Source organism: Saccopteryx bilineata, chromosome X (genome assembly GCF_036850765.1).
Source record: "Saccopteryx bilineata isolate mSacBil1 chromosome X, mSacBil1_pri_phased_curated, whole genome shotgun sequence".
NCBI lineage: Eukaryota > Metazoa > Chordata > Mammalia > Chiroptera > Emballonuridae > Saccopteryx > Saccopteryx bilineata.
Window position 1 is genome coordinate 130181282 of NC_089502.1, and position 67951 is coordinate 130249232.

Consider the following 67951-nt stretch of genomic DNA (forward strand, 5'->3'; position numbering starts at 1 on the left):
GTTAGAGCATCGTCCCAATGTGCCAAGGCTGCAGGTTCAATCCCTGGTCAGGGCACATCCAAGAATCAACCAACGAATACACAAACAAGCTGATTCACCTCATTTCTGACTCTCAGCTCTAGGCAGGATCTGTGTGTGACCAGATTCATCAGTGAATTTTTAGCCTTGACCTTCAAGCATAAAGCCATGCACACATTATCAGTGAACACTTTATCAGGCATCAGACATACTTGCTTTTTCAAAAATGGAAAACATCCCATTCTATTAATCCCAAATAGTGTTCTATCAGTAATAGCATCGTTATTTTTTAATCTTCCAGTTAAGAGTCTTTATAAAGCATTATAGAAGCATTGGAGGATGGGTAAAGTTCTTAATGTCTACCAATGCCATTTGTAACTTCTATGCACAAGAAAAGTATTTGCTGAAAGCCAATCTAGTTTCAACATGTGTTGAACTTCTCTCAGTATGTTCCTGTTGCTTCTTCCAGGCCATCCAACAGAAAAGGGGGGAAAGTAGGCATGCACTCATTGTTGAAGACTATCTGTGAGATACCATGAACCTATCTTGGGAAGAAGAATGTTCCGGGTTGTCACTAATTCTATCTTGTTGCAGCACCTTAGTTGTTCATTGATTGATTTCTCATATGTGCCTTGACCGTGGGGCTACAGCAGACTGAGTAACCCCTTGCTCCAGCCAGCGACCTTGGGTCCAAGCTGGTGAGCTTTGCTCAAACCAGATGAGCCCGCGCTCAAGCTGGTGACCTCGGGGTCTCGAACCTGGGTCCTCCACATCCCAGTCTGATGCTCTATCCACTGTGCCACCGCCTGGTCAGGCAACACTAACTCTTCTCAAGAGACACTGAATATTTCATTTTAAATACTTTGCTTACTGCAGATTCACCATAAATGAACTCTTTTCATTGATAAAGCATAAACCTTTTCTAGAAACACAACAGACTAACCCAGTGATGTCTAACATTCCGAGTCAATCCAGCTTCACCTTTGATGCGGGTTGCTTCCTACCAATAGCCTTCCAAGCTGCTGGTTACCAGCACTTCCTCGGTGAGTTCAAGCTGCTCTTGTTGCACGCTTCTCTAAAACCTACCATCTATTTGTGCATCCAAACACCTCCAAGTTTCACAGCAGTGATCCAAAATGATCTTTATTTCCACATCTAATACACCAGTAAGAGGGGGAACAGAAATAAGTTTTGACTTCTGATGTTACGGTAAGGCCAAATCATTTTCTCTCCTCGGGTCAATTTTATAATGAAGAGCAGGTGACTGTAATAGGCTGCATGTATCATTTACCACAACGGTAAATGGAAGTCATTACTACCGTTCAAAAAAGGCCCCACGGCCATCCTATTGTAGAGATAAATGGCACCTAGTGACACACGAGATCTACAAAAAGACCAGGAGACACTTTGTTCTTTGCGGTCAGAAGTGAGGAAGAGAGGACCTCGCCGAAATAAAAGAACAGACACACGAAATTTCTCATTTGTAATTTTAATCAAAGCATTGCTAATTTATTTTCTTTATTTTTCATTTAAGCACCAAATTTTAATTATCCAAGTGAATTAATTGTTTGGGAAAGAATCACCATCAAGAACTGCCCTCCAGAACAAAATAATTATGTTCATTCCTCCAAAAAAAAGAAACAAAAAACCCAATTCAAAGTCTACTGAAAGAAAAATGAAAACAGCCCACACAGAAAAAAAAAGTAATGAAAATCACATTCTAGGGGGTCAGTGCATTTAGCAGCCTTTGCTATGCTAGCTAATCATCCTTCAGCTGACTCTCAAAATGTAACACCCTAGGTTCATCAAAATATACATTTTCCATTTGCCTTTTTAAATTAAAAAATAATAATTAAAAAAAGAAGACTTGAAGGAATTCACAATCAATTGCCTGACTCGTTTTGATGGCGTATCCAGCGTATGAAGGTCAGGAAGGCTTTCGTAGCACACATGATGAGGGGATACAGATCTTCAAGGGTTAGCTTTCTTCCAGACAGTGTAAAAGACCCACCTGGACAGGGAGTCAAGGAACAAGAGCAGCTAATTCAAAGGACAGGTGTCACATACAATATGCTTGCCGGCCTACAAACTGGAAAATGGATGCAAGTTTCATAGCTCAGAGCAATGATTTTCAACCTTTTTCATCTCATGGCACACATAACTGAGTTACTAAAATTCTGCGGCACACCAATAAAATATATATTCTTTGTTGATCTGACATAAAGAGTATAATTTTTATTCATTCACATCAGGTGGCTATTGTTGTGTTGGCTGTTTTTTAAATTTTTTATTTGACAATCTAAGGGAAAGGTCAGTGCCCTTGACTAAATAGTTAAGTATTATATGTTTTAAAAATTCTTGTGGAGCCCTGGCCTGGTAGTTCAGTTGGTTAGAGCACCGCCTTGATGCACCAAGGTTGCAGGATCAATACCCGGTCAGGGGAGGGCAGATACAAGAATCAACCAGTGAATGCATAGGTAAATGGATCAACACATTAGTGTGTGTGTCTCCATTTCTCTCTATCCAAAAATCAATTAAGAAAAAATTATTGCAGCACACCAGTTAAAAACCACTGGCTCAGAGCACTGTGGCCAAATAAACCATTTTGTAGCCTGAATACTCACTGCCTGTGATGCTGGGGGCGGGGAGTGTAAAAGTTCGGATTTCAAGATCTCAAAGATGTTTCAGGGCATTCACTTAAGGAAGGGCCAGAGGAAGAGAAAAACAAGAGGAGGTGAGAAATGTGGTGAGGGGAATGTGGGAAGTGGGAGGAGGAGATAGGGGGAAAGGTGGGGGGGGGGGTGGAAGAGGGCAGGAAAGGGAAGGAAGAGCCGGAAGGAAGTCAAAAGGCTGAAGCATTTTGTCCAAATGATATCAACTCATCTCTCCAGTCTTTCCCCAGACAAGCACAGACCTGACTGTAACCAGTACTCTGGAGAGGAACCCCGGTGAAGGTGGAGTTGGCAGGGGGAGAGGTGTCATGGCCACCAAGCAGGCGCAGAGCACTGAACTCATCCCAGGAAACCCTGGGGGCTCATGGCCCCGCCTCTGGCAGAAACCTGCCAGGCCTTGCAGCCCAAGGCCTCACTGCAGGCCCGCAGCAGTCACAGGAAACTGCCACCTCAAGAAGGAAAGCCTTTGTCTGCAGGCTACAGCCTGACTTTTAGGAGGAAATGCAATTATAAATTTCTGATGACAATGCTCGCATTCTGGTTTTCCCCAGGGTTCTGTTCTTATTTTTTAGCCTTCAACTTTTACTGCAAATCAGAATCAAGTGTAGAAATTAATATGAAACTAGGATCATCTTAATATAAAAGTAGAATGCAGCCCCTGGCTGGGAAGTTCAGTTAGTTAGAGCATCATCCTGATACACCAAAGTAAAAGGTTCAATCTCCAGTCAGGGCACATACAAGAATCAACCAATGAGTGCATAAATAAGTGGAACAACAAATCTTTGTTCCCTTCCCTTCCCTTTCCTTTCCTTTTTTTTCTTTTCTTTTCTTTTTGTATTGTTCCGAAGTTAGAAGCCTGGAGGCAGTCAGACAGACTCCTGCATCCACCGGACCTGAATCCACCCACCATGCCCACCAGGGTGAGATGCTCTGCCCATCTGAAAAGTTGCTCCACTACAACCAGAGCCATTCTAGCACCTGAGGCAGAGGCCATGGAGCCGTCCTCAGCGCCTGGGCCAACTTTGCTCCAATGGAGCCTTGGCTGAGGGAGGGGAAGAGAGAGATAGAGAGGAAGGAGAGGGGGAGGGGTGGAGAAGCAGATGGGTGCTTCTCCTGTGTGCCGTGACTGGGAATCGAACCCAGAACTTCCACATGCTGAGCCGACACTCTACCACTGAGGCAATCAGCCAGGGTCTCGTTTTTTCTTTCTGTCTCTCTTTCTGCTCTCTCATATCCGTCAGTGAAAAGTAGGACGCCGTTTTCAGTATTTTTGCCTGCAGCAGCTGGGGTGGGGGGGGAGGGTGTTAGCCTTGGACTTGAGAAGCTTTATATGTACGTGGATGCCCTGGAGAGCTGCTTAAGGCAGGTCACCAGCACCACCCCCAACTCTTCTCTTTGGACAGCAGCCTGGGTGGGGCTTAAGAATTTGCATGTCTAGTTCACAGATGATGCTGCAGGTCTGGGAACTACCGGTGAGAACCAGTGATGCCAGAACATTAAAACCACCTGAGGCACTGTGGAAGGCCACGCCCCATAATCTGGGGGTGGGGCCCAGGAATCAGTATTGTTTCAAAGCTCCCTGAGGATTACATGTGCAGCCAAGTTTGAAAACCAGGCCCTTATATACTACAGAGCTAATTCTGTTTATTTAAAATGTTAAACTGACATGTTACTTACTTGATGTTCTGATCTGACAACACAATGATATGGTCAAAGGATACAATTCCAAGTATGAGGGGACACAAACGATCTCCTTCGAGAATTCCACAGGACAGTACAGGTGCCCAAGCTGTTCTTCATAAAGCGACAGGGCTTCTGTCAAATTGACACAGTTTCCCTAAATCAGAGAAAGAAATACAAACAATGGGATAATTGAATCCACAGAGGGTCCCACTCATTTGAAAGTCACTAATAAATGAGAATAATTCTAGCTGTAGATAAAAGTTCATTTTTGCAAATGACATAAAGTTTCTGTACTTTCATAAACTGCACTGAGTTCTATCTATAGATCCATTAGCTCAGTATCCTTCTACCTTACTTACCAATCCATTTCAAATGGCTAGAGTGTGAAGCAACAGAAAACAGTGAGACCAATTTCTTGTTAGTGATACAGCCACCATATCACCACCATGCAATTAGCAACGACTCATACACATCACCCATTCCAAACAAGTTTTCCTAGGAATCACTTCCTTGTTGAGAATAATGTATCCCAAAGGCCATATTCTCAGATTACAGCATGGCTCAAACTATGACTCTCAGGAGTATTCAGACCCCACACACACACACGCTATCCCCCAAATCTGATTGATTGATTGATTTTGTATTTTTCTGAAGTTGGAAACGGGGAGGCAGAGAGACAGACTCCCACTTGCGCCCAACTGGGACCCACCCAGCATGCCCACCAGGGGATGATGCTCTGCCCATCTGGAAAGTTGCTCTGCTGCAACTGGAGCCATTCTAGCACCTGAGTCAGAGGCCATAGAGCCATCCTCAGCAAATGGGCCTACTTTGCTCCCATGGAGCCTTGGCTGTGGGAGGGGAAGAGAGAGACAAAGAGAAAGGAGAGGGGGAAGGATGGAGAAGCAGATGGGCGCTTCTCCTGTGCACTGGACGGAAATCGAACCTGGGACTTCCACACGCTGGGCCGATGTTCTATTGCTGAGCCAACCAGCCAGGGCCTCCCCCAAATCTGATTTAAAGCCCGGGAGAACAAAAGTCTGTTCAGGAAATACACCCTAGGATATGGCCTAGTTCCACTCCTTTGCAAACATTTTGTCTTGACTTCGTGGTTTTAACTTTTCTTCCTTTCCTGCACCAGCAGATCAGAGTGGTCAATGAAATAGTGCAGGCGTCTTCCCCGGGGGCCACTGGGAAAGTTTGTTGTTTTATTCTGGACATCATGGATAAACAGTGACCCACCCCTTCAACTTTCCTCTAGCCCATAACCTAGATGTGACATTCGGAGTGGTAGCAGCCACTCTGTGACAAGGAAGAAAAAGGTGAAGAAAATCAGAGCTGTTGGCCAAGAGGCAGTAGAGCTGCTGATGGGTACGCATCTGCCTGCTCCTACAGCTCTGCCTCTCACAAGTTGCCCACAACACTTTATTTTTATTTTATTTTCAACATCCTGTTCTGTAGCTTCCTCAGTGCTTTCAGCCGAGAGGCCAAAGAGCCGGGCACTGGAATGGGCGACACGAAGACTGGCAAACCGGAAGTTGTCTGCGCTGATGCTCCCTCGCTCCCTGCAGACATCCCCCAGAGGCAGGGCTGGTCCTGCCGGCTGGGCGGCCACCTTGCACTCTTCAGCAGAACCGTCTCCCTCCTTGGGGCTGAGGGCTTCCTGAGGAAGAGTGTGAGTTTGGAGTGCTGTTCCTTCAGCTGATGCACGGTGGCCTGCAGGGACTCGGCCGACTTGTTCTGTCTCCTCGGATCCACTGAGATCGCAATGGTCTGGGTCACCTTGTTGTGGATGCCGGTCACCTTGAACTCCTTGGAGCTGGAGGCCCCGCTGGCGTGTACCATGGGACACTACGGGCCGGATGGGGCCTGACCTGGCACACTTTGGCTTGCTGGGCCTCGTGTCTGTGCATCTTCTGAGCGGGCTGGTCAAACCAGGGGCGACGCTGCCAGTCCTTGTGGAGCTGGGGCTCCAGCATCATGCCGCTGCAGCAGCGTATCATGGACGCTGCCTCCGGCCCTTCTTGGGAGGAGGACGGCCACCAGAAAGCAGGGGTTCTCAGTCTTGAATGGACATATGAATGAATCACAGGTGATCTTGCTAAAATACAGACTTTCACTCGGGAGGCTGGGGGTAGGCTCTACCATTTTAGCACAATTTTCCCCCACGTGCTTTCGTAACAGACTCAGAAAACACAGTGGGTCTTTAGTACCACCATTTCCTTTTAACCACTGAGGTTCTTTTTTTTTTTTTTTTTTTTTTTTTTGGTATTTTTCTGAAGCTGGAAACAGGAAGAGACAGTCAGACAGACTCCCGCATGCGCCCGACCGGGATCCACCCGACAGGCCCACCAGGGGCGACGCTCCGCCCCTCCGCCGGGACCAGAGCCACTCCAGCGCCTGGGGCAGAGGCCAAGGAGCCATCCCCAGCGCCCGGGCCATTTTTGCTCCAATGGAGCCTTGGCTGCGGGAGGGGAAGAGAGAGACAGAGAGGAAGGAGGGGAGGGGGTGGAGAAGCAGATGGGCGCTTCTCCTATGTGCCCTAGCCGGGAATCAAACCCGGGTCCCCCGCACGCCAGGCCGATGCTCTACCGCTGAGCCAACCGGCCAGGGCCTAACCACTGAGGTTCTTAACGTTCGGAAGACTCATGAACATAGGTGCTGTTTCCATTTCTTCATAAGAACTTCACTATCAATTTGCCTCTGAACAGTCAACTACAATGTAAGATGAAAACTCTTCGCAAATAAAGGCAATTGTGACGCAAGCATTTTTGAGAACGGCATTTCAAACCAAGCAACCAACCAGCCGCAGGCAAGCGGATGGATGGGACTATTCTGAGAGCGGGCTTTGGCAGATCTAACTTAGCGCATTCGCTCAACATGACGTCGTCCATCAGTGCCAGCCAGTTTAGTAACCCATCATCTGGGGTCTTGCAGTGGGATCTGGCCGCAGTGCCCTTGGCCAGCATATAATTTGGTTTCAACATCAAGTTCACCATGAGAGTATATAAACACCACATGTGTAATTTAAGGACTCACAAATAGAAAACACTGCCTGGCTGCTTTTAGAGCACATCAGCACTGGGGAAGCTGCAGAATAGAAATACCACCAAGGTGCACAGTTCACTGGTCTCCCGCGCCATCCTAAAATTGACACCACGCTCCCTCGATAGAGGACATATGGGAGGACCTCCTTACAGAGAATGTGGCGAGGAAACAGGATACTTTCAATTTGTTCTTCCCCAACACTGTCAAAAAGCAGTCTAAAAAAAGAAAAAAAATAAACACCACAAATAGAGACCTACCCAAAAAAGTAACGTGTCACATTCCACTTTCCTGTGAATTTAAATAGAATTACATTTTTCTTTTCTTTTCTTAAGAAAGACATGTGGGAAATGCAGAATGAACATCTAATAGCAAAGAACTAAGCACTTACTAAGGATGAGAGAAAGGGAGTAACGCGGCAAGGGGGTACTCCAAAGCGCTAAATCACAATCCATTAGCTTTAGTTCTAGAAAGTTCTCCTTGCCCCATGTTAGTGGTAAGTGGCACTTGGTTTTTTACTTTAGATTTCTGTATTGTTGATATTTTTAAAACTTAACCGTTAACATGGATTACTCCTACAATGTAAAAGTAAGGTCCAGAAGCTAGCAAAACTAAACAATTTAACAATTTGGCTTATTACACATATGTGAAACATCTATGAAGAACATCACAGGAGCCTGACCAGGTGGTGGCGCAGAGGATAGAGTGTCAGACTGGGATGCGGTGGACCCAGGTTCCAGACCCCAAGGTCGCCAGCTTGAGCACAGGCTCATCTGGTTTCAGCAAGGCTCACCAGCTTGAGTCCAAGGTCACTGGCTTGAAGCCCAAGGTCGCTGGCTTGAGCAGGGGTCACTGGCTCTGCTGTAGCCCCCGGGTCAAGGCACACATGAGAAAGCAGTCAATGAGCAACTAGGGAGCTGCAACAAAGAACTGGTGCTTCTCCTCTGTCTCCCTGTCTATCCCTATCTGTCCCTCTCTCTGACTCTGTCTCTGTCACCAAAAATAAAAATAAATAAAAATAAATAAAAAATAAAAAAATAAATCACAGGAATAAAAACAACAGCACTAAAGGTAGATTAGTTGTAGAAGGTAGACACGGATTAGGAAGGAATGTAGAAATGTTGGTGATACAAGTACTGTCTAATCCTTCAGTTAAAGGGAGTCAGGGATGTGCTAATATTTTAATCATAGTCACATGAATGTCACATACATTATCCAATCACCTCGTTTTAATGGGGAGTGAGGAGACAAGGGAGGGGCTGAGTCAAGTCCTGGGCCCTGCCTCCTAGTCCTACGAAAGCAAATCTGCCCTGGATTTACACTGAGATCCCCCTCCGACAGAGCTCAGTCCAGGCGCTCCACGATGCCTTCTCCAGCTCTGCGGCGCACTGACAGGTTGGTCTTCAAGCGGCCACAGCGACATTAGTGACATTCTGAACTCACTACTGTGATGACACAATTTTAAGGCAGGAACAGTTAGCTCTTGCCAATCAACCAGTACCAGGCCGAACAACACTTTCGCCCCATCTTTAATCTTACTCCAGTTGCAAGCGACACACTTGGGGAAGGGGGGCGGGTGTAAATTAAGGTATCTCCTGAGCATAGCACCTGGCAGTTCAGAAAAACCTTGCACTGTGGCAGCTACATCAGAACATTCACAATCAAACCACTCCGTGCTCCTGGCTCCTCCATCGCTTCTTCAAAGGCCCACGCCCCTCAGTCCGTATGAACGTCACGTGTCCCCTCACGCAAACACTGAATGTACCGTGGGATCCTGGGTATGATAGAATGAGATCGCCTGGTGTCCCCAACTGTAATGAATACAGGGACAGGAAACACGTCCTAGAACATCTTCTGAACAATTCTCGGAAACTAGCACAGCCCTGGGCATATAATGTGATTTTTCGTAAAAGTCAGTTCGCAAAGGCAAGTTATCAAAGCCTAGAGTGTTAATACTTAATGAACGGGCTGTAGAGTTCTGTTAAAGAAATATTTTTTATTCATCTTCCATATTGAGATATCAGTTCTCCAAGAAGGCAGTCTACCAGGCAAATATTCTCAAAGAAAGAAAAGAGTCACACATTCGTCCTAACTCCATTTGCAAAAATTTCCCAACGCATTGAATTTGGGTTGCTTTTACTAGAATAAGCTTTGAGCAGGTTTCATTGCAGGGTTTCTGTAAAGGAGAAATCACCGTCTCTGTCTCCATCTAGTGGCAGCTGCTCATACTACAGCCAAAGCCCAAGGTTGATAAATCCCGAAGGTTAAGGTAAGAGGACACAACAGAAATGATTAATTCCCAATAGATACCAGGTGGGCTATTTACAAACTTAGTGCTTCAAAGAACATAATCCAATTATTCTGTTCTATCCTTAACGAACACAAATTTCAAGAATATGCATTCAGATTTCAAAATAGAAAATGTTTATTGAGACTTTTTTTGGGGAAAACAGTTAAGTGGCCTACCTGTGTAAAATACTTCCCGTCCTGTTTCAGTACTTTCATGGAGAGGTCAAGAATCAGTCTGAGAAACTCCCATGTGGAATCTGGATGTTAAAAAATTTTAAGGTTTGTAAATACGGGCTTGCATTCATCAGAAACAACAGCTCAAGTCAAACACATTAACACTCAATGACAGAAAAAGAGCCATGAGCTTAAGACCCAATATTTGAGAGCTTATTAATAAATGGTAATAGTCATGTATGCATGTATAGACTGTGTATCTTACACACGTGCTCATACACAAGCAGGATCCAAAGCAAGTGCGCATGCACTGAGCACCGCTCCCACACCAGTGAAGATCGGACACAAAGGCAGTGGTTGGAATCTGCAAGGCGGCAGCTTCGAGGAAGGGGAAGCAGCAACATCCCAGGAGAGAACCGCCAGGGTCATCGGGTAGGGCCCCGGAGTGCAGACTCAGCGGGAAGACGAGGCGATAGGAAGACCCTTAACACCAAAACCCCAACTCAGCCGTGATTTGGAGCACGTGGTTTGAGAAGGGAGCTGTTTCTGGTGTTGCTTAGGCGGGTCACCAGCTTGTCCCATTACAGGTTAAAATTCACATAATGTGAATGTCTTGATGATATGATTGTGAGTCATTTTATTTCACATTTTGTTTCAAATGATTGAGTTAATCTGCTCATTTAGGGGCAGGACAGAATTTGGCCAAAGCCAAATACAGCCATCATGGGCCCTCAGTTTAACTACCTTTAAAAAAATGAAGGAACTTAACTAGATAACCTCTAAGATCCTTTCATTCTCATGCCAGGCCAAGAAAAACATTTCTTTGAACAGTAGTTTGGTGAAAAACTAAAGAAAACCTACCTTCTTCTGGAGATGTGGAGATTGGAACAGCTGTCAAATCATTAATCACATAATCAAACTCTCTCCCTTCTTTGGCGTACTTCTTCAGTACTGGAATGCAGTCCTCTACAAGAACCTTCCAGAAAGAACAGAAATAGACGCGGTGAGCCAACACACATGGAAGTAGTTAAACCCTTGTAGAGGAAGGGGGTAATGCAAGCTGGGGAAGCAGGGGCTGACAGGCACCAGCACCTGCCCCACGAACGGAACGGAACAGAGCGGACTTCCGCCCGTGTGTGTTGGGGCTAAAATCCAGCGCTCACTACCTGCTTCCTGTGTAAACCAGTCTACAAGTACTCTTATTGCCCTTGTGTTACAAATGAAGAAAACAAACTTGTGAGGTTCCAAAGCTTGCCCAGAGGCACCCAATAAAGAAACAGAGCCAAGAAGTACCCCTGCGAAGGAAAATGTAATAAAAAGAAAAAAAGTACACCTAGAGCTACCTGAAAGCCAAGTGCATGCTTTTAACCCTGAGCTAGACTGACTCTCCTACTGTATTTTCCTCTTTTAGTGCTTCTTTCACACAGCATACTGAATGACTTCGTTGTCTACTGATGTATCTTTACATCTACTCCAAACTCTTAACTGATGGTTTTTCAGTGTCCTCTAACATTTTTGAGGACTGCCAATAAGAAAGCCAATACCAGCTCCCAAATGAGAATTATCAATGAGGGGTATATAGCAGGTGAGAGCTGGAATTCTCATACCGACCCTTTACAGTAGATTCAGCAACTACGTTTGGGCTTTGCCTAACCTTTGAAATACTGCAGCTATAAGCTGGGGGCCCATCTGGTGCTAGGCAACATTGTGAACTCGGCAAGAGCTAGTCTCCTTTTATTTTTCTAGTTACAAAATACATATTCATAGAAGAAAATTGACATCTACCAAATAAATCAGAAATCAAGCTTGCCACAATTCCCTAAAATAATCTATTCCAGATTTTTTCCTATGGATGTTCTTACACATATCCTCAGTCACATTTTTTAAGTAACTTACTGTCTATGTGTTTTATAACGTGCTACACTCAATGATTCATCATTCGAGCGCAACCATGCGAAGACACCGACAGCACTAACACCCCAGCTGCCTTCAATGTATGTATCAAGCCCAGTTGATGGTACTCAGATTCTGAGAAATATCCGCAAAGAAACATAAGTGCTTGTTCCTTTTTAAAACGAGGATCACACACATTATTCTGAACTTGGAAATACCTAACACCATTCCTGGCAATGGTGTTTATAAAAACCTTATCGTCCCACTAAGTGTTCTATACTGATTGTCTTCAAGCCTTGGCCTCTACAAGCACAGTCGTAATAAACCTCTTGTACAGATAGATAGATGCCTTGCTGTCTACGGGCCGGATGCTCAAGACAAAGATACATATGTTTTAATATATTTTTAAATGTTTATTTATTGATTTTAGGGAGAGAGAGAGAGAGCAAGAGAGGAACACAGATCTGTTCTGGTATGTGCCCTAACTGGGGATTAAACCAGCAACTTCTGCACTTCAGGATGATGCTCTGTAAAGCCAGTATCCACGGCCACCATCAAAGCTGCCTGGCTAACACAGGTTGGCATTTGATTCGGACAGACAGTAAGGAATCAACAGAGCTGAAAGCTGGTGATCCATTTTCCTTTAATCCTAGCTCGCACCGGCAGGCGAGAATATACACACACTGGGCTCCAAAATCCACTCATTCGGCACTCACAAAGCTACTGACTCATTCGAGTTTTCCTGGAATCAGACTTTCACCTCACCAGTCTTATTCACCTCTGTTCCCCATCTCCTCCACGAACTGACTTCTCCTTCCCCACTCCGCCATTTTGGCTGCCTCTTCCACGCGGCTTCGCTGCCCTGCCTCTATGGGCTATTCCTCCCTACAAGAGCGTGGTCACTCTCTCAAATGGTGCGAAAGCCCTCCCCCAACACACATTAGCACAACCACACCCTTTCCCAAGCAAGAAGGGCACTAATATTATCACCTAGGCGACGGCGATCCATGTGAGCAGTGCCATCTTTAACAAAGTGAGCATAATATATCTTATCTGCGCAACATGCTCTAACCGAGTTATCCGGTCAGGGCAGAGGCACGTATATTTCACCTCTTACAGCAATCCACACTCCCACCAGCAGTGCATGTGAGCAACTATTTCCTTGCATCCTTCCCAGCACTGGATGTCGTCCCTCTTATATTTTTGTCAAGTCCCTTGCTAATATTTTCACACGGACTTCCTGGGCCACCAACAGGGGTGAGCATCTTGTTGAAAGATTACAGGTTATTTGACTCCCGTCTTCTGGCAAGTACCAGTTCATACCTATTATACCTTTTCTTTACTTAGTTAATTTTTAAATTAAAGCTGTAGGGGCTCTTTGTATTATTAAAGGGATTAACTCCCTGTCATTTTGTGGGCAGTATTGTTCTCAGTCAGCCTTTTGCCATTGTTTATGGTATCAATATTATTTTGTCATTATAGTTCCTGAGGTTCTTGTCCTCTCTTTAAAAAGGTTTCCCTCCCTGGCCCATTAGCTTGGTTGGTTAGACCAGTGGTCCCCAACCATTTTGGGGCCACGGACAGGTTTAATGTCAGAAAATATTTTCATGGACCGGCCTTTAGGGTGGGACAGATAAATGTACCATGTGACCGAGACAAGCATCAGGAGTGAGTCTTAGACGGATATAACAGAGGGAATCTGGTCATTTTTTTAAGAATAAAACATCATTCACACTTAAATATAAATAAAACAGAAATAATGTAAGTTATTTATTCTTTCTCTGCAGACCGGTACCAAATGGCCCACGGACCGGTACCGGTCCGCGGCCCGGGGCTTGGGGACCACTGGGTTAGAGCATTGTCCAGAAGCACAGAGGCTGCTGGTTTGATCCCCAGTCAGGACCAGATTGATGTTCCCGTCTCTCTCTCCCTTCCTCTCTCGTTAAAATCAATAAATAAAAATTTTAAAAATGGTTTCCCAACTCCTAAAATTTCCTAATCATTAGTTTTTATATCTAGAGCTTAACCCATCTGAAATTAATTTTTCTATGGCTTCTAGAGTTAACTTTGTTCTCATGCAGATAGATGGACAACCCATTATGACAGCATCATTTATTAAATCAACTAATCTTCTCCCAAGTGAAATAATTAAGAAGTGAAGGAATAAAATTAAGAAATAAAATGGAGGCCTGACCTGTGGTGGCACAGTGGATAAAAGCGTTGACCTGGAAATGCTGAGGTCGCCGGTTCAAAACCCTGGGCTTGCCTGGTCAAGGCACATATGGGAGTTGATGCTTCCTGCTCCTCCCCCTTCTCTCTCTCTGTCTCTCCTCTCCTCTCTCTCTCTGTCTCTGTCTCTCCTCTCTCTCTCTCTCTCTCTCTCTCTGTCTCTCCTCTCCTCTCTCTCTCTGTCTCTGTCTCTCCTCTCTCTCTCTCTCTCTCTCTCTCTCCCTCTCCTCTCTAAAGTGAATAAAAAATAAAAAATAAATAAAATGGAGTCACTATGGTTAAGCTGCTAAATTATCTTTTTAAATTTTTTATTTATTAATTTTTAGAGAGAGGAGAGAGAGAAAAGGAAGGAGAAGCTGGAAGCATCAACTCATAGTAATTGCTTCCTATATGTGCGTTGACCGGGCAAGCCCAGGGTTTCAAACCGGCAACCTCAGCATTCCAGGTCGACGCTTTATCCACTGCTCCACCACAGGTCAGGCCAAGCTGCTAAATTAGTAAAGGCTGAGGCACGAAGCAACGATTCTATTCTTGCCTTAACTAGCCTGGGAACTTAAACTTCTGAACTTTCCAGTCCTGCGTCAATGCCTAGACACAATCCGTGGGTTGTGCACCAATGCCTGGATATACATCAAACCCTCAGATGACTGTCTGCATGACCTCAAGAAGAAATTTTTCCACTGTCCACATCACCGGGCATCTGAAGCTTACCATCCTGGACCAAGTCATGGGCTAAGAATACAGAATTGATTCTCCTCAAGAATGTGCTTTTTACTATAAAAAGTCTCAGCTTTTCTTTCCGCTTTGGAACACTGCTGGCATTGCCAATATGTATTTCCAGTTTGCAAACCCAAATACCCTTGGATAAGTTTGTCATATATTTCTAGGAAAAACCTCCTGACTCTTTTGAGCTGAGTCAACACATCATAGACCACATATTAGCTGTATGTGTTCAAGTCTCTGTGACACTCCTCTTATCTATGTCTATTTCTGTGTCAACGTCATATTTCCTATTTGATTACAAGAGGACAAATCTCCTCCCTTCACTATGGTATTTTACATATTTTTCTTGGCTATTTTAGACATTTACTGTTACAAATGAACTTCAAAAGCATCTGGTCTAATTCTGGGTCACTATGAATTAGAACGCTGAGGTTGCCGGTTCGAAACCCTGGGCTTGCCCGGTCAACGCACATATAGGAAGCAATTACTATGAGTTGATGCTTCCTGCTTCTCCCTCCTTTTCTCTCTCTCCTCTCTCTAAAAATTAATAAATAAAAAATTTAAAAAGATAATTTAGCAGCTTAACCATAGTGACTTGGGATTCTGATTAGATTTATAATTAGAAAGAAAAACATTGTTCTGATATTTTCATCCAAGAAATGTAATGCCTCTCACCAGATTCAAACTTCAGTTGTTTTTCAATAAGATCTTAACATAATTGTTTTCTTTTTTCGAGAGATAAAGTTCTTGTTTACTGCTGCAGCAATTCTTACAGACATTAGCGTTCAGCTAAATAGAGATACATTAATTACATCACAACCCCCAAATGCTATGGAGGCGGGGAGTGACCAGACTGTCAGAGGAAGTACATACACTCAGTGGGTGTGTGGTGTCCACATTCCAGGCTCATGTGTGTATATACACTTCATGTGTTTCTTTATATTTATAGAGAGAGATCACTGAGTTTTGTGTATACAAAGTACTGTTACAAATACAATACTACTCCTGGTGCTTTACAATAAGCTCTATTTCACCCTCTTAGAGAACAACAGTGCAAGTTCATACTCTAGGGGCTTACTGAGTACATACAAGACACTGCCTTCTCACACAGTGCTTCTGCATTGCCCCGGTGGAGGGGACAGATTGGGGTGGGGTAAGGGTGTGTGTGTGTGTGTGTGTGTGTACGTGCATGTGCGCGTGCACGCTCTCAAGTCAGCCAAACCAGAGAAGGATCAGATAGACAAACTCAAACCAACAATTACAAGTGACCTTGTAAATTGAGTAAACACATCTAAGGGGAGGTGGCCCTCGGCAGCAAACAATGATAACAGCCACACCCCTGGGGACCTTAGCACAATTCTGATCAGTCTCATAATACTCATGATTCTTGTTCAACTTATTCCTAGGTATTTAATAATTGGTCACTACTTTGAATAGGTTTTCTGGCCTATCCTCCACCCTTAATTTCCATTAAAATTGTTTTGCCTTTTGCATAGAAGAAATTATTAGTCTAATTACTGGTCTGCCTTTATCCAATCACTTGCCCCAATTCTCATGAATTCAACTAGATTTCTATACAAGTTTCCTCGATCTTTTAAGCATTCATATCATCTGAAAATAATTTCTATTTATACTTTTTGTATTTTCCTCCCCTATTGAGTTAGGTAATGTCTCAAAAACAATGTGGAGTAAAGGTAATAAGCATCCTCATCTCGTTCCTAGTTTCAGTGGAAATGCCCTATGTGCTTTGTTATTATGGATGAAAAGGCGGCACGTACTAAACCCGACAAGCTCAGGGGAGGCCTGCATGGTGGCCTCACAGACTCAGAGACCTGAAGTAACCACACAGGACGGTCTGCAATGACAGCTTCCTAACTGGAATGAGTCACGGCAGGCAGTCCTGTCTAGGGCAGCATCTTCCCCGACAGAGGTCAGTGTTGACCTTACCTGAGCGGTCTGCTGTCTCTGCATCCACCACAGCATGCCCTGGGAACGATCCCCTCTAACCAGACCCCTCGGGGACACTCACCCACCAGAACCCGAGACCACAGACCCCCTCATTGCTAGCTTGTTCTCACATACCATCTCTATGTGCTGTTCACTGTTAACTATCCTATACCCACCTATATAAAAGGGGTGTCTATACATTGCGCTTTTTATCCAATCCCAGAGATTTCCCCGCTTTGCTTCTCCCGCCTCCCTAATCTGGCACCAGTGTGTTCCATGTCACCCCTTACCTCTCCCCCTTTGATTCTGATGTATAAAGTAAGGTGCAAAACTGCCACTCTCAGGAGCATTTTCCCAATCTGCTGAGATTTTGTTTCCTGGCAATTGTAGTCAGTTTGGCTCAAACTCATAAAAATAATTCTCTACAGGTTGATGTTTCTTATGTAAACACTCTTTAATGTATTATTTTTAAGATTCTGACAGTTTCTTTTTCAACTGATTGATTTTTAGAGAGGAAGGGGGAGAGAGAGACACTGACTTGTTTTTCCGTTTATTTATGCAGTCACTGGTTGATTCTTGTATGTGCCCTGACCAGAGATCAAACCCACAATCTTGGCATATCGGGATGACGCTCTAACCTCAGTTGAGCATCTGGCCACCCGGCCACAGCCTGAGAGTTTCTAGTATGTTTAGTTTCTCTTCTTTTGCAATTGTATAAGGTCTACCGGAAAGTTCTTTCTGTTTTTGGAATAAAACAAAATACAAATTTTTCTTACAGTCAAACTTTATTAAATAATATAATTGCCATTATTATTAATGATTTCTTGCCAGCATTAGGGCAATTTGTATATCCCAGTTTTGAAAAATGTTTTATCTTTTGATGCGAAAAATTGAACCAGTGCTTGTTTGATATCTTCTTCATTTTTGAATTTTGTGCCCTTCAAAAAATTTTGTAAGGACAAAAACAAGTGATAGTCGGAGGGTGCTAAGTCCGGGGAATATGGTGGATGCGACAGACATGCTTCTGTAGCATTTCTTCCTTGTTGAAATTCGTAAAAATTACAGTGGTGTAAATGAACTTTATCAGTAGCCATGGGTACACTATGGCTTCACATATAAGATTAACGTGAATCAACTTTGTTTTAGTTAATTTGCTACGTCAGTATGTATACATTAAGTTGATAAAAATAGAGAGGCACACATGCGCCAAATAAACACCTCCTTACATGTCGAAACTTGTTGTGATAGAAACGGACAAAACTTTCCGGTAGACCTTATATTTTACCTACAAAGTTTTCATTCATTAAGAATGACTAAATAGGCCCTGGCCGGTTGGCTAAGCAGTAGAGCGTTGGCCTGGCGTGCAGGGGACCCGGGTTCGATTCCTGGCCAGGGCACATAGGAGAAGCGCCCATTTGCTTCTCCACCCCCCCTCCTTCCTCTCTGTCTCTCTTCCCCTCCCGCAGCCAAGGCTCCATTGGAGCAAAGATGGCCCGGGCGCTGGGGATGGCTCCTTGGCCTCTGCCCCAGGCGCTAGAGTGGCTCTGGTCATGGCAGAGCGATGCCCTGCAGGGGCAGAGCATCGCCCCCCCCCCTGGTGGGCAGAGCGTCATCCCTGGTGGGCGTGCCGGGTGGATCCCGGTTGGGTGCATGTGAGAGTCTGTCTGACTGTCTCTCCCCGTTTCCAGCTTCAGAAAAATACACACACACACACAAAAAAAAGAATGACTAAATATTGCCAATGTTTTATCATCTATTAATATCAACTGTTCCCTCCTTTAAAAAAGTGTCGGCCTGGAAATGCTGAGGTCGCCAGTTCGAAACCCTGGGCTTGCCTGGTCAAGGCACAAATGGGAGTTGATGCTTCCAGCTCCTCCCCCTTCTCTCTCTCTCTCTCTCTCTCTCTCTCTTTCCCTCTCCTCTCTAAAATGAATAAAAATTTTTTAAAAAATCAGTATTTTTGGTCCTGGCTAGTTGGCTCATTGGTCGAGTGTTGGCACAGTGTGCGGATGTCCTGTGTTCAATTCCCAGTCAGAGCACACAGGAGAGGTGACCATCTGCCCCCCTCCCCGCAGCCATGGCACGATTGGTTCTAGTGCATCAGCCCTGGGCGCTGAGGATGGCTCCGTGGAGCCTCAGCCTAGGGCGCTAAAAATAGCTCAGCTGCGAGTATGGTCCTGGATGGGTAGAACATTAGCCCCACATGGGGGTGGCCGGTGGATCCTGGTCCAAGCACATTCGGGAGTCTATCTCCCCTACTCTCACTAAAGAAAAAAAGGTCAGTATTTTAAAATATTTTTATTTATTAATTTTAGCAAGAGAGGGAGAGAGCATGCGTGTAAGAGAGACAGAAACATCAAGCTGTTCCCGTATTGCCCTGACCAGGGATAAAACCGGCAGCCTTCATGCTTCAGGGAGACCCTCAAACCAACCAAACTATCTGATCAGGGCACTAATGATTTTCGTGCTAAAATGATTCCATCATTATAACAGCAATGGAGCCCTGGCTGGATGGCTTGGTTGGCGGGAGCATCATCCTGCAATGCAGAGGCGGCTGGTTCGATCCTTGGCTGGACACATACAGAAACAGATTGATGTTTCTGTCTCCTTCTCTCCCCCTTCCTCTGTGAATTCAATTTTCTAAAAAGAATTTAAAAATCAGAAAAATAACAATAAAAGCAATGGAGAGTGCTTTGGAATATTTTCTATTTTCTAAAAAAAGTTAACAGACTAATTATCTGTTTCTCAAATGATAAACCGTTGCAATACCTGGTGTTTTGTTAAGGGTAGTAGTGTTTTAATGCCTAAGGGGCCTGTCTGCAGCTGCCTGGGAGACCAAAAACTCCCACCTTTTGAGAGCTTTCGAGAGGGGAGGGGACACTCAGGATCAGAATTTTCCAAGCGCCCCCTGGTGGCTGTTCTGTTCCAGAAAGAAGGCACGGGAGAAAGGACGGGATCAGGAAACCAACATCAAGAGCCCAGCCATTTCAAGTATAATACTTCTCTTCCCGTCCCTAAAATGTCTGACTGTCTATGCTACCATCGGCCTTGGGTGCTATGCCCTCAAACAGACACTCAAGTGGAGAGGTATTCTCCCGAGGCCATTAGTAAATCTTCCCACTTCTACACAAGGTGAGGCAAATGCAGGCTTATAGTTTTTGTGAGGGATATAATTCAATACTTAATAGAGAATACAAGAATAATTAAAATCATAAGTAAAAAACTAAGATATAAACCTAATTATGGAAACATTTAAAAAATACAAGAATAAACTGAGTTCTGTGTACTCGTACGAGTAAACCTCCTTCTGCTCACTCCATACGCCCTTTAATTGTAACAGTCCACAGTTCCACTGTTTGGCAGCTTTGGGTTGGGGTTGTCTACGTATTTGTTTCTTAATCCATATAAGGAACTAGGAAGCTGAATTATTCCTCTCAAGTTACCCTACAGCCTTGGAAAATGTTCTTTAAACTCTTAAGCTGGCCCTGGCCGGTTGGCTCAGTGGTAGAGCGTCAGCCTGGTGTGTAGAAGTCCCGGGTTCGATTCCCGGCCAGGGCACACAGGAGAAGCACCCATCTGCTTCTCCACCCCTCCCCCTCTCCTTCCTCTCTGTCTCTCTCTTCCCCTCCCGCAGCCGAGGCTCCATTGGACCAAAGATGGCCCGGGCGCTGGGGATGGCTCCTTGGCCTCTGCCCCAGGCGCTAGAGTGGCTCTGGTCGCGGCAGAGCATCGCCCCCTGGTGGGCAGAGCGTCGCCCTCTGGTGGGCGTGCCGGGTGGATCCCGGTCGGGCGCATGCGGGAGTCTGACTGTCTCTCCCCGTTTCCAGCTTCAGGAAAAAAAACAAAAACAAAAACAAAAACCTCTTAAGCTTAATCTTCTTAATCACAAAATAGAAACAATAGCCATTTGGTACTGATGTGAACACTAAATGTGAAAACACCCCAGGCAGAGGGTCTTGTAAACAATGCAAACATTATTTGTAAACAATAAATAGTAACTTTCAGCTCATTGTGAAAAAGCATCTGCCTCGCTCTAAGGCGGTGTTTTCCAGCTGCTGGTCTGCGGACCATTAGTGCTGGTTCACGAAAGTTAAACCCCCTGATGTTGTATGAATTTTCCTACATACGTGTAATCTTCACACAACATGGGAGGGTTAACTGTGTCGCGGACTGGCAGTTGAAAACTACTGTCTTAGAGAAGCTAACCCTCCCTCACTTTTGGAACTTTCAAATAGTAAAAGTGAAACATACACCTTTCTTTTCCTTTTGCCTACAAAGCAGTCACAACTGCATTTTAATGTAGTTATAATTCCTCTCTCTAAAAAATTATCAAGCTTGTACCGTGAAATCAAATTTAGATACACACACTTTGGGAACAATGGGATGGGGGTGAGTAATTTACATTTCAACAAACTGAAGGGCTCATCTAAATTGTCTAAACATCTGCAAATACACAAGATTGTGTTCAAAGAAAATAAGTATTTGCTTGGTTACCTTGTTCCAACAAGCACTGTGGGTATGGGCACCAAATATATGCATCCTGAAAATACCATACAAGATGTGCCTTACAATCAATGAACATCTCAAGTGCTACAACTACAAGTTGAAGCTTTTCCTCTCTCTCCTTTCCTGTCTGTCTCTCACTAAGAAAAAAAAAAAGTGTCTTACAAGCTATAAAGACTAGTGAACTTGCAAGCATAGCAGAATTCAGGACAGAATCTAATTGATTAGCAAATTCCCCCTGAAACACCCAGACACAGAGATTACTCAGGGTATGCAGATGAAGGTGGCGGGGCCCGGGTCATAAAAAGGTACATGACATCTTTTATGCGAAAATGAGTGAATGTTATTCAATTCAGCTTCTCCGGTTCTTTCTTATTGTAAGTACATATTTGTCCTAAATATAAATCTATGTATAACTCACAAAGCGAATACTAAGAGGAGCAGATACGCCATCTCAAAATATGCCGCTTTGCCAGACGGAGAGTTTTGAGCTGTAGGCACTTGAAAAACAGCAAATAGCATTTCTCAGAACCCCCTTTATCTGCCCAAAAACAGATCCTGCAAAAGGAACTCAACTGTCACAGACAGCCCTCCCTGGGGGATTCAACCAGGGAAGAGGGCCTCTTATCACCACATGGACCCAGGCAAACTTTGTCACAAACGACCATATCTCCTATCTGGTCTTCCATCTAAGGGCCGTTCATTTCCCTATTAAGATAACAGCGTTGTGACAGCCAAAGGGAGAGAGAGTGGACGGAGGTAGGAGAGGGAGTGGACGGAGGCAAGAGAGGGTATGGGCGGTAAACAGTGGGGAAAGAGACTCTGCGCAGCTGTACACTTGAAACTCGTGTGATTTTATCAACCAATGTCACCCCAACACATTCAATAAAGTTTTAAAGAAAGATGGTATTTAAGCCCAAATCATAAAGCTATTTCTGTGTTACTCATTTTTCTCTGGCTCCTTTCACATATACAGGGGGTATACATGTTAATAAACATGGTTTTCTCTCATCTGTTTGTGAGTATAGAAGTTTCAGTCAAGAACTAGATAAAGGGAAATCCACCCTCCCTCCCCGAGATGATCCACTTACCTTCTTATCCAATTAGACATAGAGTTGTTTTAGGAAGGCATAATTCAGATCAATAGCATGTCTATTATACTATCAATTGACTTAAAAATATTAACCGGAAAACATAATTACCTGATAGCAGTCTCCTTTAAGATTGTCTAAGACGTCACCGCACGTTTTTCGCATGTATTTCTTACATCCGTCAATCACCATTTGGTCAATGTTCGAAAGAGGTTAAGGAGAAACTTACCCTGAAGTTCAATATATCAAAGAACTCTGAAATAATACTTTAAAGGAAAGGTTAAGACAAAAGTTTTACAACACTAATAATAAAATAAGACGATTTCATTTTTGCACCAAGGACACTGTAGGAACTGATTTTCTTCTTCTTCTCATACAGGAGCTACCTCAGCAACGGCTAAGCAGTAGCAGACCTGGTACCAGCGTCACTTGCTCTTTAATTTGCAACGAGGTTATCTCTGCTTCTTTGTTGGTGGCCCCATGAAAAGGCTCCTGCTGCCGAACTGAAATGTCCGTTCAAGGCACTGTTTATCACACATTTGCCTCCTAACATTCACTGGACTCATAAGACCGAAAGGGAGGAAGAAAACAAAATCAGCCCACTGAACTTGACATCGTGTAACAAAGGATATCTCTACCATGGTGACCATCTTTGGTTTCAGTTTGACTATCTCACATAAAATGCCCCCATCGCCACCTCCGAGAATCAGCACATCTTTGCCAGTGTAATCTTCTTTGCCACTGCCCATGATGGCCCGGGTATATGCCAGATCACTCTCCGCCAGGTCTAGGGAGGAAACACACCCAAAATGGTGACTCTATCCGAACCCACACAGCGCCTAACCCAGAACACCAGGAAGTGCTGGATTCTAGCTAAGACGCTTCGTTTCCATCTTTAAAAACTGTCAACAAGGTACAGAGGTGGTTTGTAATTTTTTTTTTGGATTGTGCAGTTTTCATCAACCCCAATACGACAGATTACACATATAGATGACAGACATGTATACATTAGTCATAACTCAGTCTTAAGGATGTACTCATGTGAATAATTAGGAGCAATTGTGTCTTTCCAGATGAAATAATTCAACATCTGAGAGCTGCTTCAAAATATGAGGGAGAGCCTGGCACGTGGTGGCGCAGTGGACACAGTGTCGACCTGGAACACTGAGGTCACCGTTTCAACACCCCACGCTTGTGTGGTCAGGGTACGTACAAGCAGCAATCAATGAACAACTAAAGTGAAGCAACTATGATCTCTCTCTCTCCCCCTCCCTATCTCTCTAAAGTCAGGAAATAAAATCTTTAAAAAATATGAGGGAGAAAGGGGACTGGGATTTAGGGGAAACAAGACTGGCCAGGAATCGATAACTGCTGACACCTGGTGGCGAGTATATGCAGGTTCATCATACTACTTGGTCTACTTAGATGTGAGGTTTTGTATAACAAGGTTTCTGTAAAGAAGCAATTATATACTTTTTGAAATACAATCCAAATAGTCGTCACTAAGAAATTAAGAAAGAGGAATGTTAAGACAATGTTTGCATAGCTCTGCTATAAAACATGAAGGCCCAGACAACCCGCAGGCTAATACGACAGGAGTGTTCATTTCGAAACCATCAGTGCCAAGGACAAACTTGGGCCAGCCCACAACAGTGCTTTCTGTCAAGGAAACAACCGAATCCCACACATCGTCACTTCGCTGTACAACTGGGGTAGGGATGGAATACTTACTAACATCCCCGCTGAGGATGAGAATATTTCCAAATTGCTTCGAGTGCAGAATTTTGATGTTCTGGTAAGGGGAATCTTCATCATATACCACTTCGTCTATGTCGTACTCAACCAGGCGGCCATCAGCAGTGGGCCAGTACCTGTCAATAGCCCCTCCGCGAACTATGGGTGGCAATCTGGGAAAACAGGAGTGAGCCTTGTAAGAGTTGCTTATGATGGGCCTGCCTTAAAACTGGGCCTAGGCCCCTGGCCGGTTAGCTCAGTGGTAGAGCGTCGGCCTGGCATGCAGAAGTCCTGGGTTCAATTCCCGGCCAGGGCACACAGGAGAGGCGCCCATCTGCTTCTCCACCCCTCCCCCTCTCCTTCCTCTCTGTCTCTCTCTTCCCCTCCCGCAGCGAGGCTCCATTGGAGCAAAGATGGCCTGGGCGCTGGGGATGGCTCCTTGGCCTCTGCCCCAGGCGCTAAAGTGGCTCTGGTCACGACAGAGCGAAGCCCCGGAGGGGCAGAGCATCGCCCCCTGGTGGGCGTGCCGGGTGGATCCCAGTTGGGCGCATGCAGGAGTCTGTCTGACTGTCTCTCCCCGTTTCCGGCTTCAGAAAAATTAAAAAAAAAAAAAAAAAAACTGGGCCTAGGCCTGACCAGGCGGTGGCGTAGTAGATAGAGCGTTGGACTGGGATGCAGAGGACCCAGGTTTGAGACCCCGAGGTTGCCAGCTTGAGCGTGGACTCATCTGGTTTGAGCAAGGCTCACCAGCTTGGACCCAAGGTCGCCGGCTTAAGCAAGGGGTCACTCGGTCTGCTGTAGCCTCCCAATCAAGGCACATATGAGAAAGCAATCAATGAACAGCTGAGGCGCCTCAATGAAGAATTAATGTTTCTCATCTCTCTCCCTTCCTGTCTGTCTCTTATCTGTCCCTCTCTCTGACTCTGTCTCTGTCACAATAATTAATTAATTAATTAATTAATTAAAAAAAACCCTGGGCCTGGGCGCAAGTGTGCAGAAGCAATCCACGTGACCCCAGGCTATCTCCAGAAGAGCAGCAACAAATCTTGTACTTGGTCTTTTACGTTTGACCAACAACATGGCCACCATCATATCTCAACGATGGTTGTACATATAGGACTTGACTTTTTTAAACCCTTTCTGGCATGACTTAAAATTTCCTGATAAAAAGTTGCAGGAGAAAATGGCCACTGCAGACACCACACTTCACCTCTAACACTTCAGCAGGGGCCTCTTCAGACTGTTACAGAACCACACAGCCATGACCACATCTCTGTAGGTGCGCCTGGGTTCTGGGGTTCAGAAGCCATGTCTGAGTGTTTCCAATTGTACCAGCAATGTCCTTTAGAGCTGTTCTGCTTTGGAAAGTATTTTTCTTTTTTTTCTTTTTCACCCTCACTTAATGTAGAAGAGTGTTTTTTCCCTCTTGTGGGTTTCGTGACATTGACATGGTGGAAAAATCCAGAGCAGGTGCTCTGCAGAAAAGCCCAGGTGGCTTGGCCTGACGCTCCAATTAGTCAGGCTGACCTGTGTCACACAGGCATCCCACTGGAGACAGCAGCCATGTGCCTGTGCTGTTATTGAGGATGCTAACTAAGTATATATAACCACTCGGTTGAAGGAGATGGTAGCAGATCTCTATATGCAAAGCCACCTTTCTTTCCCTTTCAACTTACTAAGCAAGCTGTACGTGGTCCTCTGAAACTGAGTGAAGGTCCCGATCGCCCAACAAGCTTCCACTCATGGCTCTGGCATCTAGAAGATTCTTGCCTGAGCCAATTATTACTATAGTGGCAGCAAACTGATGACTTTCCAATTGCATTGTTTAGGAAGTGCTCAGATAGGGTGAATGTATTAGAAACTGCCAGCAGAGGACACTAAATGACAGGGAAAAACAGGCCTCGAGAGGGCGGTTGGCAAATCCACCCGGAACACAAACAAAACCCAGTACACAGAGCACACCGCGTCTCCCAGCCACGTGTCCTCGGACACAGCGATATTCCACAGCAAAGTGCCGCAGACACCTAGAACGCTGCAGGACGCGGCCTCTTTCTGCCTAGCTCAGCGGTTTCTTCCCCTCCTCGCTCACCTGCTTCCCAGAGTCCCGTCTGGACCTGTTCTAAGTTCATGCCACTTCCTGTGAGGAAACAGTACTGACACTTGTAAAGAACACGATGTTCACAAAGCCAGTTCCCGTACTACACTCTAATTAAATGCTAACAGCTCATGATTGAAACACCTCTTCTTTCCGGTGAACAAATTCAGATGCTGGAATGTTAGGCAGACCAGAGGTTTTTCTCGAAAAATGTGGAGCCCCAGTCAGGACACCTGCCCCATCCCGAAAGCAGGCTAAGAGGACTTGGGGGAAGCCTTTTCCACCCCTGGCCGATGGGTGCAGGGGGCAGAATAAGGTGGGAAAGCGGCAAATAACAAAGCCAAGCTTTGAGACACAGAAACCCACCTCGAGGCTGACAGCCAGCCGACTACCCAGCAACAGGTTTTACTAAACCACACACAAGTCCACAGGAAATAAACAATGCCCATTCTCAGCTGTCCACGGTGCCTTGGCTGAGGCCGAGTTCTTTACTCAATTGCAACACAGCAGTTTGTAAACAGTGGCAAAGAAACAACAAGGATCTCCAACAGGATGGGGAAACCATTAGCCTGACGAAGTACTCATCCTAGCTTAATATACATCTATCGCTCTGTAATGGCGCTATGGGGGTTATTCTTGAACCATATACAAATCTTGCTTCAACCTTCACTGCACAAAATCAAAAGTGGATGGTAGGAAGTCGGACAGAATATGCCCTGGGCCTCAGGTACAGTGTGTACATTGAAAGAACTTTTTTCAAAAAAACCGATGTAGAAATGCAGCTCCTGCTCTCAGATAGGTCACAGTCTAACCTGGGAGATGGAAGCATGAACAGCGTACCTGTACTGTCCAATGCAGGAGTGTCAGCCTCATGTACCTACTGAGCACTGGTGTGGTTACTATAGTGGCAGCAAACTGATGCCACGTGGGTAAGGGCTGCACGTGAAAATACAGACCAGACTTCAAGGACTCAGGAAGATAATAAAGAATGCAAAATAATTTAAAAAAAAACTGATGTAACCTTGTTTTCCTGTTTCTTTCTTTTGAAAAGTTGAATACAAAAATAAAGAAATCCCAGCCCTGGCTGGTGGCTCAGTGGATAGAGCGTTAGCATGGAGAGTGGAAGTCCTGGGTTCAATTCCCAGTCAGGGCACACAGGAGAAGCGATCATCTGTTTCTCCCTCCTCACTCTTCCCCTTCTCCTTCTCCTTCCAGTAGCCAGTGGCGCAGTTGGTTTGAGTGTTGGCCTGGCGCTGAAAATTGCTTAGTTGGTCTAAATTTGTCAGCCTGAAGCACTAAAAATAGCTTGGTATTTGAGCATTGGCTCCAGACAGGGTTGCTGGGTAGATCGCGGTGGGGCGTATGCAGGATTCTGCCTCACTATCTCCCCTCCTAAAATAAAATCCCATGTCTTCTTAGATGAAAATTTACTTTTACTTCATCAGTCACAGGGGAGTAATAATTTCCGATGTTACTGAGTTATTTGTTAATGACTGACTAACAATGTCATCCTCTGTAGAGAAAAATGGCACTAATCCTTGTCCCTTCGAAGCTAATAAAAAAAGGCTACAACAAAGTATTTCCAACCACTTCTCATCCTCTCTACCCTGATTGTATGAAAAGATGTAAAAACAGTGACAAGCACCTGACCAGGTGGTGGCACAGTGGATAGAGCGTTGGACTGGGATGCAGAGGACCCAGGTTCGTGACCCTGAGGTTGCCAGCTTGAGCGCGGGCTCATCTGGATTGAGCAAGAGCCCACCAGCTTGAACCCAAGGTCTCTGGCTCGAGCAAGGGGTCACTCGGTCTGCTGAAGGCCCACGGTCATGGCACATATGAGAAAGCAATCAATGAACAACTAAGGTGTTGCAACGCGCAATGAAAAACTAATGATTGATGCTTTTCATCTCTCTCCATTCCTGTCTGTCTGTCCCTATCTATTCCTCTCTCTGACTCACTCTCTGTCTCTGTAAAAAATAAATAAATACAATTTAAAAAAAAAAGTGACAAGCATAAACAAGGTCTGCATTTTGAACTGAACATCTAACGCCTAACTTCACTGTCGCTTTAGAAACTCCTACACCAGAAAAACCCAAACGAACGAGACTTCTCGTGAATGCCAAAGCCCATGAATGCACTCCATCTGTTTCCACATTCCCAGAAGGAACTCCGATAAGAATCTGACCAATAAAACTCAGAGGCATTTTGATGTTGGCCAATTCATCATCCCAAAGCTCAGACATTTCACAGCACAGTGGGAACGCGTTCCATTCAAATGCGTGCAGATAAGGAGAACTGTAAGCGGGCAAAGATGAAAAAGTCTAGAAAGAAGTGTGGCTGTGCATGTGTTTTTAGGGACAGGGAAGGTGCTGAGGACACACAAATGAACTTGGGCGGGGTAAGCCAATCTGGGTGCTCTGATAGAATAAAAAATGTGGCCAGTACCACGCTGTGTCCTGCTCTTTGCCCCATCAGAGATTAAACAACTTTCTAGTTCTGTTACATGGCCCTGCAGCTCGCCCGTGGACTGCTCAAGCTTAGCACGCTGAGCCAGTAAGTCCTTCAGCGCCCTCGCTCTTGCCAATAAGAACTCCCTTCTCTGGAAAGGGCCATGGACGAAAGAAATCTGAATTCTAGATGCTTCCGTCAGTGATGGTTTGACCTTGGTAAAGTCCTCTGAGTCTCTGCGTCCGTGTGTTTGCCTGTATCAGTGAGGGGTAAGCCTCCTAACTTCTGGAGGCCTAATAAGGAGTCAGCCAGCCAGGCAAGAGTAAAGTGCTAGGAATTACTTGCTGTGAATCCATTACTTCCCATTCTTAATTCCCAGGACCTAGCAGACTATCCCTTCCAAGTGTTCAGTTACATGTATCCAAGCTATTAACATCTGACACCACTGCCAAATACCTCTGGGGTATCCAATATGGCAGTCTCTAGCCATTAGCTATCGATATGAGGCTAGTAAGACCGAAAAATCAAAATATTAACTTATTATTTTAATTTTACTTAGAAAATTAAATTTAACAGGGTAACATTGATCAATAAGAGTACAGGTTTTAGGTAAACATTTCTATAGCATTTGAACTGTTGATTATGTTGTGTGTACCCTTTACCCCAAGTCAAATCATTTTCTGTCACCTTGTATTTGTCCCTCTTTACACCCTTTCCCCCACCCCTCCTCTACATTCCTCTGCCCAGGTAACCACTTCAGTTTTATCTGTGTCCATGAGTCTCAGTTTTATATCCCACCTCTGTGTAAAATCACACAGTTCTTAGTTCTTTCTGATTTACTTATTTCACTCAGTACAGGGGGTACTCGGGTTATGACAGTCTCAACATACAATGTTTCTAGTTTACAGCGCTCACTCCCATAAAAACTTAAAAAAATTGCCCTGGCCAGTTAGCTCAGTGGCAGAGTGTCAGCCTGGCGTGCAGGAGTCCTGGGTTCGATTCCTGGCCAGGGCACACAGGAGAAGCGCCCATCTGCTTCTCCACCCCTCCCTCTCTCCTTCCTCTCTGTCTCTCTCTCTCCCCCTCCCGCAGCCAAGGCTCCATTGGAGCAAAAGTTTGCCCGGGTGCTGAGGGTGGCTCTGTGGCCTGTGCCTCAGGTGCTAGAATGGCTCTGATTGCAGCAGAGCGACACCCTGGAGGGGCAGAGCATCGCCCCCTGGTGGGCGTGCCGGGTGGATCCCGGTGGGGCGCATGCGGGAGTCTGTCTGACTGCCTCCCCATTTCCAATTTCAGAAAAATGCAAAAATGCAAAAAAAAAAAAAAAAAAAACCTTAAAAAAATTGAGACTTGAGTGTTTCGGCAGTTATGGATGCCTTGCAGTGGTATAGGCAGATTCTGGAAGAGAAATCGTCATCAACCTTCCAGACTACCAGACTAGCCTGGAACAATTCTTTTTTTTTTTTTTTTTTTTGGGGGGGGGCGACAATTCTTTAAGAAGGCAGAGAGGCCTGCAACAGATCCTGTACTCTCTACATCGGCTGCTTCTCGAGATGGAACACTGTAGTACAGGTATCATCATCTCCAGTGTCTCCTGCATGTTCCTAGGCAATCCTGACTCACCTGACCCAGTGTCTCCAGCACCTTCTGCAGGTTCTCCTGCCTCTCCAGCTTCTTCCTCCCAACAGGTCCCTCTCTCCCACCTTGCAATGCCCCTTCCAGTGTGCAAGCCAAACACAGGAACAAAAGTAAGGCGTTTCTTTTACACTCATTTTTTGTCATTTTGTCTGTTACTATAGTACAGTGTACAATACAGCATATTTATGTTTTTTTCCTTTTTCTGTGGCTTAGTTGTGTTTTTATGTTCTAGATTATGATTTTACAACTGTGTTAGGATGGGTAAGTGACTTAGGCTAGGGGGTGTTTCAACTTACACCAAATTCGGGTTACGCCACTGTCGTAAGAACAGAACTCTGTCATAACCCGAGGACCCCTGTATAATGTTCTCAAGGTCCATCCATGTTGTCATAATGGTACTATATCATCGTTTCTTAGGGCTGAGTAGTATTCCATTGTATCTATGCACCACATCTTCTTTATCCACTCCTCTGTCAAGGGACACTTTGGGTTTCCTTTATTAACTTAATTTTAAATAGCCATGTGGCAAAGTGACTACACTCCCAGACAGAGAAAGCTTAACTGTCTTCACTACCATTTGAAGAGAAGGCACCCGTGTCTACTCGAGGTGGGTGGCCTCTTGAGTCTTAGTACCTTGCGAAGGCCTCTTCCTGAAAGCTTTGAGGCAAACCTTCTCTCACCTCCCCCTCATCCTGTCATAAATCACTTAAGTGCTTAATTCTACTCCGGAGCCCAGAACTCGGACAGAGACAGGAGGCCTTTTCCCTCTATCGGACTGAAAGAGGGAGAGTTGTCTAGCTCCTCTGTGCCTGGGGGGGCAGCCTCGCCCGGCTCTCTGCTTTCCAGTTCCTCTCTCAGAATCGCCCCGCACCGGCTTTCTGCCCATGCCTCTTTTTATCCGGCCGCCGTCTCTCTCCCTCGGTGCGTGTGTGTGTCCTGCCACGCTTTGTCTGGTCTCAGTGCCGGGGCCCACGAGCTCTGTCTGCCACGCTGCCACGAGCAGAAGCTGACATTGATCTCTGCCACCTCACCTTTCGGCAGACACGACTGAAGGACACTCCCAGCACGCCGATGATTTTATCAATGAACCAAACAGAAAAGGACTTTCAGGCGTGTACTTACCGCTTCACCCGCCCAGTACTGTCCTGACTCAATTCTTTCATTCTTTCTTCTACTTTGTTCAAAAGCTATGGTGAAAAGAAAAGAAATGATTGGGCTTCGAGGATAGGCTGAGTAGAACAGCTAAATTGCAGGACAGGAGGTTGAGGCCGTGCTGACAGAGGTGTGTGACACTGGTGGGTGCCTAAACACATCTGTCCTCCCACATCCCCCCCGCAGTGCCCGGTCCGGCCCAGGTCTGTACCCCCCCACCAGCCAGTCTGCCTGGCACTGGCCTAACCCCAGTCTAAGTCACCAACAAAGTCATGGAGAGGGGAAGGCTCCAGGGTAACAGACACGCCATCCTTCCAGGCTAACATTCGCATTCACTCCGTCCAGTGCAAAGTAAAACCAGGACTCAAGCAGTCCTAGGAAAGGCGGGGAGCCAGGTGCCTCAACGGAGGAACAACTGTTTTTCTTCTGATGTCACTTATTGTGGACAGAGGAAAGTCTACCGTTAACCAAAAGTCAGCAGGTAAGTGAAATAATGTTAACATTATTCAGCAGAACTGGTTTGGTGATCCCCAAATACTTGCGTAAATAAAAGTGCAAAACCAACACTGTCAACTTCTTTGCCTTCCGCATCACTGTCGTAACTCTGAAGGTCCAGCAGCACCAATCCATGGGGGTAAATTCTCAGATTGGCAAAGCTACAAAAGAAGGCAACATTTTAAAGTTAGAAATTTTATCATGGCGTTCAAAGTAAATAAGAAAACAAAAAAGATGCCAATATAATTCAAAGGAAAGACCACTTCTCTTTGTGTCCCCTAAATTAGATATGTACTTAACCCTGTTGCTTTCTTTCTTTCTTTTCTTTTCTTTCTTTCTTTTTTTTTTTTTTTTGTATTTTTTTTTGTATTTTTCCAAAGTGAGAAGCGGGAAGGCAGTCAGACAGACTTCCACACTGCCCGACCGGGATCCACCCAGCATACCCACCAGGGGGTGATGCTCTGCCCATCTGGGGTGATGCTCTGCCCATCTGGGGCGTTGCTCTGTTGCAACCAGAGCCATTCTAGCGCCTGACGCAGAGGCCACGGAGCCATCCCCAGAGCCCGGGGCCAACTTTGCTCCAGTGGAGCCTTGGCTGCAGGAGGGGAAGAGAGAAACAGAGAGGAAGGAGGGGGGAGGGGTGGAAAGCAGATGGGCGCTTTTCCTGTGTGCCCTGGCCGGGAATCGAACCAGGGACTTCCACATGCCAGGCTGATGCTCTACCACTGAGCCAACCAGCTAGGGTCAACCCTGTTGCTTTCTTATTAGAGCCACATCTTGGGGGTAGGGAAACCACCAATCATTCAGAGAGAATTTAGAGAGTGTTACCAAATGCAAAGGTACTTAAAACAGGTTCTTGGGCCCAGATGGTCATTCAGTATCAAGTTCTCTGAATCTGATTTTTTTTTTTGTTTTTTTGGTGACAGAGAGAGAAAAGGAGAGGGACAGATAGAGACAGACAGATAAGAAGGAAGAGAGATGAGAAGCATCAATTCTTTGTTTCAGCACCTTAGTTGCTCATTGTTTGCTTTCTCATATGTGCCTTGACCAGGGGGGCTACAGCAGACTGAGTGACCCCATGCTCAAGCCAGTGACCTTGGTCTCAAGCTGGTGAGCCTTGCTCAAACCATATAGATGAGCCCATGCTCAAGCTGGAAACCTCAAGGTTTGGAACCTGGGTCCTCCACAGCCCAGTCGGATGGTCTATCCACTGCGCAACCGCCTGGTCAGGCTGAATCTGATTTTTAAGAAGCCTGCCGAGTAGGTGACTCAGGCAGGTTTAGAGACCACTGGAAGGGACGGTGGGGAGGAGCTGACTGGGGTCTCCAGACTGACCTGCAGAATTCAAAACAAGTGAGAGAATATGGGACATCAATGAAGCCATGTGGGGCTCCAGGATTTTGTACTCATTGGGGGAATAAATGAAAGCCATCAAAAATATCTGAGTTCACATTTTTAAATTAATAGTGTAAATTATTAAGAATCTTAATAGCATACTAAACCAGTCTAGATAGTATAAACCTACAGGTAGGAAAATAAAAAGAGCTCAACTGGTATCTTCTGTTATTAATCACTTTTTAATAAGATTGTTTTTAATTTTTGTAAATTTATTTTAGAGAGAGGAAGGGTGGGAGACAAAAAGAGAAGGAAATATCGATTTGTTGCTCTACTTACTTATGCATCCATCATTGGTTGGTTCTGGTGTGTGCCCTGACCACAAGGACGGACTACACCGCAACCTTGGTGCATCGAGATGATGCTCTAACCAATTGAGCTACCGGACTAGGGCGGTCACTTGTTAAGTTGGGTCCCCTTTCCTATTCTCAGAACACGCTGACTTTCACCTTCATTTTGATTATGTAAAGTCTAGCTAGTCTGTAAGTGTTAAGGAAAAAACCTTGGGCTGTCAGATCTCCTCCGCTTCCTGTCAAATTGCTTGTAGACGTTCCCACTGTGCATTTGACGATGGTGTGTACTAATGGGTAATCACTTATAATAGTGCAGAAGCATCCCCAGCAAGCTGGCTGGAAATGCTCCAGCAACCCCTGGCCAGGGGCCCAGGAAGCTGCTTTAACCAAGCCCAGAGCGCTGCGCACCACTGCACACTGCTTATGCTGCCCAGGGGCTCCGGGTCCTGGCCACACTGCAGGACCGCCTTTGGGGCTTGGCAGAAACACTGATGCTCAGCGGCCACAATCTTGTGGGGGGGGGAGGGAGAGCACCTGCATGGGGTTGGGTGGAAGTGCTCCCAGGCGATGCTCTGTGCAGCTAGGGCCAAGAAAACACTGAGGTATAGCCCCCTCGTCCAAGCTGTCAAAGAGGAAACCATACCTAGACAGTTGCCCACCCTTCGCACTCCACCCTCATTCCTGCCCCGCTCAAGTGTGAAGGGGTGTGCCCCAGGGCATCTCACCTGCCGTTTTTGCCAATGTAGGTGGCCAAATAGCCATGGTCCTGCCAGGTATGCACCGACTCGGTCATGCCCTGCTCCTGGAAAATGGCCTGCAGGCCTTTCAGAATGGTCTCACCGTCCGCTGCAGGGAGAGGGCCAGATGGTCAGAGGAGCCGAGCTCGGAGGGAAGGCCGCAAGGCCCAGTTTGACGATGGAACGTGTTAAGAAAACCTCAACAAGGAACAGGCAGAATCACTTCTCCCCTTTGTCAGGAGGAGCTGTAAACATTCTCGACCCTGCAGGGAGAGGCTACAGATTACCAGGTGACGCAACAGGACAGTTAATGTAAGGATATAGAGATGAAATCATCTTGAATTATCCAGGTGGGTCCTAAATCAAGTGACAAGTGTCCTTAGAAAAGACAGAAGAAGCAGGGAGAGAGCACAAGGGACACGAAGGCAAAGGCAGAGACTAGAATGACACCACAGGCCGAGAGCGCCCCAAGCCACCAAAAGTTAGCTGAGCAAGTGAGGATCCTCCCTGAGAGCCGCAGAGGAAACAGCACCGGCTCATTGTTTCTTTTCAGACCCAGGAGACAAGGTTTCCGTTTTCAGCCATCCTTTTTTTTTCCAAAGTGAGAAGAGGGGGAAGGCAGACAGACTCCCACATATGCCTGACCGGGATCCACCCGGCATGCCCACTAGGGGGCAATGCTCGGCCCCTCTGGGATGTTGCTCTGTTGCAAACTGAACCATTCTAGCACCTGAGGTGGAAGCCATGGAGCCATCCTCAGTGCCCAGGCCAACTTTGCTCCAATGGAGCCTTGGCTGCAGGAGGGGAAGAGAGAGACACAGAGGAAGGAGGGAGAAGGAGGGAGAAGCAGATGGGCGCTTCTCCTGTGTGCCCTGACTGGAAATCAAACCTGGGACTTCCACACGGTAGGCTGATGCTCTACTGATGAGCCAACTGGCCAGGGCCTTAAGCCATCTATTTTTTTTTTTTTTTTGCATTTTCTTTTCTGAAGCTGGAAACAGGGAGAGACAGACAGACTCCCGCATGCGCCCGACCGGGATCCGCCCGGCACGCCCACCATGGGGCGACGCTCTGCCCACCAGGAGGCGATGCTCTGCCCATCCTGGGCGTCGCCATATTGCGACCAGAGCCACTCTAGCGCCTGGGGCAGAGGCCATAGAGCCATCCCCAGCGCCCGGGCCATCTTTGCTCCAATGGAGCCTCGGCTGCGGGAGGGGAAGAGAGAGACAGAGAGGAAGGCGCAGCGGAGGGGTGGAGAAGCAAATGGGCGCTTCTCCTATGTGCCCTGGCCGGGAATCGAACCCGGGTCCTCCGCACGCTAGGCCGACGCTCTACCGCTGAGCCAACCGGCCAGGGCAAGCCATCTATTTTTAATTCTTCATTACAACAGCCCTAGCAAAGTAATATATCCACCGGAATTCAACTTCACTTCAACAGGAGCAAATTTAGTAGCAAAAGTGGCAGTGAACACACGCCTTCATCATCCTCTGAATCCCCAAACAGAAAAATCAGAGCACCACAACCTAAACTCATGGATCCGTTTACAACAGGGGTCGGGAGCCTATGGCTTGCGAGCCAGATGTGACTCTTTTGATGGCTGCATCTGGCTCGCATACACATCTTTAATAAAAAATAATAATAATGTTAAAAATATAAAACATTCTTGCGTATTACAATCCATTCATTTCCTACCGCTCATGTTCATGGTTGTGGGTGGCTGGAGCCAATCACAGCTGTCCTCCGGGACAACACCAAATTTTTATTGGATAATGTCTAATGTACATGAGTCATTGTATGGCTCTCACGGAATTACATTTTAAAATATGTGGCATTCATGGCTCTCTCAGCCAAAAAGGTTCCCGACCCCTGGTTTACAACGAAACTACATGACAGTGTACCCCCAAACCCCCAAACAGGAGGAGCTGGAGACAAGAAGGCCATAGCCCAAAGACCTGTGGTGCCAGCGACTGTGGAGGTGAAGAAGTTAAGAAAGCAAAGGGACTTCAAACCCCCCACTGAAACACTAACAGCGGTTCACCCACCAGGAACGCATCTGCTCCCGTTGAGAAGGCAGAACCCAGAAGGCCACAGAGGGATAGCAGGGGATGTGGGCAGAGCCACAGAGCGTTGGAGTGGCCCGTTGGGGTGGCCCTTTGGACAACCAAAGAACTGAGGCCACCTCCAAGAAAAAGCCCTCCACGGGGACACAAGCACCGACCAACACAAGCAGTGACCTTGTGTCTCATTCAAGTCTCACCCATTCCCAGCATAACTGTGCCTTTGGGAAACCCATTGACAGCAAGTGATCTAGCTGGCTTCGCTACTCTGAAAGTGGGTTCAGGAAATTACATTCCCAAATGTGTGGTTTTAAGACTGAATTCCACCCCCTAAAAAATTTCTGATTTCAAACTTGATGAAAAGAACTGACCCTGTTCAGTTTGTTTGTCAAGGAAGCCTGCTGAAGTCAGGCCACCGTGGAAGTGACCGAAGGGCAGAGTGGTAAAGCAAGTGTGCCCAACACGCCCAAGTACACACAGCCCAGCGGCACTTCCCCCGAAGAGGGGAAAGCCAGTATGCAATTATTCAATCCTCCTTGGCTAGAACAGATGTTTTCTGTTTTGAAAGTGTATAAAACAACTCATCACTCCTGGTGAATGGCCTCAAGACTGGGTTCTGTTGGCACATTACAAAGCAGGACACAAATCCCCCAGGACGGCAAAGGGGACAATCCAGGCAGGGCCACCCTGTGTGTCACTGGCTAGGCTGTGTACAGAATAAGGACCCCAGCCCAGAGGCTGCACTGGGGCAAACTCGGCCCTTCAGGCTAGAGAAAAGGCTTGTCTTTGTGCGATATACACAAGGCCCTTGACTGCTGGCCAAGCCTAGCATGGTGAGTGTCCCTTTTTTCTAACTGGCACAATTAGCAAAGGCACCTTGTGGACTAATGGAAGCCCCCAGGCCAAGTTTCAAATGGAAGAAAAACACAACACAAAAGAAATCCAATTTGATGTGTTCGCTATTTCTCTATTGCAGATTCGCCCCCAGCTCAGTAGACATATGCCAGGTCTGAAGGTTATTTCCGGTTGTCGCCACCCCGTGATCCACAGGGTCAACCCTGCCACTGACAGCAAGACCGTGCCATTTTGCCCACTATCCACTTCACTTCATATTCACCTTATTCCTGACCTGGGGACTCTCCTGTCACCCACCCTACCCCTAGCCCTTGGGAAAGACTCCATCAAGGGGATCCAGAGCCAAAATAGGTGCCAGATCTCTTCTCCGGAATCATGGTTTCAAAGTAAAAAGAGAAAGCCAGACATGAGCTCCACTTCACAGTTTCTAGAACATCAAAACCAGTGGTTTCAATTCTTATTGCACATTATAATCCCCGGGGGAGTTTTAAAAATTCTGATGCTGGGTTGGCTTTAGCTCAGCAGTTCCTCCAAGTTGAGTCTCCTTGCTAAAATTCTGATACCACATCCTAGACCAACTAAATGAGACTCGGGGTGGGACCCAGGCATCAGTATTTTCAAAAGATCCCTGGGAACTTCCAACATGCAGCCACAGTTGAGAACCACTAATCTAAATCACAAGATACGATACAAAAAGGAAAAAGAAACCCCCAAGATCTCCAAACTAACCACACTCAAGTCACCAAAAGGTTACTTCAACCGCATGCCTCCATAGTAAGAAGCATGTAAGATGACCAAGCAAGATGTACTTGGCTCTATCAAGATTCCTCAACTGAGGCTGACAGTATATTTAAATGACTGTCCTGTCCTTTACATGGCTTTGGTAATCCCAGCCATATCCACTGAATGTGAGTAGTACCCACCACTGACACCCAACCCTTATGGAAAAAAAAGCCCTTGTACCCTAATTGCCCAAGGACAGAATCCCCTGAAAACTACTAGATACTACACACGACTGAAAATGAGCCTGGGGTCAGAGCATGCCCAACTCTGGGGACACAAGAGAGCAATGTCATAAATGCCTACAAATCAGAAAATTCATAAGTAGATTCGAATGCTAAAAGACATAACCACAGTGCTTGCAAGTAGCCATAGTAATCCAAACTAAGCTAATAAAATCTTGTTTGGCAAAAGTTCTTAGAAAAGTCTGGCCAGGCAAGAATGATGTGTAATAACTCAGACAAGAATGATGTGTAATAACTAGAGTATTACTCAGAGCCTTCCTCCCAAGCATTCAGAACTACAGCGACCTGTCTCCACGCAAAACGTGTCCTTTGTCTCCTGGAAAACTCAATGCCTCCATTTCCAGATCACTGCCCACCTCGTGTTTATTCAACAATAGCTTACAGGGAACCGATGCGGGGGAGGGGGGCGAAGGCCCAGGGATGCATCCATAGGCCTGTGTTAGGGAATGACCCTCAGTCCTCTGACCCTGCCCATCAGCTCTAGATGGCCGAATCCCAAATCTGGGAATCCAGGAGGAACCTGCCTGCCTCCCAACTGCTCAGCCACTGTCCGCTAAGGGGCCAGCACTAGTGTTCATCCCCTCTGTCCCTTGTGATCTAGCACGGCCACTGCACTGCTGACCCCTCAGACATGCGTAAATGAAGATTAGGTGTACCCGCTCAACCTTAGTAGCCCAACAAGTTGAGGGATTGTTGTTGAGCAAAAACCCAAGACACCAGGGACGCTGGCAAAAAGACGGGAAACATTCTTCAGTTATATTCCCACTTCTTCAGCTTTAAGAGGCTAAAGTACTGTAACCCGCTTAACAAAGCGGGTCCCATCAGAGGCTGCCCTCAGGAAGGAAGCAATCCACAGTCTCCTGACCCTCTTCACTGATGACCTTGACTGGTGCCTTGAAGTCCTTTTCAACTTCAAAAACTTCAACCAAGACAATCTAGGACGAACGGTGTATGGACTTCCTTTAAGCAACCCTATCCCAAGTCCGTGCCATGCTGTGCGCCACCCACTCCACAGCGCCATCAGCCCGCCCAGCCGCCTGGCAGGGGGCCAGAGCTGCGCCAGTCTCATCTGTGAAATTAGGGGGTTGGAACAGGCAATTTGTGGCCACGTTCTTCTCTGTTCACTCTTTCATATATTGAAGCAGCTTATGAAATTAGGAAATGAATTCCTCTTCTTGCCAAGCTTATCTTTAATTATGCAGGCTGAGAATTCCACCACCAAGCCCCGCCACCCCAGTTCTTTTGTCTCCTAGGTCTCGCTCCCACAATAGCTTGAGCCAGTTAAGCTCCAAGGGGTGGTTAATTATCCCATCACTGAACCATGCCCAAGCGATGAGGCCCAAAGCCCAGGCTCCTGGCAGCCCCTCCTACTCCCCAGACCCTGATGCTTGCAGAGCCCTGTGCCTCCTCCCACCTGATTCTCCACGCCCTCCAGTCTGCCTCCCCACCCACACTTTCCCTTCAAGTCCGGGTCAGAGGGCCCATCTGTGGGCCAGACCAGCCCCACTCGTTCTCACCTCCAGGAACAGCTCCCTGCAGGAGGATGCGGGTAAGCTGCCCCCCACCGAGACCGCTGCATGGCAACTAAGAGCAGGGGTGGGCTGTGCTGCGTCCCCTCCCACATAAATCAGCTTTCCTGTTTTCTTGATAGACCTCTAAATATAAAAGAAGAAAGGAAAACTGGACTCCAATACAGTTTTTCGTTTTTGTTGTTTTTAGGCAAGAAAAAGAGACAGACAGACAGACAGGAACGGAGAGAGATAAGAAGCATCAATCATCAGTTTTTCGTTGTGGCAACTTAGCTGTTCATTGACTGCTTTCTCATATGTGTGCCTTGACGGGGGGGGGGGGGGGGGGGGCGGGGGGCACTCCAGCCAAGCCAGCGATGTTTGGGCTCAGGCCAGTGACCTTAGGCTTCAAGCAAGTGATCTTCTGGTTTAAACAATGACCTCAGGTCCCGTCTATGATCCCACACTCAAGCTGGTGGCCTCAGGGTCTCGAACCTGGGTCCTCACCATCCCAGGCCGACGCTCTATCCACTCATAACCACCTGGTCAGGCTCCAATACAGTTTGAAGTCATTCAAGTATCTGTTTTAAAAATCCACTAAGTGGTCCTAATCTCGACAGTGGCGTTTACACGACCATCGCACTGGTCAAAACTCAGAGAAGTGCACACTAAAACACTCTATGTAAATTACACAAAGTCAAAACAAAAGTGTGTTTTGACTGCCTTAACCCCTCCAGGACTAACAAAAGAGCATCGCATTTCTCACGGGCTCCCTCTCACCCAAGCAGCTCGCTCACAACCACCTAAGGCTTAGAGGACATCACTCAGGACATGCACGGTGCAACCAGAAAGGTGAATGTCGACAGGCAGTAAATCCATATCGCTGCCATCAAATGACATACAGACACAGTCTCCGTATTTCACAAGAGCTTAACTCTTAAATTTAAAATGACAGTAAATCCGCTTTAATTTTTAAATGTTAACCTAGGATCTGTGCATCAGGAGACTTCTCACACATTCAGAGACCTGAAGAATTTCCAGGATTAATGTGAAGGTCAAGCAGGTAGTTTCCTCAGGCCCATCTTCCTGACAGCTTGGTCTCATATTCCCACACCCAGTTTGTTATATGACAGCAGCAAGGTGAAATCTCCTCACACAAAACCCAAGCCAACAGGAATGCTCAGAGCAGCATGATCCATAATAGTCAAAACGTGCAAATACCTCAATTGCCCATAAAGTTATAAATGGATAAGCAAAACACGGTATCCCCATACCAGGGACTATTACTCAGCCATAGAAGAACCACACAGAACTGACATGTGATACAACACGGATGGCCCTAGAGGACAGAACGCTAAGTGAAAAAGCCAGTCACCAAGGGCCAGATAGTATAGAATTCCATCGACATGAATGGAATACAAACAGCAAGTGAGTTGGTGCCAGGGGAACAGGTTTCTGTCTGGGTGATGACAACGTTCTACAACTGTGGCAATGGCCACACAACTTTGAATATACAATTGTCCCTCAATATCCAAGGGGGATTGGTTCCAAAATCCACAATATTCAAGTCCCTTATATCAGTAGTTTTCAACCTTTTCACACTGGGGACTTGTGCAAATAGAATTATTTGGGGACCATTAAGGCAATAACCACCCTGAGCATAAGCAAATTCGACTAAGATAGTTGGGTCTATACTCTTCATACAACATCAGGATGGATATCTCTTTCACGGACTGGCACAAAATTTCTGGTGACCTGGCAGCTGAAAAACACTGTTTTATGTAAAATGGCATAGTACTTGCATATAATCCATGAATACCCTCCCATATACTTCAAATCATCTCTAGGTTACTGAGAGTACCTAATATAAATGCTATGTAAATAAATAGTTGTTATACTTCATTGTTTAGAGCAGCGAACTTCAATCTGTACACCACAAGAATTCTTAAAACATGTAAAACCTGACTATTTAGTCAGGGCACTGACCTCTTTTCTCTTAGATTATCAAATAAAATATGACAACAGCCAACACAATAGCTGTCCAGTATGAATGAACCAAAATTACACCTTTTTCTTTGTCACATTTGCAGAATTTCAGTAATTAGCTTATGTGTACCATGAGATGAAAAAGGTTGAAAATTGCTGGTTTGGGGAATAATTCCAAGAAAAATGTCAATTCATGTTCAGTCAGCAACAATGTAACGTTTTTCAAGTATTTTCTATCTGCAGTTGGTTGAATCTGCAGATACACAGAGCTGACTGTACTAAAAAATCACTGAAATGTATACTTTACATGGGGGAGGCGCTGGCCAGTGGCTTAGTGGATAGTGTCAGCCCGGCTTATGGATGTCCCGGGTTCAATCCCCAGTCAGGGCACACTGGAGAAGCGACCATCTGCTTCTCCTGTCTCCCTCTTCTACCCCCTCCTCACTCTCTTCTCTTCCCACAGCCAGTGACTCGACTGGTTCAAGAATTGGACCCAGAAACTGAGAATAGCTGTACTGGTCCAAGTGTGTCAGCCTCAGGTGCTAAAAATAGCTCAGTACTCAAGCACTGGCCACAGATGGGGCTTGCCGGGTAGATCTCGGTTGAGGTGCATGCAGAAGTTTCACTATCTCCCCTCTGCTCACCTAAAAAATATGGGGGACACTGTATGACATTTGAGTCATATCTGAACACACTACCTCCAAACCCAAACACACAAGCTGTTTAGATTTTCAGTTACTGTGATGTAATCGAAGCAACAGAGAGTTCCAGCAGTGGGTTTCTCTTCAGTCAACCTCAAGCCTGGCCCTAGGCACCAGGCTGAAGAGGTTTCAAGGGGTGGTGGTCTTCCCACCCATCCTTAGCAAGTGCCTGAGTGACAGCTGTGTGCAGGCACTGTCCCAGGAGCTGGAGATGGCTTTCTTGCTCCTAAACTGCCCCTGCAGCCAATCTCAATGCCAATCTCGGTCCAATCCCAATAGTGATGTCCAGTGTGGTGACCAAAGCTAATAAGACTGTATCATATATTTGAAAGTTTCTGGTGGATGTTAAACGTGCTCATCACAAGAACAAATTTTAACTGTGTGAGGATGGATGTTAACTAGACCCACTGTGATGACCATTTCACAGTCATACAAATAGCAAGTCATGTTGTATACCTAAAGCTAATATGTTTAATGTCAATTATATCTCAAAAATAAATTAAAATTACAATGGTGAGGCGGGACAGCTTCTGATGTTCATAAAGGAGGGCAACCTAACCAGGAAAAACTACGGAAAGGAAAAGACCTCTTGATCAGGCGGTGGCACAACGGATAGAGTGTAGGACTGGGACGCTGAGGACCCAGGTTCAAAGCCCTGAGGTCACTGGCTTGAGCGCGGGGTCGTTGGCTTGAAGCCCAAGGTCGCTGGCTCTGCTGTAGCCCCTGGTCAAGGCACATATGAGAAAGCAACCAATGAACAACTCAAGTGCCACAACAAAGAATTAATGTTTCCCATCTCTCTTCCTTCTTGTCTGTCCCTCTCTTGCTTAAAAAGAAAAAAAAAAAGGACCTACTGAAATCGGACTGGGATCCATATAGCACAACACAGAAGTAACGTCTTTTTAGGCAGACGTGAGTTAAGGAAAACTGTACGGGACTGTTTACATTACCAGCCACAACGACTACTTCTTCAAATCCCTGTTCCAGTACAGGAGGCATAACGCGAACGTGCTAATTATTCCACCGCTTGGCCTTCCCTCTCCCACTGCAGGAGAGCAGTTAAAGGGGCAATTCCCATCGCCCCCAGCACCCACAGGGAAGGGGCAGGAGCGTCATTCTACTTTAAAATAACACCAACCCGGTTTCTCCAGGAGCCAGTCTCCTGATGAAATTAAAGGAGAATTTATAAAAGTAGAATTGATGAGACAATCCTAATTTACCTTTAGTTTGCAACCCAAACACTAATACAATACTGTACTGTCTTCTTCCTGCTAAACCCATTTCCCCCACAAGCTTCAATAGGCACAGTGACGGTGACACCTCTATAGAGTTGTGAAGTGACCTACTCTCTGGTCCTCATGTTTTTGTTTGTTGTTTTTTGGGGGGAGCACGAGAAATTGGGAGGGGAATGGGAAGCATCAACTCATAGTAGTTGCTTCTCATAAGTGTCCTGACCAGGCAAGCCCGGGGTTTCAAATGGGCGACTTCAGCGTTCCAGGTCAACACTTTATCCACTGCGCCACCACAGGCCAGGCCCTCATACTCTTATTTAGTCCAAGTGAGAGGCTAACCAAGAATTCTAAAATAATGCACAGAAAGGAGAGATTATGCAAAAGTGTGACTTTCATTGAGGGGGGTAACACTTAGTTTGTGGTCATGACATGCTAAACACGGGGCCACCTGCCCTCTCCCGGAGGGAAACATTTGAGCAACATAAGGCATCCCACGACTCCATGGGCTCAGAAAATGTGTTTTTGGAGACAAGGAAGGAGCACACTCAGGCCAGAGCTGTGGGAGAGAAAAGAAGAAGATGACGACCAAGGTAGGTGACATGGAGAAGAGGCAAGGACCACAGACAGCCCTCTCTGAGGGCCACATCCACCCAACAGAAGACACTAAAGGACCAACACAAAAGGCTCAGCAGCATCATAAAAGGGCCATGCCAGGTTGCAAGGTGGGACTTACAGGGCTTGAGGTTAGAGGACAGGAGACTTAAGGCACCTGAACCAGGAAAAATGACCAGCCCTTACCTTTAGTTCAAAACTGCCATCCACAGTGCACCATGAGCTATGAAAGGGGTCCTGGCAGCCACCTGCCTCCTCCCTCTTGCCCTCATGTCACAGAGCTGTGAGAGGAGAACAAGTTCCAGGCTGGCCCGAGGCTGGACAGCAATGGTTTCCTTCAGCTTGGCCCAGAGAACAAGCTCTCTTTCCCAAAGGAGTAAGCGGGCTGGCCGCCTCTCTTAACCAGCAGCGGGATGGCCAGCTTGCTTCCCACTAACTGCAGGGGGCAGAATCCTTTCCATTTCCAGGCCAGACCTACTTATTACCATTTGGGCCTCTACAAACAATTCCAGGGTTTCTGCCCAAGCTCCTATGCCAGGCTGTGAAACAAAAATAAAGAGCATTTCCACAGGTAAAAGGAATTTGGACTTTGTCGTGTCTGGAATCACCTTTGTATCACTGCTGTTCCCAAGGCGGCCCTGGTTCTTTCCCTTCTGAATTTGACCAGGGCTGGCTCAGCCAAGACATTCAGGCATGCTTTTTGGAATGGACCTCCAAGGAGATTACTCAGCACCTAGAAGGTGCTGGGAAAGCACGCATGACCACAGAATAGCACAGAAACGAAAGACAAAGGACACAAGTCAAACTCCCAGACACAGACAGGGCGGGCACGCTGATGGATTCCAGATGAGAAACGGGCCATGTGCTGGGCCCATAAATCTGGTACCTGTAAACTTTTCCAGACGGCTTTGAAACAAGCCATTGGGCTTAGTGTAAAGGCAGCGGGGGGCAACCCTGTTCTGCAAAGGGCCACAAAGGAAAGATTTCAGACGTTGCAGGCCAAACGGGTCTCTGTCACAAATGTGTGTGTGTGTGTGTGTGTGTGTGTGTGTGTACATTTACCACCCTTTAAAAATACAAAAAGTATTCTCAGCTGGAGGGCCATTCTAAAACAGGCCAGAGAAAAAACAGGCCTTGGCTCCAGGGCCTTCATTTGCTGACTCCTGGTCTAAGGTGTTTTCAGCTCTAAATTCCTGACCAGCAGCTACAGGGGCACTTAGCTGTAATCCTACAAAACCTGAATTTTCAGAAGTGATGTTCTTAAGATTTGAGACTAGAATAATCTGAAGAATATTTCTTTCATTCAAGTGAGCAATTCATGAAATGTAAGGGTAACCCGCCTAATACAATTAGGACCCCTGCTTTTTTTCTTTTTAAAAAAATACATGGAAGTACATTAGCAGCTAACAGAAACCCCATACCACAGAACGAGACTGTTTAAAGTCTCAAATCACTAATCTATGCTCCCACTTCAAGAAGCTAGAAAAAGAAAAGTAAACCCAAACACTGAAAGGATAATAACGGAAGTCTACAAACAACTCTACACAAATCAATTTGACAAGTTAAGAAGGAAATCAACCAATTCCTAAAAAAAAATTAACATACACACACACACAAACTACCACAATTTACCAATAAGAAATAATAATCAGAATGGCCTTATAACTATTAAGGAAATTGAATGTATCATTTTTAAAACTAAAAAAAAAAAAAAAAAAAAAAAAAGATCTTGAGGCCAGATGGTTTCACTGGAGAATTCTACCAAACATTTAAAGAAGAATTAACACCAGTTCTACATAATCTCTTCCAGAAAACAGAAAGGGAGAGAACTCCTCCCAATTCATTTTAATGAAGCCATCATCCTAACACCAAGCCAAAAACAGTCCAAAAAGAAACCTACAGGCCAGAACAATAGCCTTCATGAATATAAACACAAAAATACTTAGCAGAATCTTGGCAAATCTTTGAAATCCTTAACAAGTAAACATTCCATGATATAAAAAAATAATAATTATATACCATGGCCCAGCGGGATTTATTTCAGGTATGCAAGGCTGGTTCAATTATTCTAAAAATGTAATGTGTCATATTAATAGGTTACAGAAAAAAAAGTCACATGATATTAATTGACGCAAGAGAAGTATTTGACATCTAACACCCATTCAAAATAATACACACACAAAAAAAAAACAGAAATAGAGGGGAACTTCTACAATTGATAAAGAGCATTAACAAAAAACTTACACCTAGTGTAGTACTAATGGTAATAGACTGAGTGCTAACGAGGCAAGGATGTCCATTCTCCCGCTGTTATTCAACACAATGACTAAAGTGTAGCCAACCCAAAAAGGCACAGAGGTCAAGGACATGAACGTCCAAGGTCACACAGCTAGTGGTGGTACAATTAGGATTGAAACTCAAGCAGTAACACCCCCAAATCTAGTGCTTTTAATGAACACCTTGTATTGTCTTCCTTAGTTACATATGCAACAAGAATAAGCCATTGGTTCCATACACCAAGACGTCTACAGTGGTGATAGGGTTATAGATCTGGGTTCCCCGTTGCTTTGCATTTCCCTATACCCCATACGTAGTCTAAAATGAGCAAAGAGCTTTTAAGGAAAAAAATATATGTAAAGGCCCTGGCCGGTTTGCTCAGTGGTAGAGCGTCGGCCTGGCGTGCAGAAGTCCCAGGTTCGATTCCCGGCCAGGGCACACAGGAGAGGCTCCCATCTGCTTCTCCACCCCACCCCCTCTCCTTCCTCTTTGTCTCTCTCTTCCCCTCCCGCAGCCGAGGCTCCAATGGAGCAAAGATGGCCCGGGCGCTGGGGATGGCTCCTTGGCCTCTGCCCCAGGCGCTAGAGTGGCTCTGGTCGCAACAGAGCGACTCTCCAGATGGGCAGAGCATCGCCCCCTGGTGGGCGTGCCGGGTGGATCCCGGTCAGGCGCATGCGGGAGTCTGTCTGCCTCCCCATTTCCAGCTTCAGAAAAATACAAAAAAAAAAAAAAAAGTAAAAAAATAAATGCATAATCCATTACTTGAACTGCTTCTACAGTTTCTTCAAGTAAACTGACAGATCTTTACTCAAAGAAAAAAAACAGAAAGGAAATCCATTAACAATTTAAAATTCACAAGATGCTTTTTTAAAGCCTGACCAGGTGGTGGTACAGGGGATACAGCATTGACCTGGGACTCTGGGGACCCAGGTTTGTAACCCTGATGTCATCGGCTTTAGTATGGGCTCACTCATCTGGCTTGAACATAGGATCATAGACTTGACCCCAAGATTGCTGGCTTGGGCAAGGAGTCACTTGGTCTGTTGTAGCCCCAGACCCCACCCCCCAGAGAACTGATGCTTCTCATCTCTCTCCCTTCCTGTCTGTCTCTGTGTGTCCCTGTTTCTGTCTCTCTCGTGCACACTAAAAAAAATGCTTTAAAAAAAAAAGTCCTGCCTGACCAGGTGGTGACGCAATGGATAGAGCGTAGGACTGGGATGCTGAGGACCCAGGCTCGAGACCCCGAAGTTGCCAGCTTGAGCGCGGGCTCATCTGGTTTGAGCAAAGCTTCAAACTTTGGACCCAAGGTCGCTAGCTTGAGCAAGGGGTTACTCAGTCTGCTGAAGGCCCTCGGTCAAGGCACATATGAGAAAGCAATCAATGAACAACTAAGGTGTCGCAACAAAAAACTGATGATTGATGTTTCTTATCTCTCTCCGTTCCTGTCTGTCTGTCTGTTCTATCTATCTATCCCTCTCTCTGTCTCTGTAAAAAAAAAAAAAAAAGATTAAAAAAAAAGTCCTATTATATTCTCACACTTCATACCAAAGGGATCACTTGATGGTAATTTCCCTCTCTGTAACCTAGACTAACGCCACTTAGGAACATCAAATACTTGGACAAACACGCACACGACCATGTTCCTCAAACCCCCAAACCGACGGGGCCACACAGTCCAGCTGCAGCACTATAGTTCAACAATTCAGTGTTAAACGATTTCTAACACCTAAACCATCACTGTTTTCCAAAGCGTGAGCCAAGGCCCTGGTCCTGAACAATCCTCTCCGAAGAGGAGTTCTGTGCTGAACCAAGGCTGAGGTGCATTCACCTCTAGAAATTCAGAATGCCCGAGCCTGGCAGTCGGGCTTGACGTCTATCATCTGCAGTTTTTCGGAAGACACAGTGTGGTAAAATATAACAAAACTCTGGAAACTGGTCAGGATACTCACTTCAGGAATTCCTGTTCTAGAAAACGGAATTATGCAGCACAAACCTATGGACTATTTTAAAAATCAAAGTCTTTTAAAACTTCTGCTTTACTAACTCAAAGAGAGCTTCACACAAGTAGAGTAACCTTCACATCACATGCCCACCCGTTATCTTCCGCCTCTTTCCTCGCCAGCAGAACAAGCCTTATATTTCACTCCATTTAATTCACACCTCTTTATAGACGAGCCTCTTGATCCACTGGCACAATTTCAAAGCACTCAGCTCTGAGCACTGCAATTAGTGTTACGTATTCTATGTACCGTTTGACATTCTTCCAAACATTTTATTGGACATCCCACCCAACATCACAGTGTGTGGGATTTTGCTATCATTAGCACCTTCATGCAAAGAGAGAAATTAAGGTGCATGTGAAACCACCTGGAGGGAGGCAAGGAGCTCAGGAATCCACAACATGATACCTGCTGCCGGCTCTTATCGGGTCCTTTTGAGTTTGTGGCTTAGCACATAAATCCATCTGATCACAAGTACGCACTAGCTCAGTGGCTCCTTCCGGAACACAGATGACAGTATCAAGTTTAATGAAATCCAGGCCCACCACAACTTAGGGCCCCAGAGTTGTTCTTTTCTGGGGTCTGGAAAAGTGCCTAGTTGTAAGGGTTTAAAAGAGCATTTGTGCAATGGTTTACATACTCGGTTTGCAGATTCAATTGAGGAGGTTCGCCCGCTTCTCCAAAGAACTGAGCCTGTAATTAAACTGCCATGAAATGGTGGTTGAAGCCGCAGTGCACACCAGCAGGCTTGGGTTACAAATGCAACGAAATGGTGGATTGAAATGCCCGCCAGATCCATGACTTCAACAACTAAAGTCAATAAGAGCTTTATTGGACACATTTTTAAACAAGCACTCCACTACAATCTAGTAACTTTCTAACTAATCCTTACCTATCAAGGGTTAGTACAGCCACAGTGGTCTCAACTCAAAGCCTAACACCTTACCCGGGTATCAAATCTGATGCCAGAAACTCTAACTTTTCAGTTAATGAGAGACCACAGCACTGCGGTTTGATTCCCAAGAAGGTAGCAAAGGCCTGTGCATGCTCGTTCAACCACGGCCCACCTTATTATACAATGAAGGGATGCAAAGAAGAGTCCAAATTTGAGGAATCCAAGGAATAATGAGAACTGAGGAATGGAATTGAGATAGAGGAGGGATCAAAGGGACCAGAGGAAAAGAGGACAGAGGGAAAGGGGATGATAGGATGGGATAAACCTGAAGGGAAGGGGGGAGGGCGCTGTAGGGAGGGGGGCAAGGGGAAGAGGGGGGAGGGGGACATTTGGGGCGACCCTAGAATCTATGTAAACACAATTAATTAATTTTTTTTAATTTAAAAAAGAGTCCAAATTGGTAACTCCTCCACTGCAAAGCACAACCAGCCCCCCCCCCCCCGCAAAAAAAACAACAACACAAGACAGTCTATACGTTGGTCACTGAATTGGAAAACCCCTCTCCTTCAGAAGCACCACATACAGGCTTCAGATGACTTGAAAAAACACCTCTCCCTGTTAGCAGGGGTGGGGTCATCCCTACTGCCTGCATTATGGAGTCAACCCCTAAGCAGCTGTTATCCGCTCCACGTCAACCAACAGAGAACTACCAAGTAAGGACTAGCACAAACCAATTTCACTATGCTAAACCCCTGAAGTTTCAAGAAATGGGTATAACTTTGGAACTATACTCTAAAAAGAATCATGTTTGCCTGACCTGGCACAGTGGACAGGGCATCAATCCAGAATGTTGAGGTTTCTGGTTCGAAACCCTGGGCTTGCCCGGTCAAGGCACATACAAGAAGCAACTATGACTTGGTGCTTCCTATTTCTCCCTCCCCTCTGCCTTTCTCTCTCTCTCCTCTCTAAAGTCAATACAGAAAATCTGTTTTAAAAAGAAGAAAAATAAGAACTGCCCTGGTCAGCTGGGTCAGTGGATACAGCATCAGTCCAGTGTGCGGATGTCCCAGGTTCAATCCCCCGTCAGGGCACACAGAAGTGCCCATCTTCTTCTCTCCCCCCTTCCCTCTCCTCCTTCCCTCTCTCTTCCTCTCTCACAGCCAGCACAGCCAGTGTCTCGGGTGGTGTGATGTGAGTGTCAGCCCCGGGCACTGAGGACAGCTTGGTTAATTCAAGCATCGGCCCCAGACGGGGGTTGCTGGGTGGATTCTGGTCAGGGTGTATGCAGGTGTCTGTCTCACTATCTCCTCCTCCTTTCACTTAAAGAAAAAAGAAGAATCTAATGCAGAGTTGGAGAAAATAATTTTTTAAACAAATGCAAAGAGCATGCCAAAGGGAGGCAGCCTCCAATGAGGACCTCCCCCGAGCAGACCACGTGACATGTTTAAACACAATTAAGATAACAGAGAATACCTAAAGGTCAAAAATGTCCCTTTTTATGGCTGAGTAGTATTCCATTGTGCAAATGTACCTCAGCTAAAAGGAAATCTTAACCTTTGCGGCAGCATGGATGGACCTGCAGAGCATTATGCTAAGAGAAATAAGCCAGTCAGAGAAAGGCAAGTACCGTGTGATTTTACTCCATTGTGAAATCTAATGAACACAATAAATTCACAAACAATAGAAGCAGACTCCTAGAGAGCTCACAGATAGAGACTGACAGCTGTCGGAAATGAGGGGGGTTGTGGGGCTGGGCGAAGAAGGTGAAGGGAGTGAGCAAAGAAAAAAGCAACTTACACACACACACACACACACGAGTGTGGGGATGGCAGGAGGGAGAGGGGGTGGGGGTGGAGGAGTGTAGAGGGTGAACAGAGGGTGACAGAGGGAGACTGGACTGGGGGGGACACACAATGCAATATACAGACGATGTGTTGTAGAACTGTGCACCTGCACCCTGTATAATTTTACTAACCAATATCACCCCAATAAATTCAATTAAAAATTAAAATAAAAGAAGTAACCGAGGTTTTCTTTTTTTAATGCTTCCCCCAGAGCTCTTCAGTTTGGAGTCCAGGCTACCGGGAAGCACAAGGAACGGGAGGCCGCAGTGTGTTCAGGGAGCGGACAACTGGGTAGCGGTAGCCCTTGTAAACGCTGATAAGGAGTTTGACTTTATCCAGAGGACAAGGAGGACGCTCAGGAGGGATCTAAAATGGATACCGGGAAAAGTGGGCTCGAAAATGGAATCTGAGAGGGTGTCTGGGCCTTCAGGACTGGCTGCCTGGGGTTGTGGGGGGGGTGCCCCAAAGGCTTCTAATACAAGGGGTTTTTGTTTTTAAATGAGGATCTTTTTATAGTAGTTCCCGTGCTTAATCAGCAGCAGAATTACTGGGAGAAATATGGCTAAAACGGCAAATTCAAGGAACTCTGTCCCCTCCCAGGACTGTGATTCAGTCTTAGTGAGGCCCCAGCAGACATTCTCCCACTCCGGTCATGCCCCCCACCCCCCTCAGCTTCACTGGGAAGTGGGAAGGAGGGGCGTGGCTGGAGGAGGGGCGTGGCTGGGGAGGAGGGACGTGGTGCTTATCACAATGGTGGACTAGGGTTAAAGACAGTGCTGAGAATATACTCTTGAATAACAAAAACAATTGTTGCACTTAAAATTGGACTGTTGAGGTTTTAACTTCTAGTTATAGCTATTTAAAACAGCAGAAGGTAATATGCTTCCACCAGAAAGCAGCTAAACAAATACACAGGAGAATGGGAGGCTGGCGGATGGGCTGAAGGTTCAGGAAATAAGGGAGGGTCACCTGAAACCACAGGCTCAGTAGGGTAGGAAGTGGCGGCCATCTGCTCCTAACCAACCCGGCTGCAAACCATGGAGGAGAATGCTCCCTCCGGGCCTGTCAATTTGCGCCTAATAGGGACCTCCAAAAGGAACCAGGGAAATTTTCCAGATAGTCTAATATCTCATTCACTACAACACCCTAGTTAGAATTTAAACCGCGCCTGGCCTGTGGTGGTGGCACAGGGGATAAAGCATCCACCTGGAATGCAGAGGTCGCCGGTTCGAAACTCCAGGCTTGCCAGACAAGGCACATACAAGAAGCAACTACTATGAGATGAGGCTTCCCACTCCTTCCTTGCCCCCCCCTAAAATAAAAAACTAAAATCTTTAAAAAAAGAAGGAACTTACAGCGCAGTTTCTGTACTCCAGCATTCTGGATGTTTGGGGTTGTCAGTGTGTGTGTTGGGGGTGAGGGGGTGTCCTGTGCACTGTACAATGTTTAGCAGCCTCCTTGGTCTACTAGATGCTGGTAGAATCTTCCTAGTTCTGACAACCAAAAATGTCTCCAGATACCACTAAATGCCCCTGGGGATGGGTGAAGAGGGAGACAGGACCGCTGATAACCACTGCCTCAAACTGCAGCTTCGCAGTTGTTGAATGACCAAAAGGCTTTGGAATCAAACAGACATGGCTTTGAGTCCCAGCTACCCACCCTGCCAATAAGGTGAAAACATCAATAGGCCTATTTACTCATATTAAAATGGGGATAACAGGACCTACTGAAAGGCTGTTGTGAAGATTACATACATTAACGTGTACCTCAATGCCTAGACAAGGAGGCATTTAATAAGTATCGGCTTTTACGTTCTCAAAGAGTTGAAGAACCAGGGACATCTGCCTACAGCTCTGGCCTTGAGTGGAAACCTCTTCCTAAAAAAGAATATACAGAAATGGCAGTTTCTCAGTTTGCTCCCTAAAGCCTGGTCTCTGACCCTCGGGGTCCAAGGACTCCCGAGGGACCAGTGGATACCATTTATGGAGTCTGTGAAGTTGGATGGGAAAGATACACATCCTAATTTTTATTAATTGAAATTGAGTACTTTCTTCAGCTACACTTGTGTAGCCGTAACCACACATCATCAGCTGTACCTGGCCATGGTCACCAAGGACACCCCCGCTCTTATCACGTCACAGCTTTTCTACAGATTTCCTCCACTCTACTTTGAACTCATGGCAGTTAGTAGGCCCGCTGCTAGTTCATGTTATTTAATGTGTTACTAAAGAAGCATGTAGTACTACTGTGCCACAGATATATATTTTTCAATTTGAAAGCTGCATTTAAATAATTAGGTTACTTTATACATTTAAAATCCTTATTCCGAAAAGAGCTCCACAGGCTTCCCTAATGAGAGGCAAAGGCACAAGAAGATTTTTATGTTTATTTTATTGATTTTTAGAGAGGGAGGAAGGGAGGAAGAAAAGGGGGGAAGGAAGGAGGGAGGCGGAGACAGACAGACAGACTAGATGGACAGACAGACACAGAGCCATTGGTCTGCTCCTGCATGTGCTCCAGCCAGGGATCAAACCGGCAACCTCTGTGCTTCTGGACAAAGGTCTAACCAACTGAGCTATCCAGCCAGGGCTGTTCTTAACTTATTACAAACAAGACTTTTATTAAGAAACTAATTCATGACTTTGAATGACACAGTCACTTTCCGCCCCTACTATATAAAGCACAGAACAGTGGTCCAAAAGACAAACCTAACAGCATCAGCCAGGCTTCCCCCCTCAGGACCCACCCTCAATTCTAAAGGTAAATAAACGCATGCCTTGTTTTCCTCCAGTGGACTTGAACTAGCTTTCCACCTTCACCCTAACATCAATCGAGTCCACGTAACCAGCACTTATCAGACATCTATGATGTTTCCGAACTGTTTCCAGGATACAGACCCTAGAAACGTGCCTTCAAAGATGCTCCCAGCCCAGGGGAAGAAAGAAACATCAAAGGGATTGCTAGACCTTTCCAGGACTAACTGGCCAGCCAGAGACTCCTCTAACAGGGCAAACTGAGGCCTCAGGTACCTCACCCCTCACCCCTCCTTGCCCTGCCTGCATGCTGGCTGGCTGGCTTCCTGGGAGCATACACAACTAGAAACAAACCGTGTGTCCTCCACCAGCCCAGAGATGCTGAAACCACACAAACATGGGACATGTTCATTCTTGTTAGCCTCTCAGGTACAGAAATAGCAAAATATGTTCCGGGCTTGAGAGTCCAATACTTCAGTTACAAGATGACCAAAGATGAGGATTTTTTGTAGCAAACATTATAATCTCCCGAGTTACCTCATCAGCCAGCACTAAACAGGCACCACAAGGCCCAACTTAAAATTACCTTTAGCGGCCCAGTGGCTGGCTTGCATTGATTGGTAACCAAGTTATATGGAATCATAGTAACATAACTGAATGTCCTGAGCTTAATTCCATTAAAATCACATCACAAAACTGCAGCATTAGGAAAAAGTACTGACAAATGGAAAAAAAGAACATGAATCCAGGCTCCACGGGCCTTTGACTCACCCTTGAGTCATATCCAATACTAATGCCAAGTATAGTGTTTTCTGACTCATTATTATCAATTAAAATAAATGCTTTTTGGAGACCTCACAGGTGGTAGATCTCTCACCAAGCGCCCCTTAATGAAAACCAAAAGAACTCTTAGAAGACCCTACTCTAACCAGACCCCTTATTTTACAAGCGTGGATACCTACTGACAAGCGAGGGTAACATGCCTCCCCCCATATCAACTGATGGTGGGAATACAATAAGATCAGACTTCCCTTACTCCCAGAACACTCTTGTGCACACACATCCCCCCCCCTTCTTAGTATCATTTCTTTCTAGAATGTTCTTCACCTTGCCATCAAAACTTTCTCACTTTTAAGATTAACAGGCTGGGAATTAAGATAACTGGTTGGGAATACTCCTTGATCTTCTTTTACTTTTCTTTCTCTTTGCACAACTAAATTATTGAGATGTTACTCCCACACCTTGCCAAACTCTGAACCTGCCAATTTTTCCTATTCCCTTCCAAAATGCACGTTCATGGTTCTCACTCCCTCTCTGGCTAGTGTGGGCCCAAAGTGTTCACGTTCTCCCTTTTTCTTCATACAGCTATGTGAAGGCCTCCCTCCCCTTCTACAACGGAACACAGAAGCAGCCATCATTTCACTTACGAGGCTGAATGAAGCTGAAAGCCCTTTGAGGCTTCAGACAGGGCATTCAAACCGAGTCAAGTGCCAGAATCTTCAGGCCTCATCCAGAGACTACCCTCCTTACAGCCTAGAAACTCATGCTAAGTACAGGGGAGTGCTCACAGGTGCTTACTACCTGGGTCATTTCCTAGACTCTCCTCTTAGCTGCTAGGACACCTTGAACCACTACTCCTTCGTCAAGCCTCACTCACCCTCCCCTCTAAATCGAGCATGCTAAAACCTCCACTAACCACTACTAGCTTTAGCTAGTAGGGCAATTATTCAAAAAACTTAAGCCATCACACAAGCCTCCAGCTGCGGGCCCCAATCACCATTTTATGTCCGGATGCTGCCCAGCAGTCTCCTCTCCCTCCATCCTCACCTAAGAAATGTGGGAACTAAAAAAATGCTTTGTTTTCTCCAAGGCACTTCCTGACCACCCAAATACAATGGCATTACTTAACAACCCTGTAGTGTTTTACGGGAACTCCTTTAACATTAAAAGCCCTATTTCGAGTGCGCTGTTCTCCCCCCCCCCTCTTTTTTTTTTTTCTACCACGGGGAAGATGAGACTCGGGCTGAGAAACAAGGCCAAAGACACATGCAGAGCCAATCACGAAGGACAGGGCACAGACCCAGATCTTGCTCCAGTCCTCAGTCAATATTTTTTTTTAAGTCTTGTGCCTTCGGAGATCCTTCAAGTTTGGGGGAGAAAAAAGCAAAGTACTCAGAAGTTCAACAAACGGGAAGAGAAAGTGGAAAAAAATGTTTTAATGGTTACAAAAATGGTTGATCCATCCAATTCAAGGAAAGCATTGAAAAGGCAGGATATGGATGAAATGCTCCAAGTGGAACGTGCGGAAGGCGCAGATTCAAGTCTACAGCTCTCAAAGGTTTCAAAGCCACCAGGACACAAGACCCGCAGTCCTACCCCTCCCCCTCTGTTAGAAGCACCCAGAGAAAAGCCTGCAAAACACCCCTCCCCCTTATCGTTCCCACAGACTTCCCCAGCCCTCTGCTCTGGTCACCTCTCAGTGTTCTGAGCCTCCCCGATTCGGGGACTTCGGGCTCCCGCGCCCAGACCTCACCTCCCCCCCTCCAATAATAATAATCGTTTCCTTTTCCCGTCCCTGGTCCCTTTGCAGGGGATCCATCTCCTACGCAGTCGCCTAAAAATCCTACAAGCGCGGTGCGGTCCATCTCCAGCCCGAGCTCCCGCTAGGGGAGACCCCATCCCCGGGGGGGGGGATTTACCCGCCACCCGAAACAGGAAAAGGTCACGCGGGCGGCCCCGCACCGTCCACGCCTCGCTCCGCCGCCGCCCCTGCACCGCCGCCCTATCGGGGTCCCGCCTGGGGGGCCGGGGGGCGACGCGGCCCCGGGGGACGGCTCGGCTGGGAGGGGAGCCCCGGCGCGGCCCCTCTGAGCCCCGCGCTGCGGCCAGGACCGAGCGCGGCGCGAGCCGGAGCGCGGCCTCCGCCGGCCGCCGGTGCACATGGCCCCGCAGCGCTCATTGTTCGGCCGCGGCGTGCGCCTCGCGCGGCCCGAGCCCTCCGGGCGGCGGGGGCGGCCGGGCAGGTGGCGGCCGCGTGTCCTCACCTTTGGCGCCGAGCATGAAGTCGAGCGTGCTGTGCCGTGCTGCTGCCATAGTGAGGCGAGGCCCTGGGCCATGCCTGGGGAGGCGGCCGCGGGAAACTGGGGACCGCTCGGCGGGTCAGCCTGCGGCCGCGGGGACTGCGCCGCGCCGGGGAGGCCGAGGGCAGGAGGTGGGAGGGGCCGCCGGGAGCCACCCGGGGCGCAGGGGCGGGGTCGGGCCCGCCTCCGGGAGGGAGGAAGGCGGACGCCCGCAGCCCCGAACTTAGAGCGAGCGCCGGGGGTGACGCCTCGCGAATGCAATGGTGGAAACGTGGGCGCCGGGCTCCCCGGCGTGCGTCACCAATGGCCGCTCCCCGCGCCCAGGATCGGGCGGGCGCTCCCGCCATCCGTTAGGTCACCTTAGGTTCAAACAGCGCAGCACGACTTCCGGAGGGCCCACCCCCTGCACTTCTCCCAAGCCCAGCCCCCCACCCAAGGCCCCCTTATTTCCCGGCCAAGTCAAGAAAATAAAATGCTACGATCCACCCTGTTGTCTAAAAGTACTGCACTGCCGCCTTTTTCTTAACTCTTCAAACGCTACAGTTAAACCCATTAAAATTATGATTATTCTCATTTTAGCAAGGGCAGCTTTGCATTTCAGGACCGAATAGAAAGCTCTCCGGCATTTAAGTTTACCTACATTTTCATGCAAAATGAGGATGTGGAGGAAGCGAGGGGATAACGTTGTTATGGTAATGCTGATCTGGGAAATTGCAGATTCTAGAGCTACGCCCCCATCGCTGGTGCCTCTCTCCCTAGCAGTGAACCTTTCCGCTCTGCGCTTGTCTTTGCCTTTGGGGTATGTCTGGTGTTCAACAAAATGTGGTGAAGGAAAGGCCATCAGTGGCTGCGCGTTCAAGCCCTCCCTTATGATACTGTACTGACAACATCACCAGACAAATGCCTCCATCCTTCCCTCCGTCTTTTGTGCCTCCCTTGGCGCGCCGCAGCGCCACGTGAATTGCTGTACTGGCTGGACACATTTTAGATCAGTGAAGTCGCATAGCTTCACAAACAGCAGAACCTGGATAGTAAGCTCATCTCTTCTACAAGCAGGCCCTAGTGCTGTTTTACTGAGCCCTTCACCTTACTACAAGAGCTGCCCAATGTCTTCACAGGTGTTCTTCAACACACGGCCCTGTGAAGAACTGGATCCCCTTTTCAACGCCTGCATTCATTTCTTCCTACGCACGACCACCTGTTGCCTGCTCTGCACGTTTTCCTTCCTGCCCTGCTTGCCAGGGTCTCAATGCGTCTGCTAGCTGTGCCCTCTCGGTTTCCAGTCTCTATACTTCGGACTGTAACTCCTGCTTTCTTTCCGGGATGTTCTCCAGCTCTCGCCATTCCCCCGGAGTTAGGTCACTGGGCCCGCCAGTTGTCGTCCTCCTCCGCCACATTGCAGGCGCCGCCGGTCTTTGTGTGTGTCTCTCCGCACTCCGCGGCAGGGTGAGCCTCTGGGCGTAACCTGTGCAGCGGCACGATGTCAAGGGCGCAGAAGAGCCTGCAGTTGTTTTAACGCTCTGCTCTCAGTGTCTTGCTATACTTACTAACTTTTGAACCAGGAGCCCTTTGTCTTTGTTTTGCGTTGGGCCTGTCAATTATGTAACCAGTCTTGCTCAGCAACTTGTATCCTACTGTGCAGGAGGCAGAGGCTGAGGCTAGGGCCTCACCTTGCTTCTGCAAGGTGCAAAACAAAGGGAGATGAAAAGCCTTGAGCTGCTTTGCCGTGAACTAATCAGACAGCCAGCCATAACAAAGGTGGAGTTTAACGAAAATGCATCGTGATGTGCAGAAGCCCAGAGATACATGGGCCTCCATATGAACCAACATTGTTGCGGTACCTTTAGAAGTTATTGTAAATATGTTCTTATTGCATGTGTCACCTACCTATGACACAGTCCTGGCAAGATTGTTAAAGATAGGACATGGACAGTAATCAAGGGCTTGAAGCCTCTTTAAATCCCCCACTGAGCGAAGAGTACCTATTTGGATTCTGGAACACGTTTCATTGCCGAGGTTTTATAATAGGGGCCCCTGGCTTCAAGGATTGTTATAAGATGAATAATTCCTTTCTTTGTGGGAATTGCTTATGTTACAGTTTCTGGAAATTGCCAGAATCCTGCAACAACAAAGAAAAGCAGGCAAGACTTACCCTGCTACAGTCTGCATTCTAGAAGCAACCTCCTAATTAATGAAAGCTTGGCTATTGCAAAAATGTGCACATCATGGATTAATGGCCTCTGGACCAAACTCCTCCGCTCTTGGCCAAAAGGGAGGCCTGAGACAAAAAGAAAAAGAAAGAAAAAGAAGAAAAAAAAGCAGCACCTCCTGTCCCGGAGCAAGCCAAGCACTTTGCTGTTGAACATAAGCAAGTCCCCAGAACATCACCATCAGATAAGCCCATTCTGTGACCAGGATGGTACAAAACGAAACAGTGCCACTCCATAATCATGTCAGAATGTGTGAACCTTGTCCAAACCACAACGTCACCAAACATCCCCAATCCTGACTAAGCAGTGACTGCTGCTTCTTTACCCACCACTGCCTCGTCCTCTCTACCCTGCTTCCAGAGGACGTTTATTAAGACACCTGATCACGGAACTGCCCCTGCCCCCAGTCCAGAGTGACACCTGGCTTCCTTAAACACTCCCCAGAGCACCTGACCTGGGCCCAACCCTATATATGGTCCTTCCTGACACCCTCTTGCCTGATGCCCCACGGTGCCATGCAAGAGGGCGTCAGGAAGGACCTGACGCTGCCCACGGTGCGGGGTCTCCCTTGCTGCACGAAGAAAGCCTGCTCTTTCAGTCCGGGTGTGTTCCTGGGGTGTGTACTAGAGGGCAGTGACAATAGTGACAATAAGATGAAGTCAAAACGCCTGACCAGGCGGTGGCACAGTGGATAGAGTGTCGGACTGGGATGCAGAGGACCCAGGTTCGAGACCCTGAGGTCGCTAGCTTGAGCGCGGGCTCATCTGGTTTGAGCAAAGCTCAGTAGCTTGGACCCAAGGTCGCTGGCTCGAGCAAGGGGTTACTCAGTCTGCTGAAGGCCCGCGGTCAAGGCATATATGAGAAAGCAATCAATGAACAACTAAGGTGTCACAACGTGCAACGAAAAACTAATGATTGATGCTTCTCATCTCTCCGTTCCTGTCTGTCTGTCCCCGTCTATCCCTCTCTCTGACTCTCTGTCTCTGTAAAAAAAGTAAAAATTTTTTAAAAAATTTTTTAAAAAAAAGATGAAGTCAACACTTAAGGTGAAAAACCATAGGTGACCCTATTAGCAAAAGTGCTATTTAGTGCCAGGTATTGCTCTTATCCAACACTTACATTCACATGGACCCACCTGCTTATTAAAAGTCAGGCCAACTTGAACATCTGCAACAGAGTTTTTGTAAACTGAGGGAGAGCCACACTGTTCTGCCCAGTTAGGAAAGGTAAGTACCACTGGGAAGAAGGAAGCCCAGATGGAAAGGGGCCCTCCATTAAAGAGGAGAAGATGGTGGTGGCAGTGGGGCACTAAAGGGACACCTCCCCAGGCTGCCAGAACCCAGAAGCCAGTCACTGTGCTGCTGTCCCCAACCGTCCCTGGGACGAGAGATAGGGAGCTGGCAGCCCTTAGCAGCTGCCCCGCCATCAAAGCCAGTCACCTTTTGATTCACTGTTTTGCTTCTTGCTTTTTCACCAGTCTGCTTGGGAGCCCCGGAGACATTCCACCCTTCTGCCTGCTGTGTGCAGCTGTGATGAAATCAATTCCTTTCTGAAAAAAAACCCTGGCCTTAGTTACTAGGGTTAGAATGGCTGACAGAAATCTGCATGACTCCCCGGCCATTTTGCAGATGAATGTGGGCCTCATTCAACTAGTTAAGCAGCATTAAATATCTGATTAAGAAGAGTGAATAACAAAGAGGTGTCTGCGATCTTTGACACTAGGCTTCTCAACTTAGCTGCACACTGGATCACCTGGGGAGCTTTCGAACCTCCGCCTGCCTGAGCCCCAGCCCACAAGGCCCAGCCTGGGCATTGGACTTGTTAACAATAAAAAAATAAAAAGCCAGGAGATGCCAACGGAAAGCCAAGTGTACCAGTGCCAAATCAACAAACAGTGTGAACCGTGATAGACACAGCTACACGCCCACGTGAATGCCTCTAATATGAGTAAATTGTTAAAACAAGGATATAACAAGTGTTGGCAAAAACGTGGCGAAATTTGTACCCTGTGTACATTGCTGGTGGGGACATAAATTGGTGCAGCCACTATGAAAAACAGTATATAGGTTCCTCAAAATGTTAAATGGAGTTATCATATGATCCAGCAATTCCACTAGGGCATATACCCAAGAGAATGGAAAATGATTGTTCACAAAAAAAAACTTGTACACGAGTGTTTATAGCAATACTATATACAATCATCAAAAAGTAGAAACGTGGTAGAGTGTCAGCCCAGTGTGTGGAAGTCCTGGGTTCGATTCCCAGTCAGGGCACACAGGAGAAGTGACAGAGGAGCCACTGCGCCACCTCCCCCCAGGTGTTGTAAAGTACCAAAGGCCACAGAATCAATATTACTATTTTAGGAGGCTTGGAGAACATTTTATTAATTTGGGTTAAGGTGTGCAGAGAAATGGTGAGAATAGTCTCTGTACTGTGTGATTGGCATAACCAGGATGGCCCTTGGCATTGTATTGTAAATGCAAAGGGGAGGAAAACATGGATTCCCAGACATTCCACCACACCTGTGGGGAAAGGGGTGAATGGCTAGCCAGGTGCAGGAAGAGAAAAGCCAAAATAAACCTTTTTCTTATACGAATGAGCCATTTGCGGGCATTTGTCCCCACCGAAACTACCTCTCCTATGTAAATGCGTGTGTGACTCTGGGCAGAGAGATAGCAGATAAACACTAGATAATATAGGAAAGCCTGACCTGTGGTGGCGCAGTGGATAAAGCGTCGACCTGGAAATGCTGAGGTCGCCGGTTCGAAACCCTGGGCTTGCCTGGTCAAGGCACATGTGGAAGTTAATGCTTCCAGCTCCTCCCCCCTTCTCTTTCTCTGTCTCTCTCTCCCTCTCTGTCTCTCTCTCTCTCCCTCTCTCTCTCCTCTCTAAAAATGAATAAATAAAATAAAAATAAATTTAAAAACAGTTGAAAAAAAAATATATAGGAAAGCCTTTAATATGTAAAGAGACATCTTTCTACCATTGTGTTGACTTGTAAATTTTGTTTTCTCCAAAATGATGTATGGTTTGCAAATTGAACGTGGTCCTATCATGTTAAAGGACATATGACTATAACCAATAGCGGTAAGGGGCTCCTAAATGCAATTTTTGCTTCTGTACTTCCCACTTACAAAACTATAAAAACTAAGTAGAACAAAGGGCCGGCGCGCTCTCCGTCAGATTTCTGTAGGAGTTCCCGCTGCTTGGCCAAGCTAGACAATAAAGCTTTGATGTGTAAACGATGGACCTTGGTTCCTGTCTTCCATATTTCAGGTCCCTCCGAATTTGGATTAACAGTGACCATCTCCTTCTCTCCCCCCCCCATGAATAAATAAAATCTTAAAAAATAAAGTTTAAAAAAGTAAAATATATATTTATCTTTTTTTAAAGATTTTATTGATTTTATTTATTTATTTATTTTAGGGGGGAGAGAGAGAGAGAGAAGGGGGAAGAGCAGGAAGCATCAACTCCCATATGTGCCTTGACCAGGCAAGCCAGGGTTTTGAACTGGCAACCTCAGTGTTTCCAGGTTGATGTTTTATCCACTGCGCCACCACAGGTCAGGCTATATATTTATCTTTTAAAAAAAGGTAGAAACGACCAAATGTCCATCAGTAGATTAGTGGGTAAGCAGAATAGTATTCAGCCATATAAAGGAATGAAGTTCTGACCTCAGCCTGACCAGTGATGGCGCAGTGGATTGAGCATCAACCTGGGACGCTGAGGACCCAGGTCTGAAACCCTAAGGTCTCCAGCTTGAGCGCAGGCTCACCAGCTTGAGCGCAGGATCACAGACATAACCCCATGGTCTCTGGCTTGAGCCCAAATGTTGCTGGCTTAAAGCCCAAGATTGCTGGCTTGAGCCCAAGGTCGCTGGCTTGAGCAAGGGGTTACTGGCTTGGCTGCAGTGACAGTGGACATGTTCATCAACCTCTATCAACCTCTCTCTGCCTCCTTCCCCCCTCTGTAAAATGAAGCTAATAATAGTACCCGCCTCACAGAGCTGCTGTGAGGCTTACATGAATAACTCCACGATAAGCACGGCGGGCAGTATCAGACACATGATACACAGCTGATAAATGGGAGGCAGCTACAACGATGCGAGTGCTGACATGATTACTAAGGCACAGCTTACTCTAGCTCCTTCCAGAGTCCTGACTTTTCACCAGCGCCCTCCCCTCTCTGTGCCTGGCACACTGTAGGCTCTCAATATCTGTGTCTGGAAATGAATGGAGGAATAGAAGAGCATGCTGGGCACCCCAAAGGACCCCAGGCCGAGACCAAGTTCTCTGAGGTCAGGTGTTGCGGAAGGGAGAGGGGGTGACAGCTAACCTCTCTGACTTCCCTCTCTGTTCCCCATCATCCGACTCCTGTTCCTGATCCCCAGGGTGCCAGGCAGCCCATTCCCAAGGTCTTTAAGAGTTCATTGGTAGAACTTTCTGAAGGATTATTTAAGGAAAGTAAACGACAAAAAAAAGGCTTTCCTCAAGACATTTCAAGCCAGCACCTCGAATGCCAGTCATAATCCTCACTTGTGTCCCCGCTGGCCCTTTTAGAACTAGCCAGTAGAACACAAAAGGATGATAGGTTGGTTACCCTACAGACACTCACTCTCCTCACCGCGCAGAGTCCCAGTGTCCTTGGTGTGTCCACACTCCCCCAGAGGGTTCCGCCAGTTTGAGAAAGCTGCCTTAGAGGAAAGATTGGAAGTCTGAGGCCCTGCCACTCAGCCCCGAGAAGACACAGCAGGCCAGCCTTTCTTAAGAAGAAATCCACTTGAGATGCTTTACAAAGCCCTCATTTCTCCACGTGAAATGCTGTCCAGCCCACTCCACTTCCTTTGTTCCTCTCATTTCTAGCAAAGAATGGTGCATTATGAAGGAGGGAGGGTTCATTGTTGCAATGCATTACCTAAACGCCCCAAGTAATGACACACTCCAAACTGTTACCAAAGCAAATAATAGAGAATGTTTGGGTCCAAAAAGTAATGCCCTGGCTTCTTATCTGAATGTAACCTTTACTACATCTAATACTTGAGGATGTGACTAAAGTCTCAACTGCTCATGCTAAATACATATTTTTCATAAGAGTGACTCCTTTCTTCCGCAATCTCTGGAGAGGCAGTTCCCAGAATGATTAGGATCTGGGTTTTGTTGGCCAGCCTGGATCCTGATCGTGATTATTCCATTTGTTTGCAGTTAAAGTTTGGCAAATGATCTAATCTTTCTAGGTTTCTTCATCTGTGAAGGACGTAGCATAACCTCGTTCGCACAATTGTCATGAGGCTTAAATAATTTAACAGAAGTATAGCACTGAGAACAGTGCCTGGCATGGAGAAACCCACATGGAAGAATTAGTTATTATTGCTGAGTTAAGACCGATGCTTAATTGGTAGTGTCCTTTGCCCCAGTCCAGATGATGGGTCCCTGGGGATTTAGAGGACAACTCCCATTTCAGTTGCCATTTCCATACCATAGAGCTAAAAGATGCCCAAATCCCACAGAGGGTCCACCAGAGGTAGTCACGAACCTGATGGCCATGGGGCTCGAGGGGAGCCACCATTTCGCACTGCGTGGCAGCATCATGCCTTTCACCTGCCGGACCTTTGGGTCTCTGTCTTCGCCTCTCTCTCCAGAGGAAAGGTCTGCACATGCGCATTCGAGGCCCAGGTCAGTGCCGCCCTCGGCCCAGGCAGAGCTGCTTGCTCGTTCACTTGTTCCCCTGCATACCCACAGCACAGCGGCTGGCTGTCCAGTGAAGAACTTTCCACATCACATTAGTGGCAGCACATGCTAGTGCCCCTTGAACTTGACCTGTGTTTGTCTCCATCCAACACTCCTTCCTTAATGGAACTGAAATCCAGAAAGTCTGAGGGAGCATCCCAAGGTCAGGTACTTGTTGGTGAAATGAAGGCTCAGCAACCAGGGCCTGATGCCCCAGTCCCCAGGCTAGGACTCTTTTCTTTAAACTACATTGTCCTTATGTCCTACTTCCATTAGGGAATGTCCACTATGGGTCACCATATTTATAAAGTACTGTGAGTTCTTTATATATGCCATTTCTAATCCTCCCAACCCAGCAAAATTTATTCCCTGTTTAAAAACATAGAGACTGAGGCCAAGTGACCTGCTCAAGGCCACACGCCAGTCCATGACCGAGTAAGGCTTGGAGCATGGGTCAGTCTGACTCCAAAGTCAGGAGAATTTCTAATCTATTACAGTGCTACTCAGTACTGGAAAGGAAAGCAGAAAAAAAAGCGCTGAATGGTTCATTTAAAACACACTCATTCTACATGCAGACAATTGTTGTTTTAAGGAAAAAGCAGAAGAAAAAGAGAGATTACACTTGGCTTGGGAAGGCAAAACAATAAATATTTTTTCTCTTGTTCCTGGATCCCACTGCAGCATCTTCAAAGCAACTGAATTTATGCATGTTGACACAGCTCTTATTTTAAACTCTTCTTTGGCTCGGTTTTCAGCTTCCTCCTCTTGGCACAAGCAGTCCCATGACTCCCCTCTTCCAGTCTCTGAGAATCTGCCTAAAATCATTATGTAGCAGTTACTGTTCAGATCCACACCGCAGATGGTAATTCAGGCCTCCCCACTAAGCCATAGGGTTCTTCTAGTTTTATAGTACATTGCCGGGCATATCATCATTTTAATCACAAGGGGCTTGCACTTTAAGGATATATTAATATTGATATTTTAAACACACGTTCATTTGGGAGCATGCTTCTAGTTGCTAGGTGAGATGTTGCTTGCTTTATGTATCACTTAAAGCCAATTAGACCTTCAAAAATAATCAAATAATAGGAATATGTTCACTGCATCAGAAAATTTCTCCATTAATTATCTTAAATTGTGTTTTTCCAAATTATTTCCAAAAATGTAGTTTTCTCATTTCTGTATGAAATAGATAGTAGATTTTGCTTCAAGCTGAGTATACGTATTACCATTACAACTCCATAAGTGAAAATGAACACATGTTATTTTAAACTTGCTTCCTTAAAAAACACCAGGCTATTGCACTTTGGCTATTTTCAATTAATCAAAAACAATTGAGAAACTTCATATTAACATGGTCGTGCAATGCAAGATGCCTGCCAAGTGGGAAAAGCAAAGCTAAAGAGCATTTGGTTGCTGTCTAACTGGCAGGATCTCCAGTCAAACCGCCATTATGTGTCTCCTGAGATGATGTTCTAAGAAGGACTCAACATCTTTTCTGTGGTCTTCTTGCCAAAAATGCACAACCTGGCCTGACCAGGCGGTTGCGCAGTGAATAGAGTATCAGACTGGGACACAGAGGACTCAGGTTCCAAACCCCAAGGTCGCCAGCTTGAGCACTGGCTCACCAGCTTGAACATGGGCTCATCTGGCTTGAGTGTGGGCTCACCAGCTTGAGCACGGGGTCGCTGGCTTGAGCATGAGATCATAGACATGACCCCATGGTCACTGGCTTGAGCCCAAGGTCACTGGACTGAAGCCCAAGGTTGCTGGTTTGAGCGCAGGTTCCCCAACTTGAGCATGGGGTCACTGGCTTGAGTGTGGGATCATGGTCACTGTCTTGAGCCCAAAGGTTGCTGGCTTGAAGCCCAATGTTACTGTCTTGAGTCCAAGGTCACTTGGCTTGAGCAAGGGGTCACATGCTCTGCTGTAGCCCCCTGGTCAAGGCACATATGAAAAAGCAATCAATGAAAAACTAAAAAGTCACAACAAAGAATTGATGCTTTTCATCTCTATCCCTTCCTGTCTGTCCCTATCTGTCCCTCTCTCTGTTTCTCTCTGTCTCTGTCACAAAAAAAAAAAAAAAAGCACGACCTGATCCTAATCATGAAGAAACATCAGACATAATCAGACTAAGGGAACTTCACAAAATGAATGGCCTATTTTTTAAAAAAATGTTAAGAGGCCTGACCTATGGTGGTGCAGTGGATAAAGCGTCAACCTGGAATGCTGAGGTCACCGGTTCGAAACCCTGGGCTTGCCTGGTCAAGGCACATATGGGAGTTGATGCTTCCAGCTCCTCCTCTCTGTCTCTCTCTCTCTCCTCCCTAAAATAAATAAATAAATAAAAATTTAAAAAATATTAAATTAAAAAATGTTAAGATACAAAAATAGGGGGAAAAAAGCCGAGGAACTGTTTCAGATACAAAGAAACTAAGGAGATTAAACTAAATCATAACATGGGATTCTGGGTTGTCTCCTGGACCAGGAAAAAACATAGCCACTAGCCACTTGAGACATTATGGGGACAGTCAACAACAGTGGAACAAGGACTATGGTTAAACAATAGCTTTGTAGCAACGTTAAATTCCTTGACTTTGGTCAGTGTACTGTGTTACATAAGAGAATGTCCTTGTGCTTCAGGAATGACACCCTGAAGCACATATATATTTGGCATGTGAAGGCAAAACAATAAATATGTATTTTTTCCTGTTCCTGAATCCCACTGCAGCTTCTTCAAAGCAAGTGAATTTATGCATGTTGATATAGCTCTTACTTTAAACTATATATTTATATAAACATATATCACATTTTCCTTGGCTAGGCAAGCCTAAGGCTTCGAACTAGTGACCTTAGCATTGCAGGTCAATGTTTTGTCCACTTTGCCACCACAGGTCAGGCTTAGCCTCCATTTTGTTAAGTGGTGTATCACACTGATTTGC

At 46.3% G+C, this 67951-nt stretch overlaps 1 protein-coding gene across 1 annotated transcript; it reads right to left on the minus strand.

Moving 5' to 3' along the window:
• Positions 1-1491: 1491 nt before the first annotated feature.
• SMS (spermine synthase) lies at positions 1492-57328 on the minus strand. The gene is made up of 11 exons (XM_066250021.1): positions 57038-57328; positions 34237-34357; positions 31894-31984; positions 31299-31363; positions 23996-24171; positions 22895-23051; positions 22376-22463; positions 10740-10854; positions 9882-9961; positions 4412-4527; positions 1492-2029 (listed from the first exon to the last, which is right to left on the minus strand). The coding sequence occupies exons 1-11, from the start codon at positions 57084-57086 to the stop codon at positions 1990-1992; spliced, it is 1098 nt and encodes a 365-aa protein (XP_066106118.1). The 5' UTR covers positions 57087-57328; the 3' UTR covers positions 1492-1989.
• Positions 57329-67951: the final 10623 nt, after the last annotated feature.

What these genes read in the sequence shown, in the direction of transcription:
- SMS (XM_066250021.1), bottom strand. Translation starts at nt 57,086, where the DNA reads ATGGCAGCAGCACGGCACAGCACGCTCGACTTCATGCTCGGCGCCAAA. An exon ending in AAGGCAAAGAAGTTGACAGT is followed by an intron (nt 31,364 to 31,893) that starts GTTGGTTTTGCA and finishes TTTTCACCATAG; the next exon opens with CTTTTGAACAAAGTAGAAGA. An exon ending in AGTACTGGGCGGGTGAAGCG is followed by an intron (nt 24,172 to 31,298) that starts GTAAGTACACGC and finishes CTGTTTTCCCAG; the next exon opens with ATTGCCACCCATAGTTCGCG.